The following is a 72089-nucleotide window of genomic DNA, read 5'->3' on the forward strand; positions in this document are numbered from 1 at the left end:
CAAAGACACATGAACTCAGTTCTACAAATCCTCACAGCGAAGGTCTTCTCTGCTAGGAAATTCTGAGTGACTGTTAGAGGTCCACCTGAATATTCCAGTCTTCCTGGATTAAAGTCCGATAATTTCAGACTTTAATTACATATGAAATGAATCTGTTTACCTCAGTGCCTGCACTGGTATTTCATTGAATAACTGGAGATGATAAAACACTAATGCTCTAGTTCACTTTCTGTTGCTGTTACTGTACACAACACTGCCAGAAGCAACTCAGGGAGGAAAGGGCTTATTCCTCTTACAGCTTCCAGTCCATCATGAAGGGAAGTCAGGGAAGGAACTCAAGCAGGAATCTGGAGGCAGGAACTGAAGTACAGACCATGGAGGAGTGCTGCTTCTGGCTTGCTCTTCATGGCATGCTCAGCCTGCTTTCTTATACCACTCAGGACCATCTGCCTATCAGTGGCATGACCTACTTTGTGTTGGATCCTCCTGTATCAGTCAGTCATCAATTAGGACAATGCTCTACAGGCATGCCTTCAGGCCAGTCTGGTGGAGGTATATTCTTCCTAAGGTTCCCTTTTCACAGATGTCCCTAGTCTGTGCTAAGCTGCCAAAAACTAACCAGGATATGTGGGAGCCAAAATCTGGTGGGCCATTCTAGAATTGTTTACAAGGAAAAAATTGACTCTCTAATTGTTACACTCTGACATTCTTTTATTTAGCACACATTTGCTGAACCCTTTTCACATGATGGCCCAATACTGCCCATAAGAGTTGATTATGAGATCACCATAGCCATCTCCCTGACACAGGACACACACTCTTGGCTGAATGTTGCTCTACTATCTACAGTGCATTGACTCCATGCTGTGAAATGATGAGTACCGGATAGCAGTGAAAATATTTCTTAGTGGACCACTGAGATGGGTTAACAGAAAGGATTGGATGGCAAGCAGGAAGTATTAGTGACTGGAAATGGGATTAATTTGGGGAGAAATAAATCCATCCAAAATTTACATGGTGGTTTGACTGCACTTCAAGAGATACATGGACTGTCAGTTGCTAGTGGAACTCTCAGGATGTCTGGGTGGAATCATGGGTGCAGATGGCCAACCACCCTGGGGGAAATTGTGTGTGTGTGTGTGTGTGTGTGTGTGTGTGTGTGTGTGTGTGTGTGTGTGAAAAAGACTGACAGAACTCAAGGGTAACATTTCAGCAAACCCAAGCAATTCCTTGATACTTGAATATTCGTGTGTATTTATTTTATCCTCCACTTCTAAGTTATTTGAAGCACCTGTCATTGTGATATTATCATTTTTCCTTCTCCAACTTCCCACACATATTTAATGCAGTGATTGGCTTGCAGTAGCTATCCAGTGACTGTTTGTTGATAGCTTAATGATAGACTTATAAATCTGCATTCCCCAGATGGTTCCCTATGCCTAACAACAGTGCCAAATCCTTAGGCCAGGGAAGATGATGTATTTGAAAGCATTATAAACTCAAAGACACTTCAATAATAAAAATCATTATAAATAGTAGTAGAAGCAAACAAATGCAACTAGTCCAGACAACACAATAGAAAAGTGGTCCCCCAAGACTTTGTATAGTTATAACCTCGTTGTGAGTCAATGAGAGCCTGGGAAATGCACGCCAGCTTACTGATGGGATCAGTGCATTACAGAACAGAAAGCAGAAGTTAGTCAGTATCATTACCCCATAAAGAAGAAAAACTTTGTAGAGACTTCATTGGTGGCTCTTAGTACTGTCCTAAAAACTAGGATATGAACAGAATTTCCAAACCAGATACAAATCTCCATGAGCTCCTGTGATTGATCTTTGTTGAGATCACCCCATTACTGATAATTGCTGACACAAACCGAGAAGAATACTAAGATGAAGACAACTGTCCATGTCTCTCTGGCTGGAAGATTTGAACCCACTGGGAACCCCCTTCCCTTTCTTTAATCATGTGTCCCCTTGCCCAGTTCTGAACAAATATATGCACCTCACAGTTTCTCTGAGGACAGTGGACTCTTCATCAGCCAGGAGAATCGTCCCCCTTCCCCAGCAAAAAACCTTAGCAAATCTGATGTCTTCCATGATGCTGAGATTACCTGAAACTCTTTGCTTACATCTCGATAGTATAATCCCACAGGCTTCCTCTACCTATATTACTCTTGTGGAATACTTAACTACCTCAATACTTAATGTTTTTCTCAAGTGTTTGCATTATTTTTAAACTTATACTTTTATATGACTTAAGACCTTAAATACTTCTGAAGAAAACCTAAATTCTGATTAGGAAGCCATCCTTGAACCTGAAGGTGAGCATCCCAAGGGCTCTGTGTAGTGAGAGGAAGTAGCTACAGGAGTGATTTTAATTGTGGTTTTAAATGAATGCATAATCTATGCTGTTTGGGGGTACTGTGATTTATAAAGAGAAATCCAAGTCTCCAACTCTCATTCAGTGAACAATTGTCTGTGGAAAGAAATAGCTTTAACTCTTCTCAGCCTCATTGGATATTCAGGCCAGGAAGTCAGATCTTTTATTTTGTTGTTGGCTCTGTTACCAGGTGCTGTTGAGTGGTCTCATTTCAATCCCTTGAAGGTTGGTCTTCCAGTGTTGTTGCTGCCATCAACCGAACTCAGGCACTCAGTACCTCATGTTTGGTTGTCTCTGAAATATGGACAGAAGTGACCTTTGAGGAAAAGAGGAATTAACCACCATGTCACAGAACAGCTATAAAATGGGTGTTACTTCCTCCCCTCCCTCCCTTTTTTTCCCCTCTGTATACATATATTAAGCAGTCATCTTCCTCCTCAAGTCAATACAATTATAGAGATAGGCAAAAAAATCTAGTCCACAAGGCCAGTTATACAGTACTGTTGCAAATGTTATGGCAGAGAAAGAAGCCACACACTGGCTACTGAGACTCTGCAGAAGGATTCATGGAGGATTTTTTTTTTTTATCTAAGCTGAATGTGGAGAGATGAGTAGCTGGGAAGCAATGAAGGGGGTGGTCATTGCTCCAGGACCTGGTGGTATCAGAGGACAGAATGCCAAAGCGGAATTCAGAGCATGTAAGTTTATATGTACCCTTTAGGATGACTTGAAGACTGGGTTCAAGAATGGCTTAGTTGGGGGTTTTAATGGCTGTGAAGAGACACAATGACCATGGAAACTTTTATAGGGAAAATATTTAATTGAGAGACTCACAGTTTTAAAGGTTCAGTCCATTATCATCACGGAGGGGAGCTTGGTGGCATGAAGGCAATAGGAAGTCAACTGAGACATTGGGTAGTATCCTGAGCATACGAAAAAAATCAAAGCCTGCGCCCACAGTGACACGCTTCCTCTAACAAAGCCATACCCATTCCAACAAAGCCACACCCAGTAGTGTCACTCTCTATGAAAATATGGGAAGCAATTACGTTCAAACTACCACAAAGAGAAAAGCACAAGAGAATACTGAGGAGGAGCAGGGGAAAGAGTGAGTGTTTCATGTAATTCTCAGGGCATGCAGGGAGGTTTCTTCTTAAGTAAAATGATAAATGGTGAACTGTAGGTCACAACAGAACAATCATCACATTTTGCTTTTAGAATGAAGGAGAATGCATAGCTTACAGTAGGCACATGAAAACATTTTCAGTAAATGAATACATATGTTTCTTTGTGTAATTTTTGAGATTATAATACAATTACAACATTTCTTCCTTCCCTTTCCTCCCTCCACACCCTCAGACCCCAAGAAAAACTATGCTCATCATGTGTTCCATGGGACTGGACACAGTACTGGATATGTGTATATTTGCCATGAAACTCCTTCGGAACCATGTAGGAAATAAGTGAATTCTGCACTGATGTTAGCTGGGGTTAAGTGGTGGGATGTGTAGAATGAATATGGTCTTAATCACTAGTAGTTTCTCACCACTGAGGGACCCTAGCAGGGAGTCAGAAAAGTCTCCACACTATTCAGAAAAGTTGTAGATTGTACATGGAAATAGGTGACAAGGTACGAGCTGGAAAACATGGTAGGTTGAGTGGTTTCCCCAATCTGTATTTATTCTATGCAGTGGAAACAGGAGAGTTAAGTTTCGAGGCTGCCTAGGATGTCATCACACCAGTCCACTCTAGTAGTCCCTGAAGACATTTCTCATCTCCACTCCCACACTTCTGGTCCAACTAACCTGCACTCTATCAGACTAATGCTCCCCAAACACCCATTTGATCATGACAGTGCCTGGGTCAAACAGTTACAACCTAGACAGCATTCATCTAACAAATATTTATCATTTGGCAGTCTGGGGTGCAGGGCTACAGCAACGCCAATGTGAAAAAGCCATTTTGCACTGGCTACACAGTGCTCAGAGCTCGTCCTGGATGCTGGGGCAGAGCAGGACTGTGTTAAGCACTCTTATCCTGCTCTGGGCACAGCTGACTTTCTGCTTCTTCCTTTGATTGTATGACCTTGAGCAGGGGGTCTTGTGTGTGTTGGGGAGGGTGCTCTATTTTACTTATTTACCAGTTGGAAATTGTGACTGTGTTTCTCATATGGCACACTACCCAGATTCATCAGGCATCAACGATGGTCACAGTTCTGTCCTCCAGACAGTGTGCCCTCTTGTTTAGAACTTTTGCTCACCGTTCAAGCTATTTTGTATCTATTTCAAAATTTTACACCTATTACAGGAAACTCCTCTGCCTGTCCTCTCCCTCCCTCCCCAAATACAGCGCAGGTAAAAGGACTACCTACTGGTTTAGGGTAAGGGAAAATGCTTCCATGAGGAGATCAAATCATGATTCTTCTTTGGCAAAGTGACATGTCTTCTTCCTTCTAATATTGTTTCTAAATGGCCTCAGCCTACTGTGAAGATTTCAACTAGGTTGAATTCTGTTCCAATTTTGGAGGCAATATGCAGAGAAGAATATACAAATTGGTAGAACTGGATTCTTCCGTATTGGGCATACTGATATAATTGCTTAATGTCCCAGGTCTATAGATTTTAATATCCCAAGATTATTATCTAACATATGCAATTTGGGGATAGGAGATTCATGTAGATGTGGTCATCTGTTTAGAACTATCACCAAACTTGAAATCTTTCTTATAGGATCTCATCTTAGAGAAACATGATTTCCTTTTAGACTTGCTTCTTGGGTCCGGGTAGAAGATTTTTTTTTTTGAAGATTGACAGCCTTTTTGGAATATGAGTGATTAGACCAGCTTCCTCAAGATGTCTGTCAATCTGAGAAGAGCCTGCTTATCCAGCTGGGCCTACTCGTTGGATAACAGGCACGGCTCGGAGACATTTCAAATAGAAGCTGTCTGCTAACTATTACACGTCTGGAAGCTATTTTCCTGGTTTTAAGTAGCCAGGATTTGCTGCTAATACAGTCAGAGTCGGCATTACACCCACACTCATAAATGACTTATTTAGGAAGAAGCAAGACATGTTGTGACTTGGCTGTCTTCTCATTTTTTGGAGATAAGGTAAAATTTCCTAGTTACAAAACACGAAAACAAACATATTACCATTATTTAACATATGTTATAAGTAAATAAATGATGGAGCACACTCACCCGCCCCTGCCGCCTTTTATTATTTCCTTTGAACTAACACATTCCCCCAGCTGCTAGACACATGTTTTTTGAGCGATGGGTTTGGCTCCTTGGGAGCCACAGCCACAGTACCACTCTGTCCTGTCTCCCACAGAGCCAATGCAGCACCAAGTTTATGAGAATATGTTAATCTGCCATGGAAGCTCTCTGGTTCTCTGGTACCTGGTTCTGTTCCTGACTTGCCTGCCACAGCATGAAGATGTGATTTGCTCTTTCCAGTTGACCATTACAGAGAAAAGTAGGGCTAGACCGTTTCATTCCCTAAAGGTTAGACTGTTGTCCTACTGGGGCCAGGCTGCCCACAGAAGGCAGAACTTCCTAGTGGGGTTCATCATCTGGTATTCTTGCACTGGCCCTATGAGGAGGATTCCAGATATAGCATTTATTTTTTTCATTTTTTATTAGAAACAAGCTTCTTTTACATGTCAATCCCAGTTCACTCTCCCTCCCCTCCTCCCCTGCCTCTCCACCCCCTAACCCAAACCCTTTCTGCTCCCCAGGGAGGGCATCTTCATCGGGGATCTGTCATATCATTTGGAGCAGGGCCTAGACACTCCCCTGTGTGTCTAGACTGAGAGAGTATTCCTCCATGTGGAGAGGGCTCCCAAAGTCCATTTGTATACTAGGGATAAATACTGATCCACTACCAGAGGCCCCATAGATTGCCCAGACCTCCAAACTGATATCCTCACTCAGGGGGTCTGGAACAGTCTAAAGTTGGTTCTCCAACTATCAGTCTGGGGTCCATGAGCAACCCCATGTTCAGGTCAGTTATCCCTGTGGGTTTCTCCAGTCTGGTTCTGATCCCTTTGCTCACCACTCCTCCCTCTCTGCAATTGGATTCCAGAGTACATATCAGTGTTTAACTGTGGGTGTCTGCCTCTGTTTTCATCAGCTACTGAATGAAGGCTTTAGTATGGTGTATAAGGTAGTCATCAATCTCATTATCAGAAAAGGGCATTTAAGGTAGCCTCTCAACCACTGCTTAGATTGTTAGTTGGGGTCAAACTCAGATCTCTGGACATTTCCCTTGTGCTAGAATTCTCTTTAAACCTATAATGGCTCCATTTATTATGGTATCTCTTTTCTTGCTCTCAATTATTCCCCTGACTAAAACTTCTTGCTCTCTCATGTCCTCATCTTTCCTCTGTTCTCCCCCATCTCTTTCTTCTAACTCCCTCTCCCCTCCCCCATGCTCCCAATTAGCTCAGGAGAAGGGTTCCTTTTCCCTTCTCTGGGGGACCATGCAGGTCTCTCTTAGGGTTCTCCTTGTTTCCTAGCTTCTCAGCTGTATGGATTGTAGGCTGGTACTCCTTTGCTCTATGTCTAAAATCCATATATGAGTGAGTACATACAATGTTTGTCCTTTTGTGACTGGGTTACCTCACTCAAGAAACTCACTCAGTTTCTTCTAGTTCCGTCCATTTGCCTGTGAATTTCAAGATTCCATTGTTTTCTTTTTTCTGCTGAATAGTACTCCATTGTGTAAATGTACCACATTGTCTCCATCCATTCTTCAGCTGAAGAGCATCTAGGTTGCTTCTAGGTTCTGGCTGAGTAGCTTTTGTAAGGCAAAGGGCACAGTGAACAAAACAAAATGGCAGCCCACAGAATGGGAAAAGATCTTCACCAACCCCACATCTGACAGAGGGCTGATCTCCAAAATATACAAAGAAATCAAGAAGCTAGTGACCAAAAAACCAACTAATCCAATTAAAAAGTGGGGTACATAACTAAATAGAGAATTCTCAATGGAGGAATCTAAAATGGCTGAAAGACACATAAGAAAGTGCTCAATATCCTTAGCCATAGGGAAATGCAAATTAAATCAAAACAACTCTGAGATATCATCTTACTCCTGTCAGAATGGCTAAAATCAAAAATGCCAGTGATAACTTATGCTGGAGAGGACGTGGAGAAAGGGGAACACTACTCCACTGCTAGTGGGAGTGCCAACTCGTACAGCCACTTTGGAAATCACTATGGTGGTTCCTCAGGAAAATAGGAATTAGTCTACCACAAAATACAGCAATTCCATTCTTAGGCATATACCCAAAAGATGCATACAACAAGGACATCTGTTCAACCATGTTCATAGCAGCATTATTTGCAATAGCCAGATACAACATTTGTTGAACTTCGTGGAAAACCAGGAAGCCTCTTGCTGTCTTCTACTTTCTTCATGATCTATACCGGATGTGATGCTTGAAGTTAATATTAGAAGTAACCACATAACTCCCCTATTGTGGTTTGGATCTCCAATATTCCCCAGAGTTCACATGCTAACAATCTGGTCACCAGCCTCAGGTATTGTTTGAAGATGGTGAAACTTTTAGGAGATGGGGCTAAATGGAAGGAAGTGAGGTCGTTGGCTTTAAGGAAATATCAGCTCCTTCTTCTCTTTGCCTTTGCTTCTCATAGGACCAGCATCTTTTCATATCATGCCCTCCTGCCAGGCTTCAAAGCAACAGAGCCAAAACGATGGGCTGGACATTCTGAACCCAGAAGCCAAAAACAAGTATATGCTCTTTTCATGTTGTGTTTTTCAATAACCTTGTCACAGTGGTGGAAAACTGAACAACTGACTTCCCACAAGCAGTGCTAATGACAAAAGTCTTTGCACTTTTAAACATAAAGAGCAGTTAGAGCTGGGTGGTGGTGGTGCATGCCTTTAATCCCAGCCAGCATTCGGGAGCCAGAGGCAGGCGGATCTCTGTGAGTTTGAGACCAGCCTTGTCTACAAGAGCTAGTTCCAGGACAGCCTCCAAAGCCACAGAGAAACCCTGTTTCGGGGAAAAAAAAAGAGCAGTTAGAAGTGTAATTTTTGTAGTTAGAAATGAGCAAAAATCACTATAAATCACTTTTATTAGTTTTTACTTTAACAAACAAATAGTCTCTATGCCTGAATGGTTTGGATAAGCCAAGCAGAAGATATGAAATATTATCTCTCTATGCTTCATTTTAAAGACATTTTACCACCTTTTCAAAAACCACATTTTATTGTTTAAACTTATTTTGGCTTCACTTTCAAATCACATACTCTGGTTGAGTCATAAAACCTATTCATTTCAAGGATATGTGATAGGTAAGGTTTTAGTTGGAAGGGGTGGTAGGGGAGGAGGGGAGGGAGAGGGAACTGGGATTGACATGTAAAACAATCTTGTTTCTAATTCAAATAGAAAAAAACTAAAAAAAAAAAACCTATTCATTTCACTGTACAGTTTTTTAGTCAAAATTAAATTATTCATCTTTCTTCTTCTAAGAGGATTAAATATCAAAAGTAGCATGTATTTGTGTTTTCAGAAAAATTTTGAAGAACACTGAGTTCCCATCAGGTTCTTCTATTATAGGAATCTGCCGTTTGGACTGAACACATGTGGAAGTTAGTGGATCACCACTGGTGAATTGGTGTTGAGTCACATGTGTGCCCCTGGCTGGTGCACTGCTTTTTCCTTAATTAGAATGGGAGACAGCTTACATTTCATAGTCACATTTCTCCTGTCTCTGCCTGTCTACCCCAATTCTCAGGCTTGTCTTGGGTTTGGCACACCCCAATTTTGAGGAGATCTGCCTAGGTGTTTGTGGAGTACCAATCACCTGTATGATCTGTCAATGTTTTCTTTTGATTGGGTTCAGTTTTCAGGACTTTGGACAAGGGAGTGTGGTGATAAGTTTCCATTTCTGTTACATCACAGCAAAACATATGTACCAGCAAGATGACTTCCCATCTTGGTGTGAACCTGTTCTTCTGGTAGAGAGAATACTGATTAGTCTTCACAACTGTGACTGACTCCTCCCCCATTCTGAGCACTGGACCCTTTGGAAGGCAATTACTGTGTAGAGTACATCAAAAGCAAGGGCATTTGATGCCTTAGCGGTGGGACATGAACACTGATTGTTTGAAATTATTGTGCATGAAAAGATTGGCCTTTTGACCTTGCCCCTTTCTATTTGCATACTTATTCAATTATCCACTTCTATCTGGAAGGACTTGTGAATATCTCATTCTGTACCCTATGATCTAACTCTACTTGACTTTATTGCTTAGATTACCTAACTTCGCTTCTACATCTTCTTGACATTTCCCTGTCACCCTGATATTTGTTTACATTTTTACTGATCTTGAGCATGTCTTTTGCTTATGCACCACAAGCAACTGTTGTAAGCTCAGGCTGTCTCTGGTCACAATCATAGAAAAGACTTTTCCCCAGAGTCTAAAATAAAGACTTCTTGGGCTATTTATATTTGGTACTCTCAACTGGCCTAGCAAGGGACACGTATTACATTAAGCATCTATGTGTAGTGAGTGCAGTTCTAAACCCCACACATAAAAAATATATGTGCAGATATTTCTATGTATAACCACATGTTTTACATCATGGTAAATGTGAACTTTTACTGATACTTTGGGGACTAATCCATTACAGAATGCATAAAGCCCATCTTCCTTTCTTGCTTATCTGCTCTTTTCCCACCTTCTGCCAGCCATGTACCTCATTATGAAGCTCTAGTAGACATGCAGCATAGTGACACGCTTGTTAACCTATAACCCCAAGTAGGGAGCTTTATCAGTTACACTGCCCTGCTCTGTCCAAATTCTTGTCCCATTTTCTTACAAACTCCACTTATCTTCAAACTTGCCTGGGATGGAATTTTTTCCTTATCTCTTTCAGTGAGATTGTTTCATACATTTGTAATGCAGCTAAATTGCCCCGCCGAATGATCCCTTTAATTTAGGAATCCTGGACCTTCTGAACAACCCTTTGAAACATTTTACAGATGCTGCATTTCACTGTTGATGTTTCAGATATTTACAAGCATTTAAAAAGGCATAAGGCCATGAGCCCATGATTATAGCATCATGAATATCAATAATTGACCACCCTAAAAATTCCTATGCTGCAATTATTCGGCCCTCTTTCTTCTCCCCCCTTTGCCACCTCCCCTCCCACTTACAGCACCTGGCAGAGCTTAGATAGTTTCTTGCTTGAATATTGTCGGCAGTGGACTGGATGGGTCGAGGGCGGCTTCCTTGTGACTATGCCACTGAAGAAAAGGGCACCCCTCCCCAACAAGCAAGGGACCCTTGATATTGAATTCCTAAGGAGAATTCCCTGCTCAGAGTAACTCACCTTTTACTGATGTGGAATTAAGATCAATTCACACCTTCTGTCAATGAATAATACAGCTTTTGTCGATTACTCTCCTTTTGTCATTTACTGAAGTGTGGCTGGGCCACTTTCAGATGTGAATGCCCACAAGTAAATGCTACCAAAACCACTTCAGTGTATGTTCTTCATGGGTGTAAGATTTATAATAACCTGGATAATTATCTAGGGATCAGGTTTCCTGTCCATAAGGCAGGAAAACACTCATCTTTGTGGACAATTCCCACAATGTTTTCTGAAACACCTACATGCTAGATGCTTCCTCATGGCAGTAGACGAGGCTCCTTCTAGCTGGGCATTCTCATCAGATGTTGACATCGACAGGATATATATATATCCAGGTGTGTGTGTGTGTGTGTGTGTGTGTGTGTGTGTGTGTGTGTGTGTTGTTTCTTTTGTACTATCTGCTGTAATATGTGCCAGTCATATTTAAATTCTTAAATTTGAAGTTCCCTAATGGCAATAAATCTTTTCACTTGCTATTTTGTTATTCAGATATCTTGTTTGGTGAAGAATCCATTAAAGCATTTATACTCTAACCTGTCCTGATACTGTTGAGTCTTGAAAGAACTCTAGATGGCACACAAATATGTCATTTTTAGGAGTGTGTTTTAGATATGTGTTTTGCGTGTGTGTGTGTGTGTGTGTGTGTGTGTGTGTGTGTGTGTGTGTGTGTGTATCTTTCTCCATTCTGTGGCTTTAATTTTAATTATGTCAGTATTTTTACAGACCACATTTTAATTTGAATAAACGCCAGTTCAGTTCCTTTTTGTTTGTTTGTTTCTTTGTGCTTTGAGTACTTCATTACATTTACTTGTTTGTTGTGGGGGGGGATGGTAGGCATGTGGCTGTCAGAGGAGGACATGCTGATGCTGGTTGTTTCCTTCCCCCATGTGGGTCTGGGGATCTTGAGCTCAGCATGAGATATCTTTAGTCACTGAGCCGGCACATTGACCCTGCTTTTGTTAGTTCACAAACTTCTCGGCTCTCATCGGCATTTCTTTAGTGAATGTTGTTGTGGATCTTAGTTTTATATTCGGGCAAAGCACACATTTGGATCAGTTTTACAGAAATGTGAGGTGGATCTGTCGAGGTTGTTGTGTGTCTGTCATTCAGGTGTCCTCTGTGGATGGCCACTCTGTGAGCTGGTTTTGAAAAACCAAAGCTGCCAGGTTTCTGCGTATCTTACATCTCTCTGCCCTGTTCTCTGATCATCATCCTATACTTCTTTAGATCTTAAAAATTCCTTTAAGCAGGTTTTTTCCTCCTTACACAATAGTGTTACGATAAATCTTTCCCCCAAAGCGGCCTGAGCCCTACCTCCACGTGGCCAGTCTCTGCCAGCCGTGTGGATGGACAAAATAATACAGAGACATATTAGGTACAAAGCTGCCTGGCCAATAGCCTAGATTCTCACATGTTAGCTCAGTCTCAATTATCATAAATCTATAGATTTTATAAGACTTATCTTATAGAGGATGCCTTCCACTGGCACTGGTGCCCCTGGAGGAGGCGTAGGGGAAAGGGGACCTTTCCTGTTTCTCCTTGCTTAAATATGACTCTCCTGGTTTATAAGATTCATACTTGGCATTTTGTTATTTTCATGTAATTGAAAACAATTTTCTTGACTGTTTCAAATCCCAATACTTTTTGTCAATAACTTATGTGTGCAAGGAAGGCAGAAATGTGGCTTTGTGAATCAGGTTTACGTCCTGAAGTCTTGCTGTGCACTGTTAGTTGCAGAATATTTTAGATTTTTTTTTTAAAATCAAGTCTTTGCAATATTCTATAAAGAAAATTGTGCAACCTCTGAACAGTGACAATTTTTTCCTTTTTGTTTCATTTCTTGTTTTACTGATGTATCTGTTTCTTTTCTGTTGCTGTGGTAACACATCCTCACCAAGGCAACTTATACCCAATGTTGGGCTTGATTTGTTGACGTGTGGGATTATATTTCTATACTCAGACATTATATTTCAGTATTTTCCATTATTATATTGTCAGTATTTGCTTTGTTTTATGTAATGATGACCCAAGAGACCAAGTTAGAAAGCTTCCCACCTATCTCAGTTTCTGGAATAAATTAGAAAAAGTAGCATCTCTTTTGTGTTTTTGTAGTATTTACTGTGAAGCGGCTTGGATGCTTAAAACTTTCCTGTGCCCACCAGCTGTTTAGTCATTCTTGTCTGTATTGTTAGTCAAGTTTGGTATTGTCAGTTTTCCTTATTTACTAGTTTTTTTTATTAATTTATCAATGGATTTTTATTTATCTCTTCTATATTAAAATTATTGTCCTCGTCCACCTAGACACTAAGTGAGAGGCTTGTATTGTTAAGGCAGTGGTCTTCTCTCACACAGTGGACATCTGTGTGTTTGAGGCTGTAAGTTCTTTCTAGAGGCAGCTTACAAGCTTGGCTGATTCTGCAGCCACCTTGATATAGTTTCAAATGTTGGTTAATTTATCTTGGAACCTTAAAGTATCAGAGTTTCCAAGGCCTTCCTGCTACATGTTGATTTATGGCATGAGCTAGTATGGCCTAAGAACCTATTTTGTGAGAACATTTTTTTTTTTATTTTTAAGATTTATTGTAAGGTTTCAAATATGGTACTTTGTGAATATCCTATGTAAGCCTGCAGAGAATACTTTATCCTGGGTGGGCTTGCACATAGATGTCTATTAGACAAAGAGAATCCACATTTTCATCATCCAGGTCAAGGACCTTATTGGACTTTTTTGAAGTAGTGAAGTCTCAACACTTGGTTGCACTTAAATGTTGCCACACTGCAACAGTTGGTACCTTACTGCTCTTAAATAGCACAGCGCTGAAACACTAAGTATGTCACTGCACTTAAATGACACAACACTGCACACTGGGTCCCTCGCTGCACTTAAATATAACCACACTACAACACTCAGTACCTCACTGTACTTAGATTAACAACAATGTTATCAACGTGGGTAGACCAGGCGTCCTTTAGTAAACTTCTGTCCACTGACCTCAGTCTGCTCCTTTGGGCAGAGAGTTGATTCCAACTCTCATCCCTACTACAAGTCTCCACAATCATGATTGAAGCAAGACTGCTGAACTGTCTTTAGCACGTTTTGGGGAGGTTCGTTTTTCCTTTAACAGGAGGCAAGCATGGGAAAAGGCAATAACTTGCAATGTTGTAGTAATTTTTGAACTACACTGAATAATAGCGAGAAAGGTTGTTTCCCATGCCAAGTAGAGGAGCCTCTGTTAGATTATCTATGGCTTTTGGAGGCTGCATTGTCAGCCTAAGTGGTAGTTTCTTCAGACTACACATGTGCATGTATACACCTCCACTTATGCATTACTAGGTAAATGCCAATGTGATCATTATGACTTTCTCAAGCATCCTGGGTGTTATTTCTCTTCTCGCTTCCCCCTTCTGTGTGACTTCTTTCCCCCTCCCTAACTAAAGTAACCTTTCCTTTCCTCACAGGTCCCCCTCATATCACCTGCCCCTTGCTATTCTCCTCTCTACGTCCTCACATTGTCCCTTCACACTCTCTTGGGTTCTCCATGGAACCCAGGAATTCCACAGGTTGTCCAGTTTACGAAGGACTAGAAGATCTTGGCATCAGCCCACTGTTTTGCTTTTTTTCTCTGATTTTAAGGTGACAACAAAGAATGATTAGTGCTACTGGAAGGACCAGCCCTCAGAAGCTCAGGAACTGAAGGGCAGCCATGGAGTCGGCTGACAATTGACTTTTCTATCTGAGGGAGTAAATAATTTTCTGGGGCAGGTGAAAGGGGGGAACACACACACACACACACACACACACACACACACACACACACACACACACACTTCCAACACATCAGGATCCCACTTAGGGTGCTGATGAATGGCAAGCCTTCAGCATGTCAGAGAAACTGAAGAGGAGACACAGCAGTCAAACTACTTGACAGACAAACAGGTATTTCCATGAGATAACCACAATGCATTAAACCGGTGGGGATTCCCCTCATACCCATTCACACCATGCCAGATTCCACAGAATAAAGGGCAGCAGCAAACATATAAAGGCACAACAGTAGCAAGTGGCATTCTGGAGCCAAAGCCCTGGGAGCCAGATGTTTCTGAGATTCACTCATCAGTGCTTTGTATTCTGGTGGGCACATCTCTTGACTCTCAAGTGCCACCTGGTGCTCCGCTGACATGGCCACCAGCAAATTAAGACATCACCACTTTAAGCAGCCATGACCACTGGATAACAGATTCTGGATCTAAGGCCAAAATGAATCTTCTCCTTCCTCTTGCCATCAACCAGCTCACCAAAGACCTACCACACTGGATGCCAGGCTGGCCTCTGCCAGGGTTACTGAGAGTTTGAGAAAGCCGTCTTTGCCCACCTGTCATCCTGACAGGGGCGGGGGGGGGTAGGAGGAGAAAGGCTGAGAACAAACCAATCCAAAGAGGATTTGTCAAAGCCAAGGAGAGATGGCTCAGTGGTTGAGAGCACTGACTGCTCTTCCAGAGTTCCTGAGTTCAATTCCCAGCAATCACATGATGGCTCACAACCATTTGTAATGAGATTTGGTGCCCTCTTCTGGCCTGCAGGCACACATGCAGACTGAATACATAGTAAACAAGAGTGATGTCTTCATCTCCCTTGAGAACCCACTCACCATGTGGTCACTTTAGGCACTCATAGCCAGAAGCATGGCTCCATGAAGAGGGTGTGATGCTCCTTGTATTTGCAAGACATGGCTGAGCTTTCTCTTTCTACTAGCATCCTCTCTCCACATCCCCCCTGATGTACTCCTTCAGTTTTCTCTCTGCTGTCCATTCCACTGATAGGGGAGGACCTTTGTGTAAGGGCTCAGACATTATGCTGGCCGGCTCCTGTCACCTGGCAGAATGCACTCGGCCTACGGTTTCATGATTGCATAGTCTGCACTTGGTGTAAAGGACCCTTTTAAAAGACAGATGCTGCCCACTTATGCTCTCTTTCTGCTTTCTCTTTCCCGCAGTTCCCCTGGGGCAGACAGGACTTTTCCTGTCTCCCTCTTCTCTTCTGTCCTCTCTGTGTGTCTCTGTGCCTCTTTAGTTCTTTTCTCTTTCTTCCCTTTCCCTTTCTAGTAAAACTTCTCACATAAGATCTGTCTGCCTGTAATGTTTGTCTCTCTGCCTCAGTCACCCTCATCTGGCATGGAATCCTCCAAGGTTCCCCTCTCACTTTATCCTAACCCTTTGGCTTGAAGCATTTTCTACACAGCTTTCTCAGCTCAGTATTTCAAGATATACTGTAGAGAAAACTTTGACCTCAGATTTCCTACATTTTTAGCAAACATATCTTGCATCCCTGTAAGCTAGAGTTGGTGCTGTCACTTCTAGCATATCCATTACTGATTTATTTTAAATCGTGTACTGTAGACCTGCCATGACACAGCAGGAGATTGAAGCCAGCAAAAGTTTTGAAAATATTTCCCTGTATCTGGGTCTTCATTCTGAGCATCTGCCTGCACTTTATCAGATTAGGTCACACTGAAGAAGAGCTCATCCCCACCTCTCAGTGCATACCCAAGGGCTTTGCTTGTGGTGGAAGAAGTCTTTGTTAAATCAAATGCATTTGTGATTTTGACCAACAACTGCATTAAAGTTTGATAATTAGAAGAATCAGTATAAAAAATTGTGCAGAACGCAGTCCAGTCTCCCTGGTGTATCTGTGTGATTGGAAGTGCATCAAGCAACTTGATTAATTGAATAAAATGGTCCATCAGGGCTATTAATGTTATCAGTGATTTATGCTTAAAGTAGCGAAATGTTGTAGATGACTTGAGATGAGTTTTAAAAACCGAAACAGGAGAGGCTGTGTCTGAGGACAGTGGATTATTTCAAGAACTGTCTCCCCACCCATGATAAAAGGCAGCCATATTATCACAGGGGCTAGTAACATCCTCTCCCTCTGTCTCTCCCTCTGTCTCTCCCTCTGTCTCTCTCTGTCTCTCTCTGTCTCTCTCTGTCTCTCTCTCTCTCTCTCTCTCTCTCTCTCTCTCTCTCTCTGTGTGTGTGTGTGTGTGTGTGTGTGTGTGTGTGTGTGTGTGTGTGTGTGTGTATGTGTGTGTTTCTCCTTTCTAGAAGGGAATGAAAGCCAATTTGATTTTCACAGTAAATTACATTTCTAGCCCTTTTTAAAATTGAAAGTAATAACAGGTTCCTGATTGGATTTGAGCCCCATTCCACTGGATGGGATATTCACCCAGCACTGAGGACTAGTCATAAGGGGGGTGCACTGGGCCTGTGTGGTCATCTGATTTCTTGCTAAATGGACACACAGTTCAGCTTCATTCTAAACATGTATGTTTATGTGCATACTTAGTGCAGCTCTCAGCCTTGGTCAAAGAAACCTTCAGCAGCTGGAGATGATTAAAGTGAGGATGACAATTTGTCAAAGTGCTGAGAACAAGGAACTTGTGAGTGCCCCAAATGGACATCCATGTCACCCTCCCTGCCCCAAGGAACATTGTGGAGATGGGATAGAAGTACTGCTGGAGATGAAAGGGGTGTGTGTGCTGTGGGGTCCTTTTTTGGTGACATGACAAGGCCATTGCAATCATGAGTATAAAGCAGCTGTGACTGTCTTTATTAGGGAAGGACGGAAGGGAGGAGGAGGGAGGGAAAGAGACAAAGGAGCTGAGGGCTCGACGAAGTATAGTTGAGAAGACAGTGGAGGTCTATGGAAGACAACGAGAAAGGTAGGAGTCGGATGTGTTTACAGTATACCATACAGGGACTGAAGAGCTGGCTCTGTAGTTAAGGGCACTGGCTCATCGGGCAGAAGTCCTGGATTCCATTCCATCATGGCAGCTCACAAACATACGCCAGGGCATCTGATAGCCTTTTCTGACCTCCACAGGCACAAGACAAATGTTAGGGCAAACACCTACACATAACAATGAACAATGTAATACAAACAATATGATGTTGTCAAATATTTTTAAAGTGATTTTAAAAGTCTGATAAATGAATGAGTAAACTCTTGTCTTTATCTTCCATTATCTTCCTCCTGACCCTTTTAATTTAGAGTTTGACTGGCCATGCCTCCCATGACTAGTTCTGTGGGCTATGTTTTTTTAGCTTAGGTAAAGGGAGCAAGATATTTTTAACAATATAGTTATTGTTAAGCAAAAAATGTCTTTCTGGCTGGTTTTATGTTGATCTGATATAAGTTAGAGTCATCAGAGAGGAGGAAGCCTCGGTTAAGAAAATGCATTCATGAGATCAGGCTTGCTTGTAGGGTGTATTCTCACTAAATGATTAATGTGATCAAATCCATCCCATTGTGGGTGGGGCCACTGCAGGGCAGGTGTTCTGGGTTCTACAGGAAAGCAGGCTGAGTATGCCTTGAGGAACAAACGAGTAAGCAGCCTTCCTCCATTGTTGTAATTTAAGAAAAGTGGTATGTGAGAGAAAGACAGGGTTCAAGCAGAGGGGTTTTTTTATTAGGGAAAGAGATTATAAAAAGGGGAAAGGGAAGGGGAAGACCGACCTCTGGAGACAGGAACAGCAGGAGAGACGAAAGAGAGTCAGAGAGGGGGAGAGGAACAGACAAAGAGAGGGAAAGAAAGAAAGAAAGGAGGAAAGAAAGAAAGAAGGAAAGGGGGATGGGAAGTGTGAAGGCACTTTTAAAAGGGAACATAGTGAATATGCACAGGTAGTGCTCTTAGTGGCTGCAGCTGAGTGTGTATCCTGTCAGAACTCCAAGACAAGTCAGTACAAATGCCTGGATACTAACATGCATGCCCTCTGCATCAACCCTTGCCACCAGATTCCTGCCATGTTTGAGTTCCTGTCTTGATTTCTTTCAGTGATGAACAGTGATGAGGATGTATAAGCTAAATAAACCCTTCCCTCCACAAGTTGCTTTGGTCATGGTGTTTCATCACAGTTAGAAACCATAAGACAAGACATCTTAAATTGAGGGTATGTGGGGATTTCTTCCCAGGGCTGCCTTCCTGGTCACATTCCTATATGCACATATGGCAAGATTAGCAGATGTCATTGTTGGGTGGGAAGGAGCTGATGGACAGCTGTGCCAAGAGACTTACTATGGGCTGGCTTTATTGACTCCAGTGCTCAAGTACTGTAGAAACACAAGGGACAGGAGCAGCACCACCATAACACTTCCATCTATCGAAAACACACTGCCTTTGACATAAAATAAAAGGCTCACTAATATTTGGTCTTCTCTTTGTTAATGCATCTACCCCTTGAGAAGGGTGCCTGTCTGGGTAGATACTGAGTATTTATATGGGATGAGACACATCTGATATCAGAAAGAAATGCCCACAGGGCCATCCTGTGTGTAAAGCATTTGAAGGTGTTTGTCTTTGTAACCCCATCAATTTTAATGGGAAAAACAAAAATGCAAAATGAATCCTGACTTTATTATACTTTTTAAAACTTAGAGGTTCCTTGGTTTAAAAAACAATCAACCAGCCAACCAACCAACCAACCAACCAACCAAATGGCCATTCTTCATCTCCTGTGATAAAGTTTGGCTTAGCATCTGCTTTGCCAGATGTGTGTGCTGTGACTCTTGCTTGTTCCATATCCTGTTTATGTGAGGTACCATTTTATATTCCTTCACTTTCCATTTTATCTTTCTTTGCCACCAGGGTGAGCTTCATGCAGACAGAAAATGGTTGCAAGCTGTTTTAAAGCCAACTTCTTCAGCCAGCCTATATACGGTCACAGGAGTGTTGGGATATTTAGAAAGAGGAGTATTGAGAGGTAGAGATTAACTTCTTGGCTCTTCACCTCAGAGCTTTTCAAGCTCATGGACTTAACTGTGTGATTCTTTACCATTTCTTAGGTGTTTGTTTTAGGGACGTATGTCCTTATTCAAGCTCTAGTACTTCTGTGCATCTCACTTCTTCTTTTGTGTCTAGTATCTGGTATCTTCTGCAATGCCAGCTTAGTGAGGGTTCCTCTAGTTTGTGCTGATCATAGAAAGACTTCACTTCTCTTTCAACTTTAAAGAATCTTTTTAGGGTCTAGTTGTCCTCGTTGCCATTACTCTGATCCTGGTCTTAAAACACAGCAGCATGGGGAAGAAAAGGAAGAATGCATGAGGGAAAATAAGGTCATGAGGGAGCAGAAAGGTTGAGTCAGGTATAGATTAGAAGAAAGGATATGTGATAGGTAGGGTTTTAGTTGGGGGGTGGTAGGGGAGGAAGGAAGGGAGAAGGGAACTGGGATTGTTATGTAATTCAATCTTGTTTGTAATTCAAATAAAAAAACACAAGCAGCGTGGTCAGTGGCTTAAAGACATGGACACTTCAGTGAGGGGTACTGAGCATGGTTTATGAGTCAATAGAAACTTAATTTTATTCATGAAGGAATTCATTTCTCCAAAGATGTTTCCCATTCCTATTCCTAATTTCAGCCACCCATCCTGGCTTCTCCAGAGCTTGCACTATGAACAGGTAAGAGGAAAAATGTGAACCACACAGGTGCTGTCACAGGAGACCAGGGCTAGTGTGATGCAGAAACTAACAGCAGAGGACCTTAAGTTATTAACTAGAAAGTGATCTGGCATTTTATCATAGTCTGTATCAAATTTATGACAAAAGAACAAATGAAGTCTTTGACTCACTCTTCACAAATTAAAACAATTTGTAAAGCATAAACCACTTCATCCCAAATATATTCCTTTTTGTCAGTGACTAAATGCTTTGTGCATTTGGGTGCAAGAGATCTGGGGTCACTGTAGGATGCTCTGTGGTGCCAACTACTTTGGAAGATTCTTGGTCATCTCTTACATAGCCTTGGCCCCTGTAAAGTGAAAATATAATTGTCATTTCATCAGCAGATGAAAAAGAATTGTGAAGTTGCGTTTTGGACCTGAACAGTGTTATTCTTCTCCCAGGGACTTATTGAGAGGAGGCTGCAGTTGGGGACTTTGGGAGACCAAAGTACTCTTTTGGCTCTTGGCCTCTCAGAAGTCAGAGCACAAATAGGAAAATGAAGAGGATCAAATTGTTCCTAAGAACAAGTGGGGGAAAGCACATTTTAAATCAGACTACAAGGAGCCAAAACCAATACATCATGTCAATGGTGAGAAATGTGGTATTTTGCTGATAGGAGCATTTTTTTCCTGAAAGTTTGGGGATCAAATTATTTTGAAGAAAAGAACTTCCTCCAGTGTGGCAGATAAGAAAGATCAGTGTGGATCTGGTGGTCCCTTTCTCTATGAATGAGGCATCCTATAGAACAAACAACTCAAGCCACAGTGGAACAAGGGTGGGTGGCTTCTCAGTGCACAGAGCCAGAGTTTGTCTAACAAACATGGTTCCACTAAGAAATGGGAAGATCAACCTTACATGTCTTCAGCAAAAGTAACAATAATTATTACTAATAATGATAATATAAACACATAAACTCTAGATACCACCTGATGAAACAATGCACTCACTCTTAGAGAGAAGCCCTACCACGCCTGCATTGCTCTGGTCACTCTCTGTGGCATAGTCTCAGTAGACTGATGTAAAGATGCATATCTAGCAGCCATACACCTCAGAAAATCCCCCCAAGGCTTCTGAAGTTGGTGATATGGTGGAGTTCACACAACAGAAGAGAGTGAAATACCATCTCCATTGTCTGAAGACTAGGTGGAGGCAGGAACTCAGAAGAGAGCTATATTGGAGAATGAGACTCAAAGAACAATGCAGAACTTCTCGTGGAGGAGAGCATCCTTGTGTTTCCAAGAATGGGCCACAAAAGGATAGTTTAACTCCCCATTCTCAATAAACATTACAATCTAAAGCTCATTAAATACATGACAAGAGAATGCGATAGATTCTGTGCGTTTTGCCAAACGTTCATGAAGTAGTCCTTCATTTCATCTGCACAGAAAGATTCCCACAGTGGGTTTTATCGTATCCAGAGGTTAGGTAACTTACATGTAGTTGCCTAGTGAAAGGGAGAACTAAGGTCCCCATGCTACCAACAAAAACTGGAGAAATGCATTTTAGGAATATTCTTTAGTGGAAGAAGCTTGTTATTTATCTTCTATTTTCTGTGTTCTGATGCTGGAGCATGGGGCTTTGCTTATCTGGAGGGTTTGCCCTTCCTATAGGTGGCTCATTTCTAGAGATGACAAATGACTTGCCAAGAAGCTCACTGCTGTATTTTTCCAAGACAAAGTCATAGATCCAGGGCCATAACCCAAGCACATCGTATCTCCCTTCCTCTGTGCAAGACAGATTCTGGATCTGCTGAGTGTCCCCAGGTGGTACAGTGTGCCTCTGGTGTCTAGACTGTTAGTGTAAGCATCTTCCCCCTTGTTGATGTTCTCACTAACTCCAACACAAATTCTGTGTACCATAAAGATGCTGTGAACTCACCAATATGTCCCATGCTAAGTCAGTCCACTTCCTCCAGGTATCTGCCAGTATCTGCTTGTCAGTTCTGTGGTGGTAGGGCTTCTCTCCCAGAGTTCTTTGCTTCTTTTCTCAGGCCTCTATTGTCTTTGCCAACTGCATGGAGCCTGTGCTCCTGATTAGTCCCAGGGCTTTGCCCTCCCTGCCTCCATCATCACTGTCCTGCATCCTAAACCTTCTCCCTAGGTCATAGTTCACTCCACAGGATACAAAACATTAGATAAGCCAGCGTAAGAGAGTTCAGGAATCCTGTGGGGGCTACAGAACAGGACCAGAAGAAAAAACCTGACAGGGTGATATCCATTCTGCAAGCTTCTACTGCTGGGGCCCACTACACATACAGATTCCCACAGAGAATTTCACACATGTGAAATTCCAAATCCTCCTGAGCACCTACAACTCTTTCTTCTCAAACTCATGACCTCTTTTTATTTAATTATTCATGTAATGTTACATACACACAGAAGTGTGTGTGTGTGTGTGTGTGTGTGTGTGCGTGCGTGCGTGTGTGTGTGTGTGTGTGTGTGTGTGTGTGTGTGTAAGCAAATACATAAATACAACTTACTGAGTATATTTAGTGTTGCTTTTATGTATATCTGCCTAGGGCTGGCTACTTGGGATTAATTAACTCATCAGGTGCCTCATCCTTGTGGAAAAATGAGTGTTCCTTTCTCAAAATCCTGATATCAGTTGGTTGTAGCCCTTCATCCAGGAGTGGGGCTTTGTGACATTTCCTTCACCAACATCAGCATGTTGATTGGTGTTGTCATTGTGCAGATTTTATTTAGGTGACCACATGGTTGACATTTCAAGAGTATGAAGTACCTAGGTCAGTCTTCACAAGTGGCTCTACAGGAGCCAATGAATGACAAATGCCACCCTGGTCTCAGCTGAGTTGGCAGGACCTTCCTCTCCTGTGACAGGCAGCACGGTGGCCTGTTTCCTGAAGCATGTGGAGAGGCCCCTAGGTGGCAGCATCACACCAACAGGCCAGGTGGTCTAGATGCCAGGGGTCTTCAGACCTAGTAGAATATGTGGTTGGCAGGACAGTACCTTCAGATGACAAGCCTAGGCTCCGTGGACAGTGATAGAAACCAGAGGAAGAGGCAAGTATCCTTCCAGGAAGGAGTCCCATTGAAGAGGAAGGCTCTGTGTTGGTAGCCAGGGAAGCAAGCTGAGTAGAGAGGAGCCTCAAGGGGGACATTCAAGATCACAAGCTAAAGGTGGAGAAGGAGGAAGGAGAGGAAGAAGAGTTTACCTCGGGTCTGGCTTTCTCATGATACTATGGGCTATTGGAAATGCATCAGGCTTGGGTCAGATTTCATGTAGAACTCTGGTGCTCAGCAAGAAGAGAGTGTCATCAGAGGGCTCTGCCGGGGTCTGAGCCTGTTTCAGAAGGATGTACAGGACCAACCAGCAGCCCGTGTACCTCCTACTTGACTGAGAAGATGGCACAGCCTTGAGACCTGGGCCTCACTGTTTCTTGCTCTATCCAGGGCGAGTCCACAACTCCAAAGCGGGCTGTGGAGGAATGCTTCATTAGTTCTACTCGTGTGTGTGTGTGTGTGTGTGTGTGTGTGTGTGTGTGTGTGTGTGTGTGTGTGTGTGTGTGTGGTAAGTGCCTGAGCAGGTTGGAGTATGAGTACATGTGCATATGTGTGAGTCTGCATATGGAGACGAGAGATTGGTACCGGCTGTCTTCCTCAGTCATTTGCCACCTTGCATTTTAGTTTTACTCTTGACATGATCTTTCTCTGAACCTTGTTTGCTAATCACCACAAATTTGGAATGCAGAAATTAAAATGTGCACATACAGAAAATCATTGTATCAGAGAAAACTGGACAGGACTCTTTTGTTACAGCTTCTACACTGAGCCTCACCTGTCACTTTTAGTTTTCAGTTGTGTAGCATCGTGCTATATTTGTTCTCTCAATGCGTTCTAGTCCCTCCAAGAAAGAAGCCCAAATATATACACATTTTATTTTATTCTTATTTTTTGGTGTGTGTGTGTGTGTGTGTGTGTGTGTGTGTGTGTGTGTGTGTGTCTGTCTGTCTGTCTGTCTGTCTGTCTGTCTGTCTGTCTCTGTGTGTGCATTGAGATTGAGTCTCACAAACATATAGCCATAGTGGTCTTGGAACTGTTAAGACTATCAACCCAATATTGAAACATAAGTGTATGATGTCATTGCTTCTAAGGACATTACAAGTCACAGAGTGAATTTTTTAAGAGAAGTGTAAGAAAACGTGATATTGCCATGGTGCGCCAACTCAATAAGCCACCGGGGCAGTTACTTCTTTAGTGACACATTTCAGAGAGTAATCACTACTGTTATAGACCTGGCAAGGCTCCTGCTGGGCCAGCCCTGCGTCATTTCGGCTGCTGAGATGTCCTGCAGCTCATGGCACTTGGCAGGGCCACTGCACCCATAAAATGGAGTCTATAAATAATTACTAAATTAAGTTCATACTGACTGTGGAAATCAATTACTGTTCAAATGCCCACAGCAGCCATTGATCTAAGTACCATTGGAGAGCTCCACCCATTTGTCCCCAGCCCTGTGTGCAGCCATGGCAAGGAGGAAGTTGGAGGAAATGGAATGGAGGCTGCACTGTGTTTGCAGATGGTTGTAAATGAGCAGCCTTCCATTGGTGAAGCAGTGGAGACAAGGCCGACTCCCCAAACACAGCTTCTGTGCCTGCTCTTGCACCAGGAAGCCTGCCTGAGCTTCTGGGTCAGGAGAAGGCATATCCAGCAGGGGCTGCTGGGTGCTCTTTCCCAACAGGGATCTCTCTCTCCTGTGATTAGCTTATTGATTGATCGGGCCTAGGGACAGAACAGTGAAAAAAAATGACTCTATTGTATTAGTTCCCTAAATATTTAAATTGTTTCTCTGGGCCAAAAGTTTAGCTTCTTATTGACTCAAAGATCATTTCTATCATAAACACATTGGTTCTATCATTTTATGAAAAATTTAATCGCATTTTCTCCATAAATAGTTTATATGCAAATCAGAAAATATACTAGAAGCAATGACATAAAATTCAGGCACAGAGTGAATGGTGGCAGATTGCTCATGAAAAGGAGTCTGAAAGGATTATTTCCCTCATACAGAAACCATGGTAATTCATACTGGAAGAACATGTTTGCTTCAAGTATGGACACTGCCTGTAAGCAGCAAGGCTTTATCTAGGATTTTTTTAGGTGCCTTCCTCTCTCATATGACTGGATAAGGTAAAAGAAGGTAGTTTCTACCCTCAAGAAAGTGGTGATGCTACTGAAGAGTATCCTAATTCCATAAAACTCCTAAGTGTCCTGGTACTGAAGAATCCACTGTGTGTATGTGTGTGTGTGTGTGTGTGTGTGTGTGAGAGAGGGAGGGAGGGAGGAAGGGAGGGAAAGACGGAGGGAGAGAGAGACAGAGGGAAGGAGAGAGAGAGAGAGAGAGAGAGAGAGAGAGAGAGAGAGAGAGAGAGAGAGAGAGAGAGCCTTCCCTCTGCTCATCAGGGGAGCAGTTTCCCTCTTTAGGTTGTTCACCTGTACATCCTAGGAAAAGCCCATTGAGCAACTGGCCAACCAACCCGACCTCTACTCACAGATGTATAGGAACACCATCAACCAAGGGACAAGGGCTTCAACCCTATTTCTCTTTGTGTCCACAGTGACTGTGAAAGCCACTGAATTCAGACAGTCACTGAATACCTCTGACAGGTAGGGTGAGCTGCCCTCGACCACATGAACTGCCTCTTCTAACATGGAGTTACCAGCAGGAATGGACTCCAGACATCCATCTGGGAGTCTGCTGCCTGACATCTGGTTAGTTCCTTTAGGTCATTTTACAAGTTTGGGTGCAGATACCATGTTGTATGACATGAATGGCCACAGTATTTTTAGTCCCAGTTAGAGGCATCACCTCATCCCTGACTTCTCCCCCCAAACCAACACCAGCTGGGGAAAGTTTTGCAATACTGAAGCCCTCAAACAGCCAGCTGGGCCCCAATCATTTGATTGAATTTGTTTTGCTTGATGGTAAGAAAGATTAGTGTGTAACCTTAAAAAAAAACTTAAGGGTGTGCTTTGGAAGGAGAGATGTTAGCTTCCATGGTATCTTGATACTCCTGGCTGCCAGAGAAAAAAGGTGACATTTATGTTCTGCCTCCTAAAGCGATATTGTACCTGGGAGGCTCTGAACCTAGGGGTTGGTGCTCCTATTTCCTTAGCAATAGGTCATGATATCATGAATGCCTTTGTCTTATAGAGCTCAGAGTGACATAGTGGCTTAGGGCCACATGGATGGAGGTTGGCAAATGCTGGGCCAGATACAATGTGCCTTCATGTCAAAGACGCCTTTCCATGCTTTTGCACTTCTAACTACTAGGGCACCTTCCTTGGGAGGTAATTTAGACATTCTTGGATTTTTCATCTCAGAAACTCTCTCCAAGTAGAATTTTTGAGAGATTATTTTTCACTTCATGAAATAGCATCCTGAGGTACTTGGCAGGAAGGTTGGGCTCAGCCATAAAGCTTGACTGCTGTTGTACTTACTGAAAGTGAGAGCCTCATCCTCTCCTCCCATCAGCATGAACTTTCAAGAGTTTGAACAACATAGGAACAGGAGACCTCATCTGAGGACTCTGTTCTGGCTCTCAAGCATGAGACAGCTGGCAACATGAGTGAAAGCAGAAATAGCTTCCAGAGGAAGACAGCAAAGCCTTGTGCTATTTTTAAGTCCTGTATAACACACATCCTTTGTCATTGAATGAATTGTCTGAGAGTCAAGATTTAGATGATTCTGCAAGATTGCATGCCATGTACATTATACATGACCCACATATGGAAGAATGGTGGAGGCCTCAATGGTCCTGCTGTTTCATGAACTTGGTCTTCTCAGCCCTTCTTTACCTCAGGTGGTGGGACAGTTTGTACAGTGCAGATAGACAGGTCTCTTAGATTAACTCGATATAGGATTCATGAATCTGAGGGCAACTACATGCAAGTGCCCATAGGTGCCATGGGACAAGGATGACCCTGTACAACCTGAGGCCTGAGGGATGAGAGGTGCTCATAAAGAGAAGGGCCCAGAGAGTTATCCATGAGCCATGAGGAGGAGACATTCTGTTGTTCTACAGTTTCTATGTGTTCTCTGAATTCCCCTCTGATATTAGAATGCAGAAACTGCACTGACAAGATGTCACTCTCCATTGTAAAATAATGAAGTTTCTCAGCCTGGAGAATACAAGACAGGCAAGAAAAAACTTCCCCTTGCACCTTGGCTAACAAGGACTATGGCCAGCATGTTAAGGTTCTCATTTGCTGGGTCCAGCAGCAACAGAGTACCAGTCACCATCATTGAAAGGTACCAAAGGCCAGCAACCTATCACCTTCCATGGATTCATGTCTGCCTGGCAGTGATTGGCAGGTCTGAATTCTTGCCCATGCCTGCCTGATACATACCCAAGTCAAGGGAACATCATATTTGGGCTAGTGTGAGCAAAGCACTCTAACCTTATTTTATGAATAGGCTCACTTCAGCCCCTCAGTCTGAAAAAGGCATAGTGAAAAAGCTCTAGTCTGTCTCTCCTAGCTGAACAAGACTCCCTGCTTACTCACAACATCACACATTTGCAAGCAAAGTCCTCCATTGGTGAGGTAGGGTCAGCAACTCGCTTGAAGACCTACCACTAACAAATGTCAAGAGCTTCCCAAGGTTATCACAGCAAGGACCAATGCCCAAACAGTCTTGGGAATGAGTGGAACAGCTCACGAACCAAGCTGGGAATGAACGCGGTATGTTGAGAGTTATTTACAGGCCATAAACATCGAGACTTCTAAGAAATAGTCACTAAAAATTAAATAAAATGAAGTAAGGTCATTCCATGGCTCTTACAAACTCAAAGATCTGCACTGTAAAGTTTGTACTCAACAGAGAAGGGCTACAGGCTAATTAATTATTTTTAGCTTAGATTCTATTTTAAACACCACCCAGCAGCCCAAGACATAAGTTCCTAGAAAATCCAGGCAGTTATGATGGGAAATAAGGAGCCCATATGTCTGTTACTTGGGCACATGGTTGGAGTCACATTGTGTAAGGGATTATTTTCCCTTATTCCTTAAGACTGGATCAATGCAGCTGAAACTGGCTTTTAAAATGTCACATCATCTTTCCCAGCAATGTGTACACTAACTCACAAGAGTGCTGGTGATTATCCCTCCTCCCCCATGGTGCTCACAAGCCCATGTTATGCTCAGTAGAATCGTTGGTTATATGGTGGTTCTATTTTTTAGCTTTTTGAGGAAACTTTATACTGATTTCCATGATGGCTGTATACGTTTTCACTCCCAACAGTAGTAATTCAGAGCTCCTATTTCCCCACATCCTCTCCACCATTAGCTGACAGCCATTCTAACAAGGGTGGAGGGTGGTATCTCATAGTGAGTTAGTGACCCTGCTTTCTTCTTGGTATGACAAGATGTTCCCAGGTCATACTTCAAGTCTTTGCCCCAGAAGCAAATCTTTGTAAAATAACTCTGGAGAGTCAGTTGCACAAGCTTTCTATCTCTAGTGCCCAGCAATGGCCATAGTCGTTCTGAGACAATTAGGAAACTTGTACCTGGCGTCAAAACACAATATTGCTGTCTACCAAATTCATGCATGAGGGCTATGCAATCTGGGGACAAATCAATAAAAACAAAAGATTCCTAGTGTTTTAATTAATTGTGATGATTTTAAAGAGGATGCTGCTCATATTCTTGGGCATTTGAACACTTGGTCCTCAGTGGTAGCCTGTTTGTTGTGGTTTATGTGACACAGTCTTGATAGAATAAGTATGCATGGGGGCTGGGCTTTTATATTACGGCCTTCCACTACTTCCAGATTGCTCAGCCTGCCTCTTATTTCTTGGCTGGTGCCCACGGGACTCAGGACTCAGAAAGACAATGTCCGATCTTGTCTGAGCCTCCAGATTGCTGGCCCAACAGGGATCGTGCCCTTGCTATTGTGGGAACCTGTCTTTGTGGAGCTTCAGTCAGAATCCAGCTGACTTGCCCAGTTCATACCTAAGAGGGAGGGTGTGGATTGAGAAAAGTCAGGTAAGGACACAAAGAAGAAGACAGAGACACAGCATAGAGTCAGGAGGACAATCCAGTGAATACTGAATGCCCGAGTTTATTCTTCAACATTCTTAAGTACCCAACCAAAAGGGGGACATGGCATAAAACTTCTATTATCATTTATAAGGAGCAAACAGAAGTTTTTCCCTTAATCCTCCAAGCATTTGGTAACCACACCTGTCATCTGGCCTTGAGGGTCAAGAGTAAACATACCTGAACCCAAGTCTGTTGTTATTTAGATAAGACATCCACCACCAAGGCTGAAGCATCCTGCAGTAGCCAAGTGTTTAGACTTTAGGTCTTTTGACATACTAAGGACAGTTTTGAACTCTCTGACCTTGAGGTAAGATGAAGAGGAGTCATCTTTATGGGCTCCGACATGCTAAAACCCATAACTGTATGGACAGTGCTCTAGAATCAAGTTCAGTCTCCAGTTCTGCCTCTTTTTCACACACCCACAATGATCCTGTTGGCTCTGCTCTTTAGAGTCTTCACTGATGTCAGCAGTAAGATGAATTGAAAAGAGAATTCAAAGATACTTCTGTGGGGCCTGCACAGCTGGCAATGACAGACGAAGGCTTTGAGGCAAGGTTGCACATTCCCAGTTCTGGCCCTGGGACACTGGCTGGAGCCGGAGGAGGTACCCCTTCTTAGAGCTATAGCTGTCAGGTGGCCGCTCTGCCTTTTGCCACATCTGCACAAATGCTGCTTCCCAGGTACAGTGGTGGCATGCACTGGAGGCGGGGTGAAAGGGCAAGAACTGTCTGTTCCTGGCACAGAAGCCAAGTGAGATCAGAACACATTTGTATTGCTGGCGGCGAAGTAGAAACTCCTCACTCTAGATGGTCAGAGAGAGGTTCACCCTCTCCCCACTTCTTTTACTGCCAGGCTAGCCCTTGATTGCAGTTGATATTTCCCAGATGTTCTTGTTTGCATCGGTCCCCTTCCCTTTTCAGAAACATAGCCTGTTCCTGCATATGAGACAACATGGCACCCAGCATTGTTATCTCTTCCCCAATGGCAAGTTCTACCAGACCTGTCTGTGGGAACCTGGTCTCATAGGGTTGTAAATTGATGTTCAGCAGAGTTCCACATGTCATTAGGGCACGCATCAGGCAGGCAGGAACTTAGTAGGGTAAATGGCTTTTCAAATATCACAACTCAGGTTGTTTCATTCCAGAAGCAGAAAGAACTGGGGGCCCAGACAAGTGACGGAAATAACCCCCATCCCTGACTCAGGTTGGCACCTGCTGGATAGCAGGCCTTCTGGCTTTCCAGGATGATATCTCTTCAGCTAACAAAGCTAGTAAAGCACGGGAGGCTGCCTTCAGTACAGTGCACAGACCATGTCCTCTGATAGATTTTGTTGCTTGCATTCTTAAGTCCCAAGAACCAGCAGACTCAGGGTGTTACAGTAAGTGCAGCATCAGGTGCTACAGTCAGGAGGGCTCTGCCCATTTGTTCCTGACGATCCACAAGGGAGGGTATTGCGCCTCCTTGCTCCACACAACCTCATTATTTAAAACTCCTCTTCCCAGAATGGCTTTTCATCCCATGTATGTATTTCTATTGCAATTATGCATTTGTGTAACTTTTTCCCCTCCCACAGAAGTATAAGTTCTCTGAGAGGAGAGGCCGACCTCCTCAGTATAATTCAAACTCATCTAGTGTCCCACACTTTGGAATGGTCACCATTGGGCTGGACAGATGGAATCATTGTCATGGGAGGTTGGGTACTTAAAGAGACAGAGTTTCCTCCAGGACAGCACAGGGCTTGTAGCCACCAATTTTTAGCCATCAGTAAAGGAAATTCCAGCACTTGGGTGCTGGGCATTGTAGTGATCACAATGGTATTCCAAACCTCATGACTGAGAGCAGTTCCCTTGTCTACAGTCTAACCTGCATGTGATGTGGCATGTGGGAGAGTATAAAGAGTGCTAGCCATTTCTCCCTTTGTTAAGATTCTTCCTCAGTTTGCTTGGCCACATAAAAACATGCTTGATCACAAAGCTGATATTATCCTTTGTATTGAAAGAATTGCTGCATGTCCAGAGCGCTGGGCTCTGTCACCAATGGAACAGTGTTCATTTATGTCAGAGCAGAGCAAGGGTGTAGAGAGAGTGGGTCCCCTTCCCCTTTCTAACCACACACCAGTGGTGGTATTGGTGACATTAAAAGATCAAAGTCAATAGTTTCTTTTGGTTTTAAGAAGAAAGCACAAAGACAAGTTCAGCAACCATTATCAAAGCTCAGCTAGTCTTTCTGGTGACATATGTATCAGTTCATCTAATAACTTGGAAGATTCTCGGAGATCTTGGCAGTGCTTTATCAGACGGAATCACGGATAACATGGTCAATTTGTCTTGATCTCCCCCTCCAGCAGTTTTCAATACGTGGGGCAGCTAGAAGAAGGGAGATCTTGCAGAGATACTGCTCCTTAGGGAATGCTCTGGCCATCCCAGCTGGCCAGCAACTGAGGTCCACCCGTGAGGCTGATGGACCTTGACACTGGACCACAATGAGAGTAGCTACAGATGTTCATCCTGCGCCCGTGGCTGCATGTGTGATCCATTATTCACCGTTTCTGAGGAATTACATTCATCCTTTATCATGATGCAAATAGCTACAATGATGCTTCCCACACCCTGTGTATCCTCAGAGGCAGTTCTCACATTCTCCGGCCTCACATGCCAGTTTTCACAGTTGAAGAATGATTTGTCCCTAATAGATGGGCTCATCTTCATGGACTTCAAAAACTTTAGAAATTTTTACTGCTTTTCCAGAGCAGGAGGGAAAAGGGCTGCCCCTCAGAGGCATTTGTGGGTTCTGAAGGATCTCAGATTCAGTTATAGGGTACAAATGTTCATTCATAGCCCACCATCCTTTGAGATGTCTCATGTCATTGCTTGATGTTAGCATGCTACTCTTGTAGGTGTAACACCTGGAAGCTTCCACCCAGGATGGGGCACAATCCCTGATGTTCTGCTCTCATGATATTTCCTTATCAGTATTACCAGTGTTCATTTAAAACCTCTAGGATTTACAATGTTACCAAGCTCCATGTCTGGTACTATACACATGGTCAAAACCCATGGTTATGGAGGTCACAGGCCCAAAGAGAGAACATTTTCATGCTATTTTTCTAACTAGCCACATGGCCAAACCACTTTATAAATACACGCATTTACACCAGGAGATTTGTTTGTCTCCTAACTTTGGTCAGAGAAACTTCTCATTGATTGGGCAGAGGTTAAATCAGAGACTCAGCACTGTTGGGAGTGCCAGGATTAATCAGCTCTGTGAGTTTAGTGCCGTAGATGAGGCATGCATATCCATCTCCTTCCACCAACGCTCCCGAGACATCATGGGAAAAAGGGTGTAACAGTATTGAGGGTGGAGAGCTGCTGTGCTCTTGACATGGCAGAGCTCTCACACACTTGAAGCCACAGCAGCTGTGGTTTCCTGCACAGGACCCAAATCAACAGAAGGAGGAGAGGCTTCTGAGACCCACTGCTAGATGAAGAGCATTGGTAGTTGATGAGAGAGAAAGTCATTCTTCTCTGTGGAGGTTGGCCACACCCCAGTGGATGACCCAGTGCCCATGGACATATGAGAAGCATTATCTGGACTCAGTATTTTAAAGAAAAAAGTAAACAACAACAATAAATATAAAAGGCACAAAGCCTTCCAAGGTACTTCTTAGAGTAAGCTGGAATTTTATAATAGGCAAATAGCATACACAAATGCAAATAGCTTTTTGTATGCTTTTCTAATCCTAGAGGCTTGATACTAAATATTCTTTCATTCTTCAACTCCACTCCCCCAGACCCTAGGGAGCTGATAGGATTTCTGTCACAATACATACGTTTTTCCCCTCTAAAATGTGTGAAAGAAAATGATACCAGGTCCTCTCTCTCTATTCTAGTTTTTGTCCTCTTGAGATCAAGGTTGTTGTGTTGCATGCATCCCCACTTTCCATCCTCAATGCTGAGTAGGATTTCACAGAAGCCGGTATTATACATTAACCTGTCAACAATGATTTAGTTGGCCCCCACTTTTCAGCTGTGACAAATAAAGCAACTATGCATTTAATTGTACAGGCTCTGTATGGAAATACTTTTCCATTTCTATTGGGTAAATGGATGACTGTTTCTAAAGTGGCTAGATCCATAGGGAGGCATACATTCAGCTTTTTGGAAAGGATACCATTTTCCAAAGTAATTGTGGCATCTTTTCTTCCATTCAGCTACTCGGGGAATCTGCCTGTCATGTGAACCTCATGAACTAAAAACGTAACCAATGTGTCAAGAAGTGCCCATTGATGCAAGAGTAATATCAATGTAGGGACTTCCCCAACTGTCATCATTGTGTTATTTTTGTGGCTGCTTAAAAAGCCTGTACACTGTGCCTTGTTGTTTAGAGTCTTTTGCAGCTATTAATCCAAGCTGTCTGCTCATTTTATCTAATCTATGCCCATATAGCATTCTTGTGTGCAAGTGTTTTCTTTCAGTTGTTAAGATTAAAGTTTAACATTAGAATGCATATTTTCAAATACATTAAATGCATTAAAATTTTTCAACATAAAATACATTAAAAGGTATTTTAATCTCAAACTATCACTACAGACCATTTCTTCCATCGGTTCTATTTGGTTTGACTTTGTATATCCTAATGTCTTCCTGTGAGCATACATGCTTATGTTTCTATGTCCACTTAATGAAGTGACCCTTTGTAGTTATGCAAGGATATTTTTACTGCTGTGATCTGCTTCCATGGAAATTTACCTTGAAATTAAACAACTCCTTGGTAGGAAGTAAATGTTTCTAAGTGAACACACACACACACACACACACACACACACACACACACACACCTATCTACATATATACATACACATTCTAGCAATATTAAGCTGATTATTGTCTTTTTTGTGTTCTTTCCTATAGTATAACATTTTCATAATATTACTTGGAAGAAAATGTTAGCTCCACTAGTGGTTCATATTCGACTCCACAAAAGTTTGAGTCAAAGTGTCACGTTACTACTGTACAATACCTTTAAACTTAGACATTAAGTGCTCTTCCTGGATTAGTAAATGTGTTCTTAACTTTAACATCTGAGTGTTCACCTGGGTAAAGTTAGGTTTTTATAAAGTAATTTTCTATGAAAATAAATAATATTCCATCTCTAAATTTTCAGGGCAAAATTATTAATTTTGGTGCACTAAAGAAGTCAGTGCACTACCACTGAGTCAGTGATAAAAACAGCAAATTTCCTGGGTTTTGTGACATCTCTCCAGTGCATTGCTTGGCATGGAGTCTCAGAACTTGGTTTTCAATTTCTTACAGGATGATGATTCAAGTGGGGCCAATTTTGCAATGATGTTCATGAACTATGAATGCAAGGAGGGATTAACCCTTTTCAGGTCTCCTGTACCTCATGCCCACCTACACCTTCCCTGTGAATATGCAAAGTTTGACAGCAATTCTTTTTTCCCCTTTGAACTCTGTTTCATGTGTCTACACATGTTAGTGAATATTGGTCTCACTGGGAAACCTGTAGGGAAGACCCCCAAAGACTTCCAGATGTTGAAAATCCACAGGAATGCAGAGAAGCCTGGAGATGAGATGTGGTATGGTGGCCTATTTAATTTCCCAAGTCCTGAGGTGAGCCATTCTGACCATTTTACATGTAGCATTTGATACATCCTTTTTACAAGAAACCCTCTCAACTCATTACACGGGCTACATAGAAAAGTCTAGCGACTGTTAAAAATCCTTATTTTGATGGTGTAACTTTTCTCTCATTTTAAAGAGGCTCCAACAAGGACACAATTCTACCTGTGTTACTCTCACAAACACATACACCAAGAGGCTACTTTTTTTTTTTTTTTATCAGAGACAGGTCTACATTCTCATGAAAATGGGCATTCCACTTAGTAATTGTATTTTGACATAGGGTTTAAAAATGAAATATCATTCGTTTGTATTGAAAGATTAAAATAAAGGAATAACAAAATGATTTAATGCTAACCATTTTTAAGTTGGGTTGTGTGTGTTGACACTTGTCATAGCCTCCTCAGTGTCTTGAGGCAGGAGGATGATTAATTTGAGGTCATCCTGATCTATGTGGCAAGATTCCTGTCTCAAAGTACAACAACAACAACAACAACAACGACAACAGCAAACTAGTAACCTGGCAGTTTGAAAACTTGTTAGGAGCACACTACATCCACCATACTTACTTTACTTTGTAGCTGCATCAGGCAGAGCTGCCCCTGAATGATGGTTGCTCACTGTATGTTCCTCAATGCTTCTTGGGCTGGAAGATGCAGTTGGTGACCTTAGCATTGCCTGTACTTGGCATTTTCTGCTTGTTTATTTAGCCAGGGAACCTGACATGACTCTAACAGAGACTCAGATGTTGGCTAATTCTGCATATTGAACCCACCTGATTTGACCCGATGTAAAGACATGAATGAGGTGTATGTGGAAATTCGGGGTTTGGCTAGTCTGTGTTTGTGATCACATATGTAAAGAGTAAAGCAAAGCTGAAGAAAGGGAGAAAAATGAGCACGTATCACATCTCACCTCCCGAGGCTTCCTTCAGCAAGCCACGGACTGTGGTTCCTTTGAAGAGCCTGAACTCAGGAAGAGAGGACTGTGCCATTATACTTTCTTTCGTATTGGTACTGGTGGGCTGGGGACACAAAAGAACAGAAAGATTAATTCCCAGGTCTAAGACCTCATGTCTTGGTCAGGAGGCAGGTCTCTTGGCCTCTTCCAGGATGTGGATATAAAGTCACCAGTGGCTTTTTCTACACTAAACACAAGGCACAGCATGATGTCTGAGAGAAGCCTGGCATGCTGTGTGTGGCAGTTTCTCTGAACAGCAAGTAACTCAAGGGGATGGAACTCCCATTATGTGCCAGGGTGACTGGTGGCCTGTTGGTGTAAAGGTTTCCCTGAGCCAATGGCAATCAGCTGTCAGGCCAGCTGAAGCTTCAGAATGATGACAGGGAATATAATATACCCAGGGCTCCTGGTGTACGATGTCACACAAGCATAATTTCCAAGAGGAAAAAAAGTGGAAAGATTACTGACATCTAGCACCGCAGTGTCTTCTGGGTCTTCAGCATGTGATGGTGACTTCATGCTAAGTTTGCACTTTAAACTGTTGAGTAACACAACAGTATCGAAAGTGACACAGAGTGCCTGGTCCACACCAAATACTAATTACTGTCACAGGAACAAGTGTCAGGGTCATAAAAGCTGTCATCCTTTGGCCCAGGTCTCTTCTGTACACCATCCCATTGCATTCTTTGCCTACACATGTTTTGAATCAAGCAGCAAGAATAGACGTTATAAACTCATGCCCTGATCCCTCTTCCATTTGTCCCATGCTGTCACTGAGAAGCAGTGGATTCCCAGATCCCTTTCTCCTCTCACTCAGAGACACTTCGGGAGCTTTAAAGAAGCTGCAATGGTTCCAAGGGCTATCTTGCTGAAAGTGGTAGGTGGGTGGAGAGTGTGAGGTGTGGCTAAGCACACGTAGAAAGCCTCCACATGGACGACTACAGTGCATCTGCCTCCTATGAGTGATCTACATATCTATCTGTCTGTCTGTCTATCTATCTATCTATCTATCTATCTATCTATCTATCTATCTATCTATCTCATCTATCTGTCTGTACATCTGTCTGTCTGTCTATCTATATCTATGATCGATCTATCTATCCATCCATCTGTCCATTGGTCTGTCTCTGTCTGTCTATCTATCTATCTATCTATCTATCTATCTATCTATCTATCTATCTCATCTATCTGTCTGTACATCTGTCTGTCTGTCTATCTATATCTATGATCGATCTATCTATCTATCCATCCATCTGTCCATTGGTCGGTCTCTGTCTGTCTATCTATCTATCTATCTATCTATCTATCTATCTATCTATCTATCTATCTAATCATCTATCTGTCTGTCCATCTGTCTGTCTATCTATATCTATGATCTATCTATCTATCTATCTATCTATCTATCTATCTATCTATCTATCTATCTATCTGTCCATTGGTCTGTCTGTCTATTTATCATCTTATCTATCTATCTATCTATCTATCTATCTATCTATCTATCTATCCATCTATCCATATCATCTATGTCTATGTACCTATCATCATCTATCTATATTTTTTTCTTCAGTTAGGGAAATTGTATAACAGCAATACCATCTGATCTTAGTTTCTGTTCTCATTTTGCCCCCAGTCTCATTAGCTGCCAATTTAGATGGATTTATAAGTACAAGTCTCAGTGGCCACAGGTCATGCTCTGGAGATTCACATGCAGCCTGGAGATTCTGCCCTGCTCAAGACTGCTTGGTGGAGGAGGGCAACCAATCCCAAGCCTGCCTGGAGGAAGAGGGTGTTACAGCCACAACAAATGGGCTGCTTTACTCAAGCCAGGCCTCCAAGTGTCATGACAAATTCTGTTGGGAATCTTGAGGACATGTGGCCTTGTTGGAAGAGGTGTAGCCTTGTTGGGGGAAGTGTGTCACCAGGGGTGGGCTTTGAGGTTTTCAGAAACTCTAGTGGTTCATTCTCTCTTCTTTATGCCAATGGATATGGATGCAGAACTCTCAGCTACCTCTTCAACATCTAACATCGTGTCTGTGTACATGCTGCCATGCTTTCCAACATGGTAATATTGGACTAAATCTCTGAACTGTAAGCCAGCCCCAATTAAAGTGATTCTCTTTTGTGAGAATTTCTGTGGTCATGGCCTCTATTCACAGCAATAGAAACTAACAAGACACTGGGCCTATAATTTTACCCATGTCAGTGAGTAGTTGAACTCAGTGAACATGGAACCCAGGGTGGAGGTCCCTCTCAAAACAGGAAGCAGAGGTGCCTTGTGGTCCAGCTATGGTACTTCTGGGCACATTTGAGAAAGACTATAAATCAAGGCACCCTGGAGACTCCTACACATCTACATTTAATACTGCACTGTTCACAATAATCACACTGTGAAATAAGCCTAACCTCACTATAATGGTAGAATGGATGAAGAAAGTGTGGTGCATTTGCACAACAGAGTTTTGATGAGCTGGAGGCAAGAATGCAGCCGTTCTACTGGCAGGAGGATGATGGGATGGGACTAGAGATCATTATGCTGCAAGCACTACAGGTTTTCTCCATATGTGGAATTGGGACTTTTTTTTAAATTGTTTTAATTTTATTTTTATGTGCATTGGTGTTTTGCCTGCATGCATGTGCACATGTACATAGTAAAATTGGAACATTTGTATCATTTTCATGTGTCACAGAAAATTCCATCTTTTAATGTTTGGGAAAGAATGATTAAAATTGTAAACACTGTTCCAAATTTATGTGCCTGAGATGCATAAACCTTTTAATCAACTTGTATCAGAGACAAATCTAAGAAGATGGCTATGGTCTTCTCCATAGTGCCTATATGCCTGAGGACAGAGCTCAGGTGAGTTCCGTGTGCATCTTCCAGTCACTGGGCAAAAGATCCCAAGACCCCAGCAGGTGGCAACTATCTTTTCAATAAGTACAGTTGCATTAAGTATGGAAGTACCAGCTTGCCACCACGATAATCTTAGATATCCCGTTGACAGTTGATTGGAGAAGCTTGGCTGAGCTCTCCCTGCCTCGGCTAAGCAGTGGTCAGCTTTGTCAACATGACACTTTTGTGTAACCCCCATTGTTTTGGATCTGTTTTCTCTTGTGAAGTCAGGCACAGTAACTTTTAAATCATTGAGTTATGTGAGACCACCTTCTCCTTAGCACTCATTTGCCTTTCTTCCCACGTTTCTCCTGCCATAAATTGCACAGGTCCACACGCTAATTTCACGAGTTGGCAGGTCCCTCCTTGGCTTTTCTCCCCAGTTCTCCGTGAAGAATGCATATTCTTAAATAATTCACTTAGCTTGAAAATATTCCAGTATGGGAAGGGGAGGAAGGATTTCTTCCTCTTATTTTCTATCAGATTCAACAATAAATGTTTCTCTTTTATGAGTCCTTTGGTCTAAGTCCATTGGCTCCAAGCAGCCCTGACTTTTCTTTTTTTTTCTAAAATGCTAAGGAAGTATTAAACTATAGCTCTGATTTTACTTGAAAAAATAGTTTCATGAAGGACTCAAAACTCAATTTGCTTAGAAATTTTTATGAAGTAATCACTTGGTTTGCTGTGCTTATTTTCTGAATGGGACACAATTTTCACATTGTGGAAATAAATATTTAATATAGCATTTATTTGTGTGTGCACAAATATACAATCATAGAAGACACTACTAACTTGATAGTGGAAGGCATGAGACTGGCTGGGGGAGGATAGCTTGAAGGGTCTGGAGGAGATAAGGAAGGGGAAAATTGGCACAATTATATTTCAATTCAAAACTTTTCAAAGATGTATTTCTCTGTGTGAATGTTTCTGAGTGTAGAGGTGTCTTCCCATGTGTACATAGATGCCAGAGGACAATCTTGGGTATGCTTCTTAGAGGCTGTCCATCTTATGGGGCTTTGTTTGAAACTAAGCTCTCACTGGGACATGAGGTAACCCAGTAGCTGGCCATAGAACCTTGGGGACCCCATTTCCATCTCCTCAATGCTAGGTTACAGGGTTCCATCACATGCAGCGTTTTTCTTCTTGTGGATTTGGGGAAATGAGCTAAGGTTCTCAAACATGCAGAGCAAGCACTCTACCCACTTTGATGTCTCCACTGCCCTGGCCCAGAATGCATTCAGTTAACGGCTTTCTTTTTGTTTCCATCTTCTTAAAACCCACCAAGGATGCAGCGAGAGGAGAGTGAACTTCACAAGGGAATGTTCACTGCCAATGTTTACCTTCATCCTTGAGTATCATTACAGAGGTGTGATGACACAAACTGTCAAGTTGACAGCTTGTAGGGCAGGCTTTTGGACATGCCCATGAGGGACTATCTATCCAATTTTCTTGGTGAAGTTAATCAAAAGGTGGGAAGGTATCTTAATCGTGTGTGGGACCATTCCTGGGACAGGGTAGCCTGGACTGTATAATGTGGGGAAAGAGTACAGAGGACCAGAACACATGCATTCATTTATTGCTGTCTACTCTTCATTGTGGAAGTGATATGACCAGTTCCCTCCAGCCCCAATCACTGTGACTCCACTGTCAGGATGGATTGCAACTCTGTAACTTGGAATTATAAACCTAGGAAACTTTTCCCTCTTAAATGACTTTGTCAGGGTATTATGTCATAGCAAGAGGGAAGAAAAATGAGGCAAAAGATGGGTGACTCTGCTTCTTCTATTGTTGTAATCTTTACTTCCCAGAGAGCACATTCGATGAAGTCTGTGTAGCAACACAAAGGCCCTGTGGACACAGTTGTCACCATGTCAGCCCATGTGATGTCTTCTTTCTTAGGCTACAGGCAAGCAATTAACAGATCAAGATACTGTGGTGGAGGCAAGGCAAGGGCTTCACCCCGACAACGCCCATCTTTCTGTAAACACATGGCTCTGGCCACAAGGAGACTGGGTGGGAGGCAGCAGCTGAGCCAGACCATGTCCATGACACCAGTAGAAGCAACTGAAACCACATGGTGTGGTGGCCCCGAGCCACCCAAGTCCTCGGTGAGGAGAAAGTCAGCAGGTCACAATTTCTAACAGCCTGCAGGCTGCCAGAGTCTGTTCTATCTCTGTAAATTTGCTGATGAGTTTATCCTTTCCATTGACTATGCATCGTTTCATGCATCATTTTAAGCACCATTGAGAATGGAGAGAATTCACTTAGCGTTTTAAAATGCTGGCTGTTGAAGCTTTGAGCGTTCCGGGGAAGATAAAGCTGTAATCAGGAATCATTTCAGTCCAGCTGTGAATATATATTTGCAAACAGTTATTGTTTTGAATAGGGTCAGGGAAAGCAATTGCTTCTTAAAAACAATTCATGGGTTGGAGCTGTATCTTACTTGGTAGATAGTGTTTGACTTGCATGCTTGAAGTTCTAGGTTAAGCCCGCAGCACTTGATCCAAGCTTGTTGTGATGGCACATGCATTTAATACCAGCACTTCATAGGAGAAGACAAGGAGATCAGAAGTTCAAGGTCATCTTTGGCCTACTAGAAAGAGTTCAAGGCCAGCACGGGCAAGTTTGAGGACACACTGGACTGCATCAAACCCAGCATCGGGAAAATTGTGAAGCATAGCTTATATCGGTCAGCCATGTGGCCTCTGCTGATGGAATTCTCCTTAATAAGATAAGGTGTATCTGTATCTAACTGAATGTGCCCTATTCTTTCCCTCATTTTTTTTTCCTAAAATGTATTCTTTTTAGGTTACAGCTTTTCCAATGACCTCCACACAATAAGTTTGTTTGAACATTTCTACTTTTCATCTTAATTCCTTCAGGGGAACATCCATCCCAATGGAAAAAAATGAGACAGAAATGTCTGGTCTGTGACAGAATGTTATGTCCCCAGGTCTTGGCATGAGTTGAGTTTCTCAGTAGCTGGGGATGTTAAGGTGGCCACATGGCCAGGGGCGTGCAGAGTGATAGCACTGCTTGGCTCATAAGCGCTTCTCTGTTCACCCTCTCCTTGGTTTCCCTCATCAGTTCACAGAGAACAGACTCTCCTGGGGGACAGAAGACATTACAGAAGAGACAACCATTCACACAAAGACTCCAGTCCCAAAGCTGCTGGAACACTACCTTCTGCACTACAGCTGCCCACTGGGATCTCCTGGACAGAATCCTCTTCTCTGGCCAAGTCATGTGTGATGGCTGAGTTCCTCTGGTGGGTAATACACATTCATGTTGCCATGGAGTGAGGCCATAACTTACCTTGAGATTATAATATAATAATGGCATATCTCCCCTCCAAGCCCTTCCATTTACCCATGACCCCCATTCTTCTTCAAATTCATGGTCTGTTTTTCACTAATTGCTATTGCATACATATACGTATGTTCATATATATTCCTAAATGTAACCTGTTCAGTCTGTATAATGCTGCTCATATGTGTGTTTTCAGGGCTGGCCATTTGACTCTGGACCACCAGTTGGTGTGCTCTTCCTTGGGGAAGACCACCTCTCCCACCCTCACCCCTCCTCTGTTGCCTATAATGTTCGAATAGGGATGAGACCTTGTGGGGTTTTCCCTGTGCACTTTGGCATGTCCATTGATGCCATCCTTGTTCAGCTTGTGTTTGGGCAGTCATGTTGCTGAGACTTTCTTGGTATAAGTAGATAGCATCATAGCAAACTCCCTGGCTCTCTGGCTCTTAAAATCTTTCCACCCCACTTCTGCAATGAGCCTTTGGCATGGGACACCTTTGCTTTCTATAGGTGTCCATTGGGACTGGGCTCCACAACTGTGTATTTTGACTGGTTGTGGTTTTCTATCTGTCTGTTGCACAAAGAAGTTTCCTTGGTCTGGGGTGAGAACTACACTTGTCTGTGGGTTTAAGGAAACATGCTTATAGGTTATTGTTAGGAATTATGCTGGTTTAATAAATTAGTTGTTATAGATTATTCTCCAATAACCATAATTTCATCAGTACTGAATAGTTAGTTAGGTTTCCAGTACTAGGCATGGCTTCCTTCCTATTGAGAGAGTCTTAAGTCCAATTGGAGACTGTTGGACACTGCTGATGTGTGCATGCCACTATTTCACCCCTAGTGTTGTCACATCATGCTAGTCACTGATGTGGTCGTAGGTGTCATAGCTGGTAGGACTATGTAGCACTGCTCTTTTGTTAGCTTGCATGATGCCTTCTGGCACCATGAAAGCTCATCCTTAGGGAAGTAGCATTAAGATCAGATTCATCTGAGGAATTTCTGGACCCTGTTTTTTAAGTGTATGGTGTCTTCAGCAATAGGAACTTACCTTCTACCTCTGGGAGATAACCAAGGGCAACAACAAAAGACTGTATGTTTCGGGAGTCTCTTGGACATGCATGGACCACAACTCAAAAGAGGGCTTCTCATGTCTGGTATTGGGGTTTTTTAAAGTGGCCTTTGACTCATGGAGAAAACACTGTCATCCTAGATGAGAAAAATCCATTAATACTATACATGAATATTTATACATGGAATGATGTGTATCAGTAAGTTTTCAGGTAAATAGTTAATATTCTAATTCCTTGTGGCTTATTCAGACTTATAGTTTTCCCACACCTGGTATTGTAAAATCACAGAAGGGTGTCCTACATCATCCCCGCGGATTTCACCACTGTAGAAGGACTGTGGAGGGCTCCTTCATGGCTATGAAAAGACTGTGGAGGACTCCATCATTATGGAGGGACTTTGAGGACTTCATCTCTATGGAAGGACTGTAGAGGCCTCCTTCATCTCTGTGAGAAAACTGTGGAGGACTCCTTCATCTCTATGGGAAGACTATGGAGGACTCCATCTCTATGGGAAGACTATGGAGGACTCCCTCATCTCTATGGGAAGACTAGAGTGAACTCAATAAACAATATTTTTTCCATTATGTATTGTTTTCTTTTTAATTAAATTAGATATATTTTTTGAGAATTTCATACATGAGCTCTGCATCTATATCACTTTAGCACCTTCCCCCCCCTTCCAAATCTCTTTACCTTCAAAATTCATGATCTCTTTAAGTATTGTTGTTGTTGTTTGGTGTGTGTGTGTGTGTGTGTGTGTGTGTGTGTGTGTGTGTGTGTGTGTGTGTGTATGCACGTGCCTGACATGCACAGGATGGCATATTGGAGAATGCCTCTGTGTCTACAGAACACTGTGGCTTCCTTGGCAGCTCAATGCTGGCTCTTTACCTAGGCCACAGTCCAGCAAGACGCTTCAGCAGGCCAGCCCTGGAGTGTGGTNGTGCGCATGTAACCTATTTAGTCCATGTAGCTTTGCCTATATGCATTTATCCACAATGACTACTTGGGACTGGATAACTAAGGTGGAATTTTATCCCTGGGAAAAACTGATACACCCTTTCAGCAGCTAGTAAACAGCTGTAGCTCTTTATCCAGGGTTGCCACCATGTAGCATTTCCTCTACCCTTGCTGGCATGCCAAATGGTGTTGTCATTTATTGGTCTTGTTCAGGCAACCATATTGTTGAGAGCTGGTGGGTGTGCTTTCTTTGTCATTTCTAGGGGACATGTTCTATCAACAGATGACCTTGTTCTCTTTCCACCCTCTCTTCCGTGATTCTCCGAGCCTTTGGTGTAGGAGTTTCAATGAGACGGTGGTCAATCCACAGTAGCTTATTTTCTGAATCTTAATCAGTTCAATATCTCTGTAATAGTCCCCCATTGTTGCAAAAAAAAAACACTCCTCTTTACTGATGAATGAGAGAGAGCCACACCATCTGGAAATTTCACTGTGTCTTTTCTAATTTCATCTTTGAAAGACAGGACTTAACACCTGGCCAGGTACTCACTGTGGAGTGGTTTAACAGGTTTCCATAGACTTGGATCTTCCTGTTTATATTGACAGTTGTGTGAAACATTTCAAGCTGAGCTCCCTTGTGTTCGACAGAGAAAACCGAGCACAGCTCAACCAAGAAGTACTGAAAATGCTTGCCTCTTCTCCCCAACCAGAGAAAATGTCTCCTCTAAAGGTATTTTAATCTGCCAAAGGTATTAAAACACTACTCTGCCAATAAAAGTTCCCAGGATAAATCTCTTAGGCACCAGTCTAAATTATCTGTAATCTTATTTTTAAATATTATAAATATTATAATTATAAAGTCAAATAATTGCAAAGATGCACACACATTTTCACATCCTTTGTGTTTTCACATCCTTTTGCTGTCATCTTGATTATTCTAGAATTACCTTTTTGCTTTGTGATCTCTTTCCCAATGTATCTTTAGTGAAGAAGGGCAGTTCATAAAGTCAGAGAGGTTTGCTACAGAGGACGTGGAAAAAGGAAATCCAGACTTGACTTAGCAGTTTATGTGAATAAATGCATTTAGGGTGACATAAGTCTGCAAGTGGAATACTGTGAGGTCTTTGTGAGACTGGATAAGGTTCCTGTTTATCACACTGATGTGAACTGGGAACTCCCAGGAATGGGAGAAGAAAGTTCTCTTTCCTAGGGAGGTAGGATGGATGTTAGCTGTGCCAGGTGAAATGATTGAGGTCTGAATTATAGAGTCACAAGGGGCTGTGCTTACAGAGGCGGGAGATTGAGAGACCCAGAAGAACAAATCCCAAGTGGGGCATCCGAATGGCCTGTGAGGATATTCAAGATTGTAACAGGATTGGCTGTAGAAAAGTAATAACCAAGGCAGGGGGGCGGGCGGTGTCCCCAGGGGTATACTGGCCATTTTGCTAAACAGTATAGAAAGCTGATTAAGAAAGCTGTTGTCATTCTTTGGATGAAGGAAACCTCCTGTCTTTGGAGTCAGAGAAGAAAGTGCACCCCACAACATTAAGTACAGACTGTGATTATGAAAATAAAGGTTTAGTATCAACTTTGAAAATCAGACTCCTTTTGGAACACATTTGCAATCCCACATTCACTCATCTGTTCCAATAGCCAAATTAAAGTTCCTATACCTCTCACCTGGACCTTGAAGTAAGCATAACACGCAGAAGTGAACCCAAAGATACTACAGTGGCAGGAACAGACATGTGTGGATTTGCCAAGAAGGTAGAACTCTGACAAGGTGGATGGATTCCTGACCAGTTTGCCTCAGAGCTGGGGGAGCCTTGGTGATAGAGGGCTGTAGGCCAGCCAAGTTGCATATGGAAGATGTCATCGGGCGAGTGTACGAACAGGGATGAAGGAGTAAGCATCGCCTGCCAGAAATCAGGGACAAAGCACTGTAAATAAGTCCACAAGGAGGAGAATGGATGGCCATGGGGGAGACTCAGGGTCCCTGCCAGAGGCTTGGAGAACAAGCAGGTGCCTCATGACACCCCTGAGCAATGTTGGGATAGAAAGCCAAAAGAGTAGAGGCCACAAGGAGCTAGAATTTGCAAAAGAGGAAGAAGTGAGAGCACATCTCATCCTAAGACTCCAGGGCAGGAGGTGGGGAAGGTTAAGAGTGGGGGATGGGGAAGGCTGAGTGAGGGATGGGGAGGGCTAAGAGTGAGGGTGGGAGGGCTAAGGGTGGGGGTGGGGAGGGCTAAGTGAGGGGTCAATAGGAGCTGCAGAAGTATGGCTGGTTCCTGCTGTGCAACTTGAAGCCCATCTTCAACATGCAAGGCAGGGCACTGATGAAAACCCTGGTTCTGAGGAATAAAATTAACCATAAGATCTCAATTTATAGATATACAACTATAAATAAGTCCATAGGGAACAGCTGATGACTCAGCATTGTTTTCTACAAGTTGTGAGGTCATCTTCTTTCACTGCCTTTTTAAAAGGAAGCAGTTTTTAAAGGAGCAAAACAAGTTACCTTTTGTTTGGTCTTGTTTGTCTAAAACTCTCTTTTTAAACCACTGAACATGAAAATAAACAAAATGTGGAGATTTCTTTTTTTTGCCTTTTATAGTATTTTGGTAGGGGCTTTTGCCCTCCCTAACAACGAGGTCCTAATGGATCCTTACTCTGTGAGATTTGTTTCTAAAGTGTTAATGAACACCCTTGATACGTGATCAGTGGTATCTTACCGAGAATGTCCTCATAGGCACAGGAATTCTGGAGAAGACGTCTAATTATAATTTTGTACACCTGAATATATAAAAGTCTCTCCTATAGACAAGCTTCTAAAGCCATGTGTTTTATTAGTACTCCTTTAATTTATTGAGGTAATATGATTATGTCATTTCCCCTTCCCTTTCTACCCTCTGAGCCCTCCCAAATGTCTCTTCTTACTCTCTTTCAAATTAGTGTTCACTTTTTCCTTCACTAATACCACATATTTGAAAGTTATTTTGTCATTCATTTCCCACAAACTTTGGTACCAGTGATAAGGGCTGTCTCTATTATAGGGCTCTCCACATGTACCCTTTGAGTCCACAGTAATCACAGCCAATGGTTAATTACACAGGGATTGGCTACAAACTCTTTGCATGCATCAGTTAAATGACAGACCAGTTGTATCCCTAAAGCAACTATGCTACTTGTCTCTGAAGTGTTCGTGGCTGTTCAGTGTCACCAGCAATGGGAAGACCATGGGCATGGGCTAGGTAATATATAACAGACCAGGACTGAATGGCAATCAAACTATCCTTGGCAATCTTTTAGAAAGATACATGATTCTGTGGACACACTGAAAGTCACTTCCAGTGGTCTTTGGGCCACATGGGTGGGGCTGACATTCACCTGAATTTATCCTGGGACACACTGATGACAGGAACTGAGGGGAATCATGCAGGGAGTCAGAAACAATAGCTGTTTATCAAATTAACACACACAAAATAACACAAGCCAAAAAATAAAAAGATCCAAGGGAAGATAATGGGCCAGCATCAATATGTCCTCTAGAAAAGCTTTCTAAACCATGGCACAGAGGTCACATTATGTGATCCTCTCACAAGAGGACAGAAGGGCATGTGTAGAAGGACCACTGTCACTCCTGAGACACGCATGTGCTGGGCCTGAGAGCATGACCCTCCAGCCTATTGGCAGACAAAGGAATAGGAAGTAGCTAGGGCAAGGATGGCAAAAACATGGCCAGCTCTTCCTCTGAAATCTTTGAAATCACTTTGAGAACTTATCCTGTGCTGTTTTAAAAGAATCAAGGAAATAAACCTCAAGAAACTACTTTTAACTAAAAGTGAATGATCAGTCACCTTCCCAGAGACAGAACCTGCACAGTGGACCACTGAGTTAGATGGCCCTGAACTTAATTTCAATTTCAATGCACAGGCACACACAGATCTCTCTCTCTCTCTCTCTCTCTCTCTCTCTCTCTCTCTCTCTCTCTCTCTCTCTCTCTGCCTCTCTCTGTGTGTAGTTCTCTGTCTCTCTGCCCTCCCTCTTTTTCTCTGTCTTTGTCTCTCTGCCTCTCTCTGTAGTTCTCTGTCTCTCTGCTCCCCCTTCTCTCTCTCTCTCTCTCTCTCTCTCTCTCTCTCTCTCTCTCTCTCTTTCTCTCACCCTATCAACTTGCCAGTTTTAGCAGCATCGGCCCTGGTTTTATTTGTTCTGTTGCTGGGACCTCAGTTGTTGTGGTCCTGCTTAGGTCATAGACCCTCTCAGTTGTGTTTGGTTCAGTCTAGAGATGACATTAAATGTATTTTGCCTTTGGAGGATGAGCCTTTCCCCAGTTGCCACCAGGTGCATGAAGGCAACCCACAATATGTCCTCAGAGATGTAACACTCAAGTTCTCACCATTAAACTTAGCAGTAGGAACAACTGTAAGTTACCCAGATCCCTATAACAGAATGGATTACAACACTTGGGCTAGGTGAAACTTAATCGAAATAATCTGTGTTCAGAGCTTGCATTCCCCAAATAAAGTAATAACCATCTTCTCAGGGCTGTATGCTGCAAGCGCTGTTGGAACAATAGACCCAGGAGTTCTCATTTGGGATGAACTAATCCATTTCTGAAAGAGAAACTAAAAGAAATTATTTACAGAAATTTATATGTCTCCTGGGGATGTACAGTATATTTCCAACTGCTCTGAATTATACTTCTTCCAATATAGGAACCACCCCACAGAAGGCAATATTGCAGCAAAACTTTTCCCACTGGGCCTTCATGAAGAAGAGAGAAACTTCTACAAAGATGATGGTGTAGTGAAAGTACCATTGAGTCAGTGGGAAAACAGCTTGGCTTTATTTCCCTGGGGTGACTTCATTTAACCTAGATAATTTGGAAAGTGTGTGTGTTTGTGTGTGTGTGTGTGTGTGTGTGTGTGTGTGTGTGTGTGTGTGTGTGTGTGTGGTGTGTATGTGTTTGTGTGTATGTGTTTGTGTGCATATGTGTATGTATGTGTGTATGTGTGTATATATGTGTGTGTATATGTATGCATATGTTTGTGTGTGTGTGTGTGTGTGTGTGTGTGTGTGTGTGTGTGTACTGCCAGACTGATGATGGCTTTTGCCTCTGAAAATATTATTTTTAACAATTATAACTTCTAATAGGATAGACATTTGATAATATTCAAATCAACATGAAGGAAAAAATCAATAGATGTGAAGTTAACTCTAATGAGAAAAAGCCATCAGTTCAGCAGTCTAGGGGATCAGATGTGTGGAGCTGGTCCTGCTGAATCCCACCTTGTAATACAAAGAAGGAGAACTTCTGAGAAAATATCTCAGAAGTCACATTTAAGGGAGCCTACTTGTCCAGTCAGGAAGCTTTGACTGGAGCATTGAAGTCTGTTTTTAAAATCTGCAGTGAGTTGTTCCCTAGTCACAGAAATTGATGCCCATGGACCCTCACATATTTTTGCCCTACAAATAAAGCTAAAGTATCTAAAAGGGGGGGGACGACACTGGGCCTCACTATATCAGGAATGAGGGAATTGTTTTCTGTGGATCCACTGATGTTCCCAGACATCTCAGAACATTTCCTTCCTTTGTTTAAAGAAACCTGGGAGCCATTGGTGCTATCCGGTTCTGCCATACATCAGAGCATCTGCCGGCCCTTCAAGATGAAAGGTTAGGCAGGAGCTAGCATTACTGTAGTCAAAGAGGATGTGCGCTCTGTATGTCCCTATGGATTGGGCCGTGTGCTTCCACTGTTCTCTTTAGAGTCCCCATTTCGCAACTTAGCAAGAAGAGCTTCATTCCATAGGACATTTTTAAACTTGCTGGAAATCATTCCATTTCCCTTATCTTGGAATCATGGCCTTTGACCTAAATGCATTTGTGGTCCTGGGACTCCACATGAAGTCCTGGAGTGGTCAGAGTGTCGTGGAACATCATAGGTCTCATGCTGAGTTTTGAGATTGCACTTTGAAGAGCAATAAAATCATCATTCCTGTCTTAAGACATATTGGTTTCCATTGCTAATGTTTTAAAGATGTTCTGCATTCACCTCAGGGGTTTAAAACAGTGGGAAGCCATGAGAATCACTTGGAAGTCATCCTGTCCATCCACATCCACAACAATGGGATGAGAAACATGTATGCATCACATTGCACTCTCAGGAACTAGACAAAAAGACATGGAGGAGGAAATTGCCTCTGTTCTGCAAACTGACAGTGTTATTGAGTAGAAGCAGGATCGGAACATTATGGAGAAATCTTCTAGAAGACATTCCTTCTAGTCCATAACTCTACACCATTCCTCAATTATTCAGACTCGAATCTTCAAACAACTATAGGAAATGGAATTCACCTGCCAGCATTCCCATCTGTGGAGCTCACAGGTGTGTCACAAGTGTCTCACAGGTGTGTCATAGGAGTCTTACAGGTATCTCACACATGTCTGTCTCACAAGTGTCTCACAGGTGTTTCACAGGTGTTTCATATATGTCTCACAGGTGTGTCACAGATGTCTCCTGTGTGTCTCACAGGTGTCTGTCTCATGGGTGTCTCACAGCTGACTCACAGTTTTGTCATAGGAGTCTTACAGGTATCTCACACATGTCTGTCTCACAAGTGTCTCACAGGTGTTTCACAGGTGTTTCATATATGTCTCACAGGTGTGTCACAGATGTCTCCTGTGTGTCTCACAGGTGTCTGTCTCATGGGTGTCTCACAGCTGACTCACAGTTTTGTCATAGGAGTCTTACAGGTATCTCACACATGTCTGTCTCACAAGTGTCTCACAGGTGTTTCACAGGTGTTTCATATATGTCTCACAGGTGTGTCACAGATGTCTCCTGTGTGTCTCACAGGTGTCTGTCTCATGGGTGTCTCACAGCTGACTCACAGTTTTGTCATAGGAGTCTTACAGGTATCTCACACAAGTCTGTCTCACATGTGTCTCACAGGTGTGTCACAGATGTCTCATATGTGTCTCACATGTGTCTCACACGTATGTCACTGGAGTCTTACAGGTGTCTCACAGCCTTTGACCTAAATGCATTTGTGGTCCTGGGACTCCACATGAAGTCGCTGGAGTCTCACAGGTATCTCACAGGTGTCTCGCAGGTGTGTCACAGGAGTCTCACAGGTGTGGCTTCATCTTGCTTGAACATTATTAACATTTGGTGTTAGCACATGTTAGGAAAAGAGAAGGGTGAAAACCAAGGGGGATTTGGGTTAGAAGGTGTATGACATGACAGTAGAAAAAGGATAGAGGATGAGGTGGGGAGGGGAGGGCAGACTAGTAGGGCAGGGAGCAAGGGGATGAGAGAAGGTGTGAGGAAGAAGGATCTGCAAAATCAAACTATGTATGCTTCTTATGCTAATTAATAAATGCAACTGAAAAATGGGGAAAATGTAAAAGATGAAATGGTTTCAAATACAAAAACAAATATAGCAAGAAACAAAAAGGAATATGAGGTCAGAGAAGAAAATCTCCCAAATGTCATAAGCAGATGGAATATGGGTAAGATCAGGGCTCCTCTACAACTCTGTCATCAGTGGTGTTGAACAATAAAACTTCTTTTCCTAGGTATGCAAACCTTAGCCTGATTCCCAGCCACCTTCAGAACTCTATCCCATTGGTCCCTTCTTCAAGCTCTTGCATCAAGGTGTCTGCTAAGACAGAAATGAATGCTGTTTCTCTGTAACTTCAGGAGAATTCTAGAAGGATAACTCTCTTAGGATCCCATACTTTGTGTAATAGAGTATGTTGTCAGTCAAACAGCCATTATATAACTAATACAAAATTATATAGACATCTAATTTGAGCTGGCTTAGTTTCAGAACTTTAGTCCATTATATCACGGTGGGAAGCATGGCTGTAAGCAGGTAGACATGGTGCTGAAGAGAAGTTGAGAGCTCTACATTTACATCAGGATCTGGAGGCAGCAGGCCTGACTTGAACTTCTAAAAACTCAAAACCCACTCCAGTGACTCACTCCTTCCAACAGGCCACACCTCCTTCAACAAGGCCACACCTCCTAGTAGTCCCACTCCCTATGGGCCTGTGAGGGCATATTTTTCATCCAAACAACCATGCTAGTCTTTGTTGCATGGTAATGGTATTACTGCAGGCCAAGACCATGTAAAGTTTTACCTTTGAGTGTATAAGATTTATTGCAGCTTTTTGTCATTCCTTCTTTCTGATTTATCTACCTAGCTTTATTTCCTAGTTGTCCTCATACTTTCTGTAGGTTCTAGCTCCTTGATTGTCTCTCTAGATAATGATGACAACTGCTTTTCTTTAAGCAACACTCTTACAGGTTCCCTTCTCTGTAAGCCTGCAGTGTGCCTGCAGGAGCACACCTACAGTGAGCCTCTGTTCCTGGACTTTCTACCAGGGTCCTCTGGGAAATGTCTCCAGGATTTGAGGCTTCTAGCACTTGGGATGGGGCTTCTAGCTCAGCTTCTGCACTGTGTACTTCTTGGACTCATCCAGAGCATCTCTATGTCTCTTCTCTCAATCCCCACTGGTCTTGGGCTTTTCCAGGTCTTCCTGTGGTCTCCTTGACAGAGCCTCTTTTTCTTGGCTGCCTTCTGGGGCAGAGGACTCCTAAGCCTCTTCTCCAGTAGAGCTCATTTCAATTGTAAATTCCACACATCTCTGATCAACACCATTTACTTCTCATTCGATTCTAAACTCAAGGAGAAAAGAGGTTCCATTTATTAGAAATTTAAATATCCAACATTAATTTAAACTCCAAACAGCAAAAAACAAGGCAGACCCCTTTCTCCCAGCTCTGTCTGCTGCTGCTATCACTTAGGAGTAAGTATAAATTCCCTCTTGCATTCTCCTCCTCTGTCCATTCTCTAATTGGAGTCTTTTCCTCAGGACCTCTTCTAGCTTCTTTCCTGTATCTTCTATTATTAGTGGCCATCAGGAGCAACTTCTGACTGCCCAGGCATCCATCTTCTTTCCCTGTGTTGGGTTCCCACTGTATCCCTGCTCCTGATATATCTGATATGTTCTATCAGCCAAGGGAGTCTCTCAAGAAGCAAGTGGACACTCCTTCAACTGGAGGTTCATGGGCTTCCCCTTTGGGACAGTCTGCCATACAGAAAACAACTCAAATAGCTGAAACCAATAACTCAAATAGCTGAAACCATCCCCTGGCTGGATAGCCTGAAATGTCCTGGAGCTATGCTCTTGCTTTGGTCACTGTTTTTATTGCTGTGACAAAGCAATAAGGAAGCAGGGCTTTATCATGGCTCACAGTTCCCGGGGACAGTCCTTTCTGGGGAAGTCATAGCAGCAGGAGCAAGAGGCAACTGGTTACATAGCATCACAGTCAGGAAGCAGAGGGATGGATACTCACCCCACTTCCTTCTTTGCATTCAATCTGGGGACCCCTGCCCATGGAATGCTGCAGCTGACCCTTCGGGTGAGTTTTTCCATCTTAATGAGCTCAGTCTAAATTCTCTTTTGCAGACACACTCTGAGATTTCCTCCTAGGTACAGTTGATATTAGCCATGAGTTCCCTCCAAGTTGGTTCTGTGTAGGTAATCATTTTTGTTTGTTTTGTTTTGTTTTGTTGTTTGTTTTTCAAGACAGGGTTTCTCTGTGTAGCTTTGGAGACTATCCTGGCACTTGCTCTGGAGACCAGGCTGGCCTCAAACTCACAGAGATCCGCCTGCCTCTGTCTCCCGAGTGCTGGGATTAAAGGCATGTGCCACCAACTTTCGGCCTGTGTAGGTAATCTTACATAGACTCTTTTCCTGCTGGTCACAGGGGCTGTGTACTTCTTGGACTGGAGACACTCTCTCATAGTCCACAGTGAATTCCCATCTGTCCACTCAGTCCCTCTTTACCCTGTTCTTTCTCCCTATGAAACAAAACTTTTAACAAGCAGGGGCTACTATGATGCTCCATGTAGTCTTGCTCAAATCACTCCCCCTTTTGTCTAAATTATGACTCTCTCAGCCTGCCCCTCTAGACAAGATTAACTTTCCTCAGATTTCTACTCCTCTTCTGTAGTAAGCTTTTCTTGGTAGGAAACTGGGCATGACATTCTCTCTTCATCTGCTTCCTTATACCTAGCTCTTTGTGTCCCAGCTTGTCCCACTATGCTGGAAGACCTCAACCCAAGAAACAGTGCTGCAAGTGGCTATGAAAAGCATGAAGTCCTAGCAGCTGTAACATCAGAATCTATGCCCTTGTCATGTATGCTGACTACTCGTATGTCAACTTGACACACAAACTACAGTTATCTGAATGAGGAAACCCGAACTGAGAAAATGCCTCCATAAAATATGGGTGTATGGCAATTTTTAACTAGTGATTGATGTGGGAGAGCCCAGTCCATTGTGGGTGGGGCCATCCCTTGGCTGGTGGTCTTGGGATCTATTAAAAAACCAGGCCGAGAAAGACATGGGGAGCAAGCTAGTAAGCAGAACCCCTCCATGGCCTCTGTATCAGCTCCAGCTTCCAGATCCCTGCTCTACTTGAGTTCCTGTCCTAACTTCCTTTGATGATGAACAGCAATACTGAAGTGTAAGCCAAATAAACCCTTTCCTCCCCGACTTGATTTAGGACAGAGTGCCTAGGAAGTGACATTGTTGGTCTCTCCTGCCATGAATTAAACCAGCAATATGTAGATTGTTCAAGTTAGACAGGAGAGAGGGAAAGTCCAAGTAGCCATGCTGCAGACACTGGCAGTTAAACCAGACAACAAAGATGCTCACAATCAATAAATCTCAAAGGCTTTCATTGAGTTTGCCTAAGAATTGAGTGTCCACAGGTGGAAATTTTCAGAGAAAGAAAAAGCAGCATGAATAATTAAAAGGAAAAGACAGACAGTGACAAACACCATGCAGATAACAGGCTGAGAGAGGAGAGACTTGGGAAGGTGAGAACTCTGGAGTTGGTGACTTCAGACAGTGGAGTCAGAACAGTGTGTCTTTGACACCATTTTATCCTCAGCTGCACAACACGTAGCTCCTACTACAGTGAGGCTCTGTCACTTTGGGGTTTTATTGTTGGTTTGTTTTTTCATATGTTCCTGGGGGGGGGTAGGAAACCATGACTGAACAGTGAACGGAAGATTAGTTCAGAGATGGTAACCCTGACAGATCAATGGCCTGCACTGAGAAAATTCTCTCCGACCCTAAGGACCACTAGCCCCACACCATGGTTCCCCTGTGTGTGCCCAATCTTCTGTATCATTTCAGTTCTGCTTTTCTTGTGATGTTTTTGTGTATGTTTGCATAAGGATGAACTTTTGTGAAATTTGGGACAATACTGTCACTTTTATTGGCTACATTCCTGGCTTTGTGAGAGCAGTGAAAACAAATTATTTTAGGGCTGGGGATACAGCTCAGTGGTAGTGTATTATATTAGTCTTATCATGAGTGTGGTCCTACGTTCATTCTTCTGATCACTAAATGCATTCTCTCTCTCTCTCTTTCTCTCTCTCTCTCTCTCTCTCTCTCTCTCTCTCTCTCACACACACACACACACACACACACACACACACACACACACACACACACACGAGGCATGGACACCCCAGGAACATTGTATATACTTTAAGGGATGTTTCTTCCTCTTTGTTGTGTGTACTTTTGAGCCCCAATCAACTTCTATACCCAACATTAGTTTCTCACTGTGTTTCCTTAGTCTTTTAAAATGGATTTTTATTTTTATTTATAGGCATGTGTGCATAACTTTTTCTGTGTGTACTACTTGTATGGCCTCTGCAGAGGCCAGAAGATAACCTTGGATGCTGTGGAGAGGGAGTTACAGGTGGCTGGAAGCCACCTGACATGGAATCTAGGAAGCAAATTTGACTAGTCCAGCAGAGCCGTAGGTGCTCTTAACCACTGGAACTGCCCTCCCAGTCCCTCTTGCCTTATTCTTTCAAATGCATAGCCTGTTTGTTTCCTTCCTGTTGCTCATTTTCAGGTGAAATAATGGTTAGCAATGAAAATTGCTTATGAGGGTTCTTTGAAATGTGGAGATCGAGAAACGTTCATGTTGGTCCTCAAACCAAACCATACGTATGCATTCCTAGGTGTATGTTATGTGTATATTTAATCACATACACATGTAATATTTCCTGGATTTTTCCACACCCCCAACACTGTTGACCATGTTCACAGCTGGGATCTTCTGTCTAATGTGTCCAGAGTGCAGAAGGACGTACAGACAGCCATCTTCTCAAACATAAAGCACATCTGAACACTGTGTACAGGGTGGACGAAGGAAGAGCCAGAGAACAGAACTTTCCAAGGGCCAAGGGTGTGGAAAGCAGCAGCTGCGATCTATCTGAAGTGGCCCCTGACACATGGGCTTATTAAATTAAATGTATTGGCACAGAAATGCCGGTGGATGTCATGAATTGAATATGAATCAAGGACTCACATCCTGACTTGCTCATGCATCAAGCCCTGTCTTTCTGGAGGTGACAGTTATATGATCCCCTTGACCTCAGTCTCTTTTGTGGCAGAATCAGCATGCCCTTGAGCTTGCATACTGCAGATCTATCTTGCTCGTTTCTCTGAAGGCCTCGTGGCCTTGCTTTCCATTTGTTTCACAAAACTTGGCAGACGACGTCCTCCCTCCTGTGAAGCTAATACTCCATGCGGAATTTTAGACGGTACCTCTCCAGCTCTGTCCATTGTGAGCCCTGGATAGGCTGAAGGAGTCATGATGCACATAACTAAAGGGCCTGGGAGCTAGAGAAAATTCTGCAGTTAGCACGCCTAGAGTCAAATTACCAGGAGAAGCCAGATTCCCCTGTCAGCCGGATTCTGCAGGTCAGGCAGGGGACCTACATCTCCTCTTGTACCTTTAGTGACTCTTTGACAGTTTGTACCATGAAGATTGCCTCATATGGTATGAAGGTGTACTCTACATAGACACAACTAGGGTTAGGATTCAGATTTGGGCATGCACAGCTCAGGCTAGCAGCAACACAGTGGCCACCCTAGCTCTGTGTTGCCACTTTTGATCAATCTTTTCCCTGACTGAGCTATCGGTAGCCATGTCCTCCAGCCTTGTGTCTTCTATCCAGGGACATGGCCTGTGTTGGAATAAGCCCATTTCAGTCAGGAAGGATCTGTCCTCTAGGATTGTCTCAAGAAGTCGTGTTGCCTTCCTGGCAAATCATCTGTAACCTGCCTCTGGGCTTGTTTGTCCAGGTGGCATTGAAAATTCTCTCTCAAGGCTGTTTCTCCAGAGACTAAGTCTCCACTAGACCTTCTGAGAAAGTATTCTAATCACCTCTCCTGCGTCCATTCTTGCTCCTTAGTTATGGATAAGATCATTGAAGGTGGGTATTAATGAGTTCACCAGACCCAAGACAAATGATAAATGGGTGTTTTATTGGGGGACAACTTACATAGATAAGAATAAAGAACCAGCCGGGCATTGGTGGCACACACCTTTAATCCCAGCACTCGGGAGGCAGAGACAGGAGGATCTCTGTGAGTTTGAGGCCAGCCTGGTCTCCAGAGCGAGTGCCAGGATAGGCTCCAAAGCTACACAGAGAAACCCTGTCTCGAAAAACAAAAATAAATAAAGAACCACTGCAGCGTTCCTGCTCCAGAAGATGCAGTCTCTGCCCTTCTGAAGCTCTTTGCCACCCAGTAGAGAGTGACCGCCCCCTGCATTTCCACCTTCCAGGCCCAGCTGTATCTGAAGCCACGCCCAAAGGGGTGTGGCCACTAACAAATTCATTGGTAAGATGAGATGCTTACCAGTACTACATTTAGCATAAATCCTCACATCATGTGGCTGAAAGACATCATCCACCATGCAGCTTGATGCAGAGTCATTATTGAGAACACAGTGAGCAAAGCAACTGTGGTGTGGCCTCATCGTGTCAAGAAAGTCGGGGCTTCCTGGTGTGTTATTCAGGGTTTTCTAGAGTAACAGAAATTATAGAACGACTCTTTCTCTCTCTTATAAGAATGACTCACGGGCTGTGGCCCAGCTCATCTATTAATAGCTACCTATAAATGGAATGTTCAAGAGGCTAGTAATTGTTTAGTCCCTGAGGAAGGATGTCTCAGCTGGTCTTCAGTACATGCCGGAATCCCCAAGAAGTGGGCTCTAAAGTCAGTGAAGGAGTTGACTTGCTAGTGAGGGTGAGAGAAAGCCATCAAAAAGCTTCCTTCTTCCATGTCCGTATATAGGTTTCCAGCAGCAGGTGTGGCCCAGATTAAAGGTGTGTCTTCCCACTTGAAAGGTCTGGGTTAGAAGTAGATCTTCCCACTTAAAACTAAGGGAAAAACCTCTCTCAAGGGTGTGCCCTCCATTTCCAGGTTTTAGTGAACTCCAGATGTAGTCAATTTGACAATCAAGGGCCATCATCACAGCTGGTCTTAAGGAAAATTTTGGACTTGTATGAGGGATTCATGGGCTGGCAAGGAGTTGGTGTCCTGTGTGCAAGAAGGAGCAGATGTCACACACAGTGATATGAGGTTCATGGGGTAGACTGGGGAGGACTTGTATGCAGGCCTTTCTAGAACATTCTGGTTGTTGCTGTTAAGGGCATACAATGTCAAGGTCTGGGATGAGGATGAACACGGTGGGTTCTAGGAAGGGTTGTTGTGATTAGGGGTTGGTAGGTGTGGCCCCATTTGTCATGCATTTGCCTGGTGGGTTGCCATCCACATGAGGAAGTCTGTGGTGTGCAGGCACACTGCCACACTGGTCACCTGTCCTGCCCTCCCTCAGCTTTATCAGGAAACGTGATGAAGGACTCATCTTTTCACATCCAGGAAACGGGATAGTGATAGGAAGACTCCGTTGTGGGATGCGCTGGACCAAGAGCAGGAGTAGATGGGTGTCTGGATGTAGACAGCTGGTTTTCTCTTGCATCACACAATATACTAACAATTAGAAAGCACACTTTTTTTTTTTTTGCAATCAGTCTTCTCTTGCTAAAGATGCTAGGGGTGTCTGAGAAATCCTTGGTAGAGCTGAGGTGTGTGGGAGGGGCCTTCTTGGTAGGAATTCATTGCCAAGGCATTGTGGCTTTCTAACGGGTTCTCTGGCTCAGCTCCACTTGCAACTTAGCACCAGCTCTGTCATCTTTTGGCTTTGAGGTCTTGGACAGTGGTATATCAGACTGAGAATCACATGTACTCCATAGTGTTGACTCAGTGGAAGCTGTGAATATTCCTAGATTTGTCCATCAGTGCCTGTTAACTGAACCCTGCATTTTCAGAACTGAGGGTTTGAACACCTAGCAAGTTGAACAGCTCTCCTACAGCAGCACATGGTTTGGGGGGGCACTGACAAACCTGAGCAGAGTGTCCCAAATGAGAAACATTCCCAGAGAAACACAAGACAGGGAGCGAGAAGGCCCAGTCCAGAGAGAGTCAGAGATTGGAGGGTATCACCATAAGCTAAGAATGATGGGCAGCTGGCAGAAGCAGGAAGGAACCAGACTAGAGATCTTTGGAGTGTGCAGGGACCTGCCAGCACTTTGATTCCTGTCTTCTTTGCTTGAGAGCCTGGAGGAAATAGTTTATGCTGCTGGAAGCTGTCGATTTCATGCTAATTCGTTACGGTTTCTCTATGAAGCGGCAGAATATAACACAGCATGGGTACTCCAGGATCAAAGCAAAGCAAAACCAGGCACTCTGGTGAGCTCTTTCCAAGGATGTCTGTCAGATGTGATCATGGCCCAGCTAACAGATGAATATAAAGTGCCCACCTCGAGCCACACATGTCTGTGTAACCACAGAAGAAAACCTGCTGAGCCCTGATTGCCAACTGGGTTATGCAGCCCCTTCATGACAGAACACACCCATCCTAGAGTAGTCTGTCTCCCTGGAGTGTAGTCTGTCAATGTGTTTGAGCCTGGCAGATGCATGCTGCTCTCGGTAGTGTCCCTAAGTCCTGGTAGATCCAAAACGCTTCATCCCTCTCACCTGGTGACAAAAAAGATCCAGGTACTGTGGGTCCCTCCCCCCTTAACCTTATCTGTGCCTTCCTCCCTGGTGTCCTCAGGACAAAGGGAGACCTCATGTCAGCAAACATCACATGGAGACCCCATCCCTGGGCTGTTACCTGCTGATAATAACATCTCTCCATTCCCAGGTGGCAAGGTGGCCTCATGCTGCTTTCAATATTTTCACATTGTTAAGTCCTGAAGAGACATGAAGGTCACACACTAGCCTTTAGCTTTCTGGGAAAAAAGTAAGTCAATGTTCATTTTAATAGTTTTACAAAATAAATAGAAATAAACAATAGGATAAATAAAGAATAGAATAAAAAGTGAGTAATGATAAAGACTTTGAAACCATCCAGCTAGCAGATTGTGCATGATATACATTCAAATCCCAGGGACGGACAGCAGATTTAAGGGATGGATCTGGCCTCAAACCCTTCAAAGGACCTGCCGCTCAGCCCAGGAAAAGAAATCTTCCTGGCTCGGGCATTCTAGGAACTTCAGCAGCTGTGTCTACTTTCCACCCAAATTCCTTTGCTTCCCTCTGGTGGCTGCGCCTTGAAGTGCTTGAGTAAAGATGTCCCCTATTGACAAAGAGGCTCAAGCAAGGTCACTTGCCTGGGACTGAGTGTGTGTGTGTGTGTGTGTGTGTGTGTGTGTGTGTGTGTGTGTGTGTGTGTGTGTGTGTTCACCATGGTGGAGGTGGGAAGGCCACAGTGTAGCATCGTCGTTCCACGAGGGAGGATACCCTCTGCATCTGGGCTTCACGTGCACATTTGTGACTTGCTTGGCCAGACAGTGATTTCATGACCAGCACACACATGAAAGAAGGACTGGGGGAGCGACTCCCTGGGTTCACTCTCCTACTCTGTTAGTGTCTGGGGAAAATGATGAACACCTGAGGGGGGGATTTGGTTTGGACAAGGGGTTTATGGTTCTGCTTGTTTATTTGAGGGAACCATGAAAGATGTTTGCTGTCCAATCTGGGGCCACACCTTGACCCTAAGATTTGGTTCAGCCAATCCAGAGGAATGGGGGACTCCAGACCCTGGGACTCCTTCCTTTGAAAGTGTTGGTGTTTCATCCTTTGTGGGAGAAACTGTGGCCAACCTACCCAAGCTGCAGCTGCCCTGCCTCCTGTGCCCAGGCCAGGCCTCATGAGCATGTGTGGCAGGCACTTCCTCCCTGAGCCAAGCTGCCAAGCCTGCCTCAATGACCAGAGACACCAATGAGGAAAGGACAACACAGCAGTGTCATCCTCCTGAGCCAATTGGACCTTCGGAGGGGATATAAAGGCAGGCCTAATTTCCTTAATAAATGCGTCTGCAACAGGCTCTGCTACTCACTAACTCCCAGTGCCTGAGTCGTTGTTGCAGGGTCACCTGCAACAATTCTCCACTAAGGTCACCTCTCCATCAAAGTCAAGGTCATGTAGAACTCAGGTTTCTTGCTAGCAACTGTGCATGGGGAAATCCTAGACTGTAGATGAGCAGTGCATGACTCCGAGTGGCCTCTTTCATATTACCAGTTGTCCCCCCATAGTCCAAGGCTTTCTGACCTTAGAGCATGGAGATGGTGACCTGCTAGTCAGTGCCTCAGCTCCAGAGACCTGAAGACCAGTGACCTGTTCTGACTCTGACTCAGCATGGCACCTTGTTCCTCAATGTGCTCTCCTGAGAACAGCCACTGGGCTAGCTAGTTGCTGTGTGGAGAGCTTAGAAAGAGGACCCTGGAGATTTGATTGGCCCCAAGCCTGCTCATGGCCAACAGTGTGGACAAAGCCAACAGTGATTCAAAAATAGTCAATTTACCTGCAGAGCACTGGATACATTCCTTTCTGTGGGAGTTGAGAATCAATTCCCACCTGTCCCTGCTACCCACATTGGACCTGTGTTAGCTGTCTCTGTTAGGTGGAAGGACTCTTCAGTTGTCAGTGATCATGCTCAGCCTATCACCAAATGCAGCTGTTGAAGAAGAAAAAACAAAACAAACAAAAATGTCTTATTTCAACCATTATGAGCAAAAAGTTTATTTGGTGAGAATATTATAAAGCAAAACATGAGACATAACTACTTTTGTATCTTGGTCAGCTCATACACAGTGCCCCCATGATTGGCTATCTCAATTAAAAATGGCTGATTTCTCTCCGGAATCATCTGGTTGATGACACCCATGTGGCTCAGTTTCAGGAGAGGGCAAGTAAGAGTTGGAGGGAAAGGAAATTGCACGGGGCAACATTCCCTCTTCTTTGGAATTGTGGACCATAGCCATCCCATTTCCCACCAACTGACCAAAGCTGGTGTGGGCACCTGCCAGAGAAAGAACAAGAAGGCTTTCCATTCCACCTCCGAACCTTGGTGACACAGCGTGGGGGAAGCCTCAGGCAATGGAAGAAGCCCGCTGGGTTTCTTACTCCCAGCAAGGAATGAGGCACAGAGCCAAAGGCTTTGTCAGCCACTGGTTCTGACCTCTCCAGAGAGCCCAGAAAGCTCTTTAGCTAAGAATTCTTTACCCGATGCTGTAACAACCCACAAGAAAGGTTCCCTGGGCAGATTAATGGCATCAGTAATTACAGCAGGCAGCTTGTGGGAGAGGGTTCGGCTATCCTTTAAACTGAAAGAATGTTTTCAAAGCTCCTTTTCCAAATGGAAACTGGTGTAGTTGGGAACATAAAGAGCAAAACCCAAGCAAATATTTACAAATGTGAAGCCAAAGATGGATAAGAAAATTTACCCATTCTGACCGTGAATTGCTGCCTGTAGGTGACTGGGTCAAGGCAGTGGGCAGTTGCCAAGGAGATTGGCCCCAAGAATCAGCAGCTGGCTCTTAGCAGCAGAAGACATCACTCTCTTCATTCTGCAAACTTATATGTCCTGAAACAAGGCAGGAAAAAAAGAACAAAACACAGTTAGCTAAAAAGAAAAAAAGTCAAGCAATGCCAGCACTGTAAAAATATTTTGTTAAACTCCTAGGCACTTGCCATTTCAAAGACTTAGGGCAAGAGAAGTAATTTTTCGAAAGCACAAGTTACAGAGGGCTCACACACGTGTGTCTGCAGTTATGTGGTGGACTACTCATGCTCACAGATGTAGACACTGCTGAGGGTGTTATATGCCTCAATATCAGATCGAGATACCTGTCGCCATGGCAGGCAACTGAAGGGCACTTTCACTTCTCACTGGCAAAGTTTGTAAAATTTTAAGCCTTTTGGTACACATTTGTACTTTCTTCCATGTCCTTTCAGGTTCCTTTTAAACCTGTATATGAAGGTTAGCTAACTGGAAATTCGGTGTGGGGATGGCAGAGTGGCAGTGTGAGCTGAACTGCCTGTGCAAATTTGAGAATATTTGCCTGTGAGCTTGATGCTAGGCCTGGCTGGCCTGTGGGGAGCCACACAGTTCTTGACACCCATGATTCTCCTGCTGAGTGAGAGCTGGTTGACCCAGCTGAATTTGAGTACCAGAAGATATACTATTAACTCCTCCTGCTCAGGGAGAGCTGAAATCCCAGGCTGTTGCCATTAACTACATCACCTGACTCTGAAGCACCGGACTCATGATTGCTGAGCATCTCCACCACAAGCTGGTGGTGTTCTATTAAAGAAGAGGAAACACCCTCTGGGGCTCAGTACTTGTGCAAAGTCACTTAACTCAGCGACATCAGAGCCAACCCCCCAGATGGCCACACTAGGAGCCAGTCTTTGTGGCCCATACTCTGATAACTGTGTGATTTGGACAACTGCTATAAGTTTCTTGGTATCCTGTCCCCACTTTGGGAAGGAGATATAATTCTTTTTATGCATTGAACTCAGAAGAGTTCTCTGTAATGGTGGCTCATCTCCCTTACTGTAGAAGTCTGGCCTCTCAGAGGAGGCTGGCTTAGTCTCTTCACCTTTGCATAAACCTTTCCTGTAGATACTCAGAACCCTGTATTCCTCAACACACATGGAATTGGAGTGGGGAGGACAGACAAGATAGATGACATGGAAGCTATGGAAACATAAGGGAACTTGACAGGGTATCCCAAGGTAATGGATTCCCTGGTACCACAGCTCCCTTAATGACTGACAGTATTCCCACTGGCTGCCTTCCCTCACATGGAAAAGCCCACTGCATACCTAGCCGCTGGCAGGCCTTAGGCATGATGAGAAAGCTATTGAGCCAAAGTGATAGGCATTCCTCCCTTGTGGGAGACAGACTGGCAGCAAGTTACTCCAGCACTCTCAAACATTGACTTAGATGCAAAGGGTTGAGGCAAGAACTCAGCTCGTCTGCCTTCCCCTGAGCTGAGAGACAAGAAAGGCAGAAGAGCCAATTAACTTTCTGTTTCATTATGACAAGAAGGAAGAGTCAATGCAGTTAGATTAGTGTATCTCATCAGCCTTCACAGACCTTGTCAGTGATGAGGTGGAAGCTGAGATGACACATTCTCTTCAGACAGGAAGTGAGGTGACTGGTGGAGACAGTTTTCCCACTGTCAGTTTGAAGTAGACATTCACTCTGGCCACATTAGGACAAGCAAAGTGAGATCCAAGAACAGTTTTGTTAAAGTGTGAACTGTCTGATAAACTGCTTACAAGCTGTAGATAGTTTTAACCAAGGTCAGCAATCTCCGGTGTGCTCCTCCCATGATAGATCTCTCCCCTGCCCTTTGACTGTGGTGTTCTTGTCCCCCCTCACAATGCTGTGTGTCAGAAGTGATGATCTGTGATTCACAGATGAGATTTCCTGGGAAAGCAGAACATGTCAACTACTCCAGAGAGGCCCAAACTCAAAGGAAGGGGCAATATAAGTTGAGACTCAAGCTGTGGTCACACCTGAGTCTGAAAGTCTGGTCTGTCCTTAGGGTGAGAAAATGAAAGGTTCCAGTTGCATGTATATTTATTTTGATCTCATGGGAATTTACAGTGGGCTCATGGGGTCCTCAATATCCATGAATGTAGTTTCTGAGGTATTTCTACAGAAGTCTACTTGAACGACACTTCCCCTGGTAAGCCCCTGTGAGATTCATCTTCTACATCAGAGACTTAGGGTTACTTAGCAGCTTGCCCGGTTAACTCACTTAGCAGTACCAAACCAACTAAACCCAAACAGGGCTATGCTTTTTATTAGCTATTGGTTGCTCCCCACAAATTGAAGTAGGGCCCTATTGCTGAAGATAACACTTAACATATCTCATTGAATATGGAGACATTGAGATGGTGTCTGCCCAACTGGAGCCTTCACCTCTACTATCTATATTTCATGGTTCTGGAAGGTTAACTCTGTTTGCTACCAGAAGAGAAAGGTAACAACCCCAACACCTACAAACCATGTGATCTGCAACTGTGACCAGCCTGCTTGATATGGTGGGGCAATAGTGGCACAAATGCTGTGGAAGTAACCATATGGTTGGATTTTAGGCATGATCCATGAGATAGAACATATGCCTGACAATGCTCGAGAAGTCAATAATCTGAGACTGTGTAGGCCACGTGGAAGACCAAATGCTGTTGTTCTGCTAAGGGAACATAGCAATGAAATTACTCCTAACAGCATTCTGCTGTGCCCATGGATCCATGTCCCACTCATCCATCATGAGAGAAGCTTCCTGCTGTAGTATACAAGAACTAACAGAGACACCCATCTCTGGACAATGTTTAAAGATGGAGGGACTTTGTAGCTCAGTCTTAAACAGGATGCCTGTTAGTATTCAGACATCTGTACTGGCCTGTCCTTGGGGTTCTCACAGGATTTGCCCTCAGCTGCTGTCAGTAAGAGCACCACCTGTGCCTACTCACTATGTTCTCTTTTAAAAGGGCTCTGCCTACATCCCATCTCTCTTCCTTCTTCTTCTTCTTCTTCTTCTTCTTCTTCTTCTTCTTCTTCTTCTTCTTCTTCTTCTTCTTCTTCTTCTTCTTCTTCCTCCCTCTCTCTCTCTCTCTCTCTCTCTCTCTCTCTCTCTCTGCCTCTCTTTCTTCTCTCCTGCTGCTCCTGTCCCTGGAGGTTGGTCTCCCCCCTCCCCCTCCCCCCTAATAAAAAATTACCCTCTGCTTGAACTCTTTTGCATGTTGTCTTTCTCCTGTCAGGGCTCAGAGAACTGAGCAGAAGACAGGGTGGAAAGATTTTAAGAGCCAAGGGGATGCATGCTACAAAGGAACAATGCCTTCCAGATACTACAGAACCGATGAACATTTGACTCACAGAAACTGTGGCAACATGCACAAGGCCAGCAGGTTCAAGCCAGAAGGGGTCCCAGAGCTGAGAGGGGGAAGTGGACACAAGACCCCCATTTCTAACCACTAAGCTGTCTCTGATTGATTTCAGGGCAAAGAATGTTTTCTGCAATGGAGTCTCTCTGGGTATACAAGCCACACTTAAGGGCGGGTCCCACACCTGGCAGTTGATGGCCAACACAAAATGAACTCAAAGTCATCATTGTAGATCTGCCTAATATTGCTTTGTTTGGACAACTTTTAATCTTGATAATCTTTGACTTGTATATTATGGTTTCTGATTTTGTGTTTTTATTGTTTGTGTGTGTGGTGTGTATGCATTTCATGAGCTTTTTTGCTATCTTTATTTCTTGTCTGTTTTTTATTTGTTTTTTATAATTTGTCCTTTTGTTTTCTAAAGAGAGAGAAAGAAAGAAGACATGGAGTCTATAGTGGGGCACAACGAGTCAGACAATCGCAAAGGAGTCAGAGCAATTTTGATAAACAAATGTTTTAATAGGAAAGTACTCACACGGTGGAGTCAATCCTGTACAACCAGGTGAACCATGGAATAGAGAGAGCTGCCTGTGTGGGACCCTCATATTTAAGGTCTTGCTATGACACTCTGACCACGACCTAGTGTGTGTGGTCTGCATCACCTGTGCCAGTCCCCAGGAGGGCATGGCTAACATTTCCCCTATAGGAGTCAGATGGGTGGAGAACTGGAGAGGCTCTAGGAGGAAATAAGGGATGAGAAACTTTTTGCTGCTTTAATTGGTGGTGTGAACCTGAGAAACTGGAGCCTAAAAATTAGGCCAACTGAAGCTCATGCAACAGCCAACTTTATTTAGAGCATCAGGCAATTTTAGACTCAGAGTTAAGATGAGCCACATGAGTAAGGTGTTCAATCACAAGGACAAGCTACACATGGCAAAACTGTTTTACCATAGAGGCACATGAACAAATAACAAGAGCCAGCTGTAATGAATAATCTAAAGTAAACTCATGCCTATCTGACACTCCTGGGAGGGGCACAAAGGCACATTCCAAGAACCGTTCCATATGTTTAAAAAAAAAAAACTGAAGTCACAAGACTCTTCTTTTACTTAGAGTTTTGAAGGCAGGGTTTAAATGAGTCCACAAGACCCAAGATAAATGATAAATAGGTATTTATTAGGGAAGCACTTACACAAATGAGAATAAATAATCACCACGGTCTTCCTGCTTCAGAAGATGCAGTCTCTACCCTTCCAATGCTCTCTGCAACCCAAGAGAGCTTGAGCCAGCCCCTCATCTAGCTGATAATGGGTCACATCTGCACCTGAAGCCACACCCAAAGGGTGTGGCAACCACCACAAGTTCTTTGCCAAGGAAAGATGCCACTACAGAGTTTTCTCACAAGCCCTCAGAATTCTTCTCTTGCAGCTTGGATCATGTTGAGACAGGAAACCATGATCAGAATATATTGTATGAAGAACAGTTATTTTAATAAAAAGAAGTAAGTCTGGGTCTGGAGAGATAGCTCAGCAAGAGCACTTGCTGCTCTTGCAGGGAACCTAGGTTCAGTTCCCAGCACCGTAGGGTTGCTCACAAGAACCTATAGCACCAGCTCTTGGGGATCAAATGCTCTCTGGTGGCTTCTACAGGCCCTGTGCATGCACTCAGGTAGTGAACAGGCCTTCAAACATTGATGTTGCCGAGACACCAAGGGCCAGCTGGCCCATTTTCTTGTTTCCATGACATCTCTGTGTTCTGACTTCGGTCTCCCCTCTTCCTCTAACTCTGCTACCTCCACATATTTCTCCAAAGAACCCCCCCCACCTTTTCTCTTGATTAACAGCATACAGAGTGATGCTCTAACCCAGAGGGACCCCCCACCCCCCACATACTGCATTCTGTGTAGGCTTTTGTCACTTTTTAAAACATAACCAAACTACAGTCACCAGATCTGTCCTGCCCACAGCACAGCTGTCCCGGTCTTGCCTTCCACAGTTGCTGCTTGACTTTACCCAAGCTCATCTTCCCTAGCTTTGTTCCTGAAAACTCCTGTCTGGAAGCAGAGACATCTGCACTTTCCGGACTAGAGTCCTGGCTTTGCCCAAGGCCAGGAATCCTCCTTATGAACATGGAAGTGATCCTATGCTCATAGACAGTCAAAACACCAATATGCTTTTCAGGACACACAGTTAACTGAAGAATAAAGAGAATGACTCACTTGGAGATTTTGAGAAAGAACAACAAAGAAATTATTAATAAAGTTTTAAATTAAATAAAATTTGTTCAACCATCTTGTTCTATATCTGTTTTTGTTAAGATTTTAATATGGTTTGTATAAAAGTCTTTTCATTCAGAGAACACATACATCCCCAGCACACTCATCTTAAGACTAAAAATTCCTTTACCTTCACTCACTTTTGACAGAGAGTGTCTTTCAGGTGGTAGACTGTAGGGTCATGCAGTCTTTCCTAGATCGGCAGAGCCCTCTTGTGGTCTGTAGAGGGCTGACAATGAACAGCACTACTCCACACCTGGAAGTGAGGGAGCTTTAAGTATGTCCTAAGTATCTTCTTGTTTAAAACACTTATGAATAACATTTACATCTAAAGATGTAAGGGTTTTTGTTTTTATTTTTTGAGGCAGGGTTTCTCTGTGGCTTTGGAGGCTGTTCTGGAACTAGCTCTTGTAGATCAGGCTGGTCTCCAACTCACAGAGATCTGCGCGCAAGATGTAAGGTTTAAAAAGTCTCACCCTGTTACTATCTAGGGTCAGTTATCAGATGGAATGTTGCAGCTGCTGACTGATGCCTTGATAAGTCAGAGACAGAATTTCACTTGGGTCACTTTTCCTTTTTATCATAGTATGCACTTAAAATATATTATTTATTTGTGTGTTCATATGTGTGCACAAGCATGTGCATCATGTATGTGTGTATGTCTGTGTATGTGTGTATGTATGTGTGTGCACATGCATGTGCATCATGTATATGTATGTGTGTCTGTGTGTTTATGTGTATGTATGTGTGGTATGTCTATGTGTATGTGTTTATGTGTGGGGTGTGTGTGTGTGTGTGTGTGTGTGTGTGTGTGTGTGTGTGTGTGTCTGTAGTGCATGTGTGTTCACAGCCAATGCTTCTGTTCCCTTGGGAACTCTGGCTTCTCTGTTACACACTGGTTTCTTGGCTTTACAGCACTTCTTCCGGGGTTCAGTGGGAGGGGATTAATGTGCCTCTTGGCCTGGGCTCAGTTTTGACACATGAGAACTCACCTTTTAATTTTTTATCCACCCAGTGACATCCATGATGCTTGGCTGGCTGAGCCACTGAAGTTCCTCCTGCTGGCTATGTGTCAGTGCAGGTGTTTGTGAATTACCCACAGGAGGGGTGAAGCTATAGGCCTGCCTCCTCCCGGAATCCTCCCCCAGGGGCATGTTCTCTACCAATCAATTGCCTTGCTCTGTAATCGATTGCTATGTGTTACCACTACAATACAAACCATCATGGGGAATGAACGAGTTTATTTCAGCTTACAACTCCCAGGTCACTCTCCATCACTGAGGGAAGTCAAGGCAGGAGCTCAAGGAAGGAAACTGGAGGGAGAAACTGAAGTACAGACGATGGAGGAATACTGCTTACTGGCTTGGTCCCTATGGATTGCTCAGCTTGCTTTCTTATACAACTTTCAGAAGGATGACACCATTCACAATAGGGTTGGCTCTCTCACATCAGTCGTTAATCAAGGAAGTAAACTGACAGGTTTGACTACAAGCCAGTCTGATGGAGGGAGACATTTTCTCCATTGAAGTTCACATTTCCCAGACGATCCTGGCCTCTGTCAAGATGGTTTAAAAATAAACAGCATACCATCCAACCTGAGGGAGAAACCATTGTTCCAGGCATACTGCTGTCTGATAACTAGATTATTCTTTGGCCAGGTCCATATATGACCTGGCATATATGACCTGGCATAGTCTCCACCATGATGATGTCAGACACACTCTTCGTGATGTCAGACACACTCTCCACCATTATGTCAGACACACTCTCCACCATTATGTCAGACACACTCTCCACCATGATGTCAGACACACTCTCCACCATAATGGCAGACACACTCTCCACTATGATGATGTCAGACACACTCTCCACCATGATGTCAGACACACTCTCCACTATGATGATGTCAGACACACTCTCCACCATGATGTCAGACACACTCTCCACCATGATGATGTCAGACACACTCTCCATGATGTCAGACACACTCTCCACCATGATGTCAGACACACTCTCCACCATGATGATGTCAGACACACTCTCCACCATGATGATGTCAGACACACTCTCCACCATGATGTCAGACACACTCTCCACCATGATGATGTCAGACACACTCTCCACCATGATGATGTCAGACACACTCTCCACCATGATGATGTCAGACACACTCTCCATGATGTCAGACACACTCTCCACCATGATGTCAGACACACTCTCCACCATGATGTCAGACACACTCTCCACTATGATGTCAGACACACTCTCCATGATGTCAGACACACTCTCCACCATGATGTCAGACACACTCTCCACCATGATGTCAGACACACTCTCCACCATGATGTCAGACACACTCTCCACTATGATGTCAGACACACTCTCCATGATGTCAGACACACTCTCCACCATGATGTCAGACACACTCTCTATCATGATGTCAGACACACTCTCCACCATGATGTCAGACACACTCTCCACCATAATGTCAGACACACTCTCCACCATGATGTCAGACACACTCTCCACCATGATGTCAGACACACTCTCCACTATGATGTCAGACACACTCTCCATGATGTCAGACACACTCTCCACCATGATGTCAGACACACTCTCTATCATGATGTCAGACACACTCTCCACCATGATGTCAGACACACTCTCCACCATAATGTCAGACACACTCTCCACCATGATGTCAGACACACTCTCCACCATGATGATGTCAGACACACTCTCCATGATGACAGACACACTCTCCACCATGATTGTGGTGGTATCTGTGGTTTGAGCCTTTTGGTCTCCCAAGTTTTACATGGTGATACTTGAACTCCTAAGTGAAAATACTATGAGGTGGGGTTTTGGGAGATGACAAGGTTATAAGAATTGAAGTCTCATGGATGAAGTTGGCACCTTTATAAAAGACACCACAGAGAGCTGACATGATGACACAGCAGGAGAGTCACCAGGAATGAAACAGAATCCAGTGTGAACAGAACCCCAAATCTTCTGACACCTCCATTCCCATTTAGTGCAGCCCAGGACTCCATGCCCAGGGAATGATGATGTAGGCAGAATAACTCTCCGCTCAAAAGATGTTTCAGGGCACAGGCAAAGGAGGTAAGGGGCTAATGGAGTAAATTCCACTCATCAGCTGATGGTGAAGTGGGGATATTACCCTACATTATCCTGGAAGGATCCTTGCAGCAGTAAATACATCCAAGTGGGGGCACTGTGAGACTCAGGTGACTTTCCAGTGTCAGCCTTGAATATGTGAAGGTGTCATGGACCAAGGAAAGGAGGCAGTCTCTAAAACCTGGGAAGCTGACAGAAACAGTCTCTGCCTAAACAGCTCTGAGGTGACTTCTGACAATACCTCAGCCCTATAACCTGTGCTACTATGGGGTGTTGAGTGCCTGCCTCTGAGCCTGGGAACCACATTACTGTGCTTACGGCAGTGACAGGAAGCCATCGGGCCAACACTCATGATAGAAG

This window comes from Cricetulus griseus, chromosome 2 (genome assembly GCF_003668045.3).
Source record: "Cricetulus griseus strain 17A/GY chromosome 2, alternate assembly CriGri-PICRH-1.0, whole genome shotgun sequence".
Taxonomy (NCBI): Eukaryota; Metazoa; Chordata; class Mammalia; order Rodentia; family Cricetidae; genus Cricetulus; species Cricetulus griseus.